Source organism: Tenrec ecaudatus, chromosome 9 (genome assembly GCF_050624435.1).
Source record: "Tenrec ecaudatus isolate mTenEca1 chromosome 9, mTenEca1.hap1, whole genome shotgun sequence".
Taxonomy (NCBI): Eukaryota; Metazoa; Chordata; class Mammalia; order Afrosoricida; family Tenrecidae; genus Tenrec; species Tenrec ecaudatus.
Window position 1 is genome coordinate 126250055 of NC_134538.1, and position 72089 is coordinate 126322143.

General features: G+C 45.5%; 1 protein-coding gene across 1 annotated transcript; it reads left to right on the forward strand.

Annotated features, from left to right (window-relative positions):
- The first annotated feature begins 22588 nt into the window (after window positions 1-22588).
- On the forward strand, window positions 22589-58841 carry PIK3CG (phosphatidylinositol-4,5-bisphosphate 3-kinase catalytic subunit gamma). The gene is made up of 10 exons (XM_075557663.1): window positions 22589-24583; window positions 27909-27974; window positions 28086-28311; window positions 30154-30257; window positions 32797-32943; window positions 34345-34435; window positions 37599-37729; window positions 40697-40808; window positions 41573-41730; window positions 58563-58841. Exons 1-10 carry the CDS (start codon window positions 22589-22591, stop codon window positions 58839-58841), a joined length of 3309 nt encoding a protein of 1102 aa, XP_075413778.1.
- Window positions 58842-72089: the final 13248 nt, after the last annotated feature.

Here is a 72089-nt window from a genome sequence, read left to right on the forward strand (position 1 = left end):
AAACCTGAAACCTGTCTTGTCCTTCATAAAAACCCACTTGATCACAGAAAGAAAGAGAGTGGGGGAGGGAAGAAAAAGTCGGTTAACTTCTGCAATAAATTCTAGTACAAAGCATTTGGTCAGTACTATAAAAAGAAAATTAAGTTTTAGGGGGAATTCCAAGGGAGTTGTCACCATAAAAAGGATCAAATGTAGAGTTCATGGTATTCAAAGATGTATTCATCTTTGCCTACAGATGGAAGGTAACGTATACGGCTATGGAGAGAATGGCTAAGGGCCCACCCAGAAGAGGTGTTCCCTTACAGCCACCGAGGCCGTTCTAGCTCATAGGAGCCCTCTGGGGCAGGTAGGACGCCTGTGGGCTTCCAAGACTCCGTCTTTATGCGAGTTGAAAGCCGCCTCTTTCTCCCATGGAGCGGCTGGTGCGCTTGGCCTGCGGATCCTGCAGTTCCCAGGTCAGCATGTCAACCACCAGGGCTCTGAGGAGAGGTGTTGGAGACGGAGAATTACAGGCAAAAGGAACCACACATGTAAAACAGGCCTAAGGAAACGAAGGAGGGCAACGAATTTTGGGAATATTTAGAGAGTTCGTGAGAGGTTAGATGAGAGGAAGAAATACAAAGGCTCATGCATGCAGCCTGAAAGCTAGTAATCAGGAGAGCAGCAGAACAGACAGGACTGAGGCAGAAGTACGAATACAGAAGAAACAGGGCTATTCACAGGGATCATTCCTCCGCTTCCATCGGATTTCTCCCCCATTGTCACTTCAGTATTGATGTCGGCCCTACAGTTTATCTAAAACGGCAACTCCTTCATTCCTCTTTGTCCTCTCAGTCTGCTTTTTCTTCTTTGAACGTACTACTACTGCCTGCCAGGTTCTACATTTATTTGTTCATTGCCAATCTTCTCTGCTGATAGACAACTCGGGAGCTTGATTGCATATACTGTGCCACTGTCATTCGACCCCCAGAATCTAGCAGAAGCCTGACACACGATAGACGTATTTGTTGAGTGAATGACTGAATGGAGACATGCCCACGAGCAGAGTGGACACAGAAAGCACCGAGTGAGGGCTGATGCGAGGTCTCTAGCGTAGTTGACTCCGTGGAAGCTGATCCCACTAACCGAGACAGATGTATGGATTTCAAGGTGCCTGCAAAATCTCTCAGAGGTGCTATTCAGCAGGCAGATGGAACTGTGTATGGAGCATGGAGGAGGAGGAGGAGGAGGTGGAGGAGGCAGGCATGTGCATTTGAGATTGCTCTGGTACAGGTGACAGGTGAAGTCACGAGAGGATGTGAGATTTTTCCAGGAAATGGCATAAAATAGAGAGCGAGCGGGTGGCGATGCCTGGGGAGCGAATGCACCCTTTAAGGCAGCGCTTGTCAACCTTCCTAATGCTGTGACACTGGAATAGCATTCCTCATGTGGTGGTGACCCCCCAACCATAACATTATTTTTGTTGCTACTTCATCACTGTCATTTTGCTACTGTTATGAATCAGACAACTCCTGTGAAAGAGTCGTTCGACCCCCAAAGGGGTTGCAACCCACAAGTTGAGAACTGCTGTTTTACAGGACTGGATTGCATGGACAGTAATTTAAAACCATCAGCCACTCCATGGGAGAAAGATGAGGCTTTCTACATCTGTAAAGAGTTAGAGACTCAGAAAGCCACAGGGGCAGTTCTACCCAGTGCTACAGGGCCAGGATGAGTTGGAATCAACTCTAGGGTAGTAAGGCCCAAAGTAGTCCCTAATATACCGTCTACTAACTCCCCTTCTTTGCCTCACCACCTCACTTCCTGGGATTGGTTACCAGATTAACAACTTGCACACAAATCCTGCCTCATGTTCTATTTTGGGAAGAATTCAAAGTAAAACACTGGTTCTTTTTATGCCAAATTTTGTGCATGCCTACACCTCAGTGTATAGAGTTGCAGATCTTCAAATCAACAAGGTATCTATCAAGTCAATACATACCACGATTTGGTAACAAAGAAAAATGTGTCTTTTGTTTGTAGCTGACCTCATCTTGTTCTTCAGTCTCTATCCTGACACACAGAGTGAAATCTCAATTTCAGCGTTCCGTTGCATACTTACTAGAATGTCGGAAATCCGAGACGCAAAGATGGCAAATGCTGGCAAAGATGTGGAGCAGCAGAAATCTCTCATTGCTGTTCAGTGTAACATGGCATGACCACTCTGAAAGATGGCGCGGCAGCTTCTTCCAAAGAACCTATCATGCGATTCAGTTATTGGACTAGTAAGTAGAATTTGAAAATTTAGGGCCACCCAAAAACATGTACATGGATGTTTATAATGCCTGCACTCATAATTGCCCGAATTTGGAAGCAACCAAGACTGATGAACAATAAAGTGTCTATACAATTTATACAATGGAATATTATTCAAGGAAATGAGCTATGCAAAGAAATGAAAAAGAGAGATGGAGAAAACTTATATGTGTATTGCTCAATGAAAGACACCAACTTGAAAGTGGTAGGGGCTATATGATTACAACCATACGACATTCTAGAAAAAGCAGAACTACAGAGACAGGACAAAAATCAGCAGTGGGTAAGGTTTGGGGGGGGGCAGGGGAAGGTGGCTGAATATGTGAAGCACAGAGCATTTTAAGGGCAGTAAAACTGTCCTGTATGAAACTGTGACGGTGGACACATGATTTTATCCAGTTTTTCAAAATCCATAGAATTAGGAAACAAACTGTGAACTATGAACGTCAGTTAATTAATAATACCTCAATCTTGATTCATCCCTTGAACCAAATGCACCGCATCCATGCAAGATGTTCACAATGGAGAAAGAGTGGTACGGTGGGGGCAGTGTCATGGAAATTCTGTACTTCCTGCAGAATTTTCCTGCACATTTATAATGGCTCTAAAAATGAAATGTGTTATTAAAAGAGCCTTAGTCTGGCAGTTTTAAAATGGCTTCTTTTTACACTGTTCAAAGCTTCTATCAGCGTTCTTTCTCTTCTTGGTCGTAGTCTGGCCGCCTCCTGCCTTCCAGAGAGGGTCTCGGCACAGGGACAAGTGGGGCAGGAGGGCAGGCACACTGCTCTGGTGCTGTCTTCTGGAGGGCTCTCCATGGCCTCTGCTGAGATCGATCGCCCAGCTGCCCACCAGAGTTGCCTGGACTGCTTGTTGAATACAGATCCCCAGGCCCTTCCTCTGGATGTTTTGAGGACACTGAAGTGAAGTCTAGGAATCGTTATTTTTAACCAGCCTCCCAGAGGCTTCTGTTGCAGCCAGACCAAACACTGGCATTTGAAAGCCCATCCTGTTTCCTACCAAGCTTTGAACTTCCTCTTGAGCTATAAAGGAGGAAAGATCTGTAGCCTTTCTTACATTAGGTGTTTGCACATGATTTTCTGTCTCCTATATTCACCATGACAGGAGCCCTCGTGGTGGAGTGGGTTACAAGTTGGGCTGCAGTTCAAATTCACCAGCAAGGTCAGCAGTTCAAATTCACCAGCCCCTCCATGGGAGAAAGATGAGACTTTCTACTCCCATAAAGAATTATAGTCTTAGAAACTCACAGGGCCATTCTACTCTGTCCTAAAGGGCCACTATGAGTTGGAATCAACTTAAGGGCTGTGAGATTGTATTTCATCAATAAATTGGTTTAGTTTTGGATTACTTAAAGTTAATTTCAGCAAAGTGTTTTGTCCCAAAAGCTTTATATTTCAAATCCCACAGTGAGCTAACTTTATAAAAATTATGATGGATCCAAAATATTATGATGGACTATTTTTTTTCACAAAAAAAGTTTGCCTCAAATGTCAAAAAGTACTCAATTATACTATGGTTACAAACAACCCTAAGAGTTCAGCAGGTTAATCCACTAAAACTATATTTGTCCATATAAATGTTCAAAATGGGTCATACGAGGAATTGTGGGGAATCTCAGTCACTTAAGGGCTAGGCCAACAGGTTCCATCTCAGCTTACCCAGTAAGGGAAGTAGGGCTTATTTGTGTTTACTTAATAATCTGAGTTGAACAAGCTCAAATATTTTTCACCACATTGCAAATTCTGCTTCTATGTATGACTAGTATGTGACTGTCTCCCAATCCAGCAGCATCTTCCTACAGAATCAAAGCTCCTTTTCCAACGTATAATCCCTGATAGGGACAGAGTACCCAGTAAGCAAGGTAAGAAGAGTTTCACATGTTCTTTCACCACACAAAACTATGGTAAAAACCCGTGTGAGATTGTTTACTACAGATTAGTAAATAAACATTGGTAAACTTGTGCTTACCTGCTTATTGGATAATCCACTCCTGCTCCCCGGCCTCCACAGCAGAGGGAAGAAAAGATCGTGAATCAGAACAAACTTCACTGATCAAATCAATCATATGATCTCTCCTAACTTCAGAGAAGATGGAGGATGCTGTCAAACCAATTGTCTGAAAGGAGAACTGAAGTATCTTTGACCAGCTCTACTGACAACCATACCTACCATCGTGGTAGTGACATAATCTGGTGTCAACTTGACATTATTGAGAGTGAAGAGGTGCATCAGACTCGACCAGAAAACACTCCTAAAGGTAAGCTAACAGGTCTTGAACTAGTTACAGGCTTTTCTTTTCTTTTGTCACTGATTTCGTTGTTGTTGTTTTGTTTTCTTTTGTTGCTTTGTTTTGCTCTGTCTTGTTTTTTGTGCATATTATTATCTCTGCTGGTCTATCTAGATAAGATAGGCTGGATAAACAATCTAGAGGAGAAAACAATGGGGCTGATGGTTCTGGAGGGGCATGGGATAGGGAGAGGTGGGGGAGGGCGAAAGGAAGTGGGTGTTAACAACCCCAGGAACAAGGGAACAACAAGTGATCCAAAATCAATTGCAAGGAGGGTGTAGGAGGCATGGTGGAGCTTCATCAAGGGCAATGTAACTGAGAGGGATTACTGAAATCCAAATGAAGATTGAACATGATAGTGGGACAAGAGGAAAGTAAAAGAAAGTAGAGGAAAGAACTAGGAGGCAAAGGACATTTCTAGAGGTCTAAATACTGGCATGCATATATTTAAATATACTTATATATGATGATAGGGAAATAGATTTATGCACATATTTTTAAATGTTAAGTATTAAGGTAGCAGACAGACATTAGGTCACTCCTCAAGTACTCCCTCGATGCAAGAGCACTTTGTTCTGATAACCTGGCATTCCATGATGCTCACCTTCCTGACATGATTGCTGAAGACAAAGTGGATGCATAAGCAAATGTGATGAAGGAAGATAATGGTGCCTGGCTATCAAACTATATAACATCTGGGGTCTTAAAAGCTTGAAGATAAACAAGCAGCCATCCAGCTGAGAAGCAAAAAAGCCCACATGAAAGAAGTACACCAGCCTATGTCAATCAGAGGTGTCAATAGGATCAGGTATCAGGCATCAAAGAATCAGACCAAAAAAATCATATCATTGTGAATGAGGAGTAGTGCAGAGTGGAGACTCAAAGCCCATCTGTAGACAACTGAACATCCCCTTACAGAAGAGTCTTAGGGGAGGAGACAAGCAGTATAGCACCAATGAAACATACAACTTTCCTCTAGTTCTTTAATGTTTCCTCCCTTCCACTATCGTGACACCAATTCTACCTTACAAATCTGGCTAGACCAGAGCATGTACACAGGTACAGATAAGAGGATAAGAGCTGGATACACAGGGAATCCAGGACAGATAAACCCCTCAGGACCAATAATGAGAGTAGCAATACCAGGAGGGGAATGGGAAAGTGGGGAAGAAAGGGGAAACCAATGACAATGATCTACATAAAACCCCCTCCCTGAGGGACAGAGAACAGAAAAGAGGGTGAAGGGGACATCGGACAGTGTAAGACATGAAAAATAATAATAATTTATAAATTATCAAGGGTTCATATGGGGAGGGAAGAGAAAATGAGGAAGTGAAACCAAGGGCTCAAGTTGAAAGAAAATGTTTTGAGAATAACAATGACAATAAATATACAAATGTGCTTGACACAATGGATGTATGTATGTATGGATTGTGATACAAGTTGTATAAGCCCACAATAAAATGATTTATCTTTTTAAAGAGGGAAGAGGTGGAGTTTAGCCTGTCAATCAGTTCACAGCTTGATGACCTCATTTGGAGACACAATGGAGATAAATAACTCACTGGAGGCCAGATACACTCACTCCCTGAGAGACATTCCTGTTAAGAAGCCACATGGAGCTATGCTGATACAGCCAGAGTCCTAGAGCTGGAGGAGCCATGTGGAGACCCATACCAGTGCTGAGATGCTTCCATTGCCACTGAATTCACAAGATTTTCCACCCACTGGCCTATGATCTTCCTGCATTCTGCGTCATTGCATGTGTTGCGTGAGTCTGAAGAGGAATTTAGATAGCCCACATAGGACATATGGACTAATATCAGAGTTGTGGACTTGATCTGGACTAGGTTGGGATGTTTTCTTAATATACAATTGCTCTTTGATATAAAGTTCTTTCTTATACACATATGAGTTTCTCTGGATTTGTTTCTCTAGTCAACCCAGACTAACACAACCATGCACTAAACAATGCCATCCCACTATGCCAAGCAGAATGGTCATATTATAGAGCAGTGTCATTGCTGCCACATGCAAGTAAAACTTTCCAGAAGATCGCACAACAATAGCTGCAGCTCTATATTGACAGGGAGCTGTGAGAGATTCAGGCAGGATTCAGAAGAGGGCATGGAACAAGGGAGATAATTGCTGAGGTCTGATGATCTTGGAAGAAAGCAAAGAATACCAGAAAGATGTTTATTTGCGTTTTATTGACTATGCCACGGCATTCAACTGTATGGACCATAACAACCTATGGATAGCTTTGAGAAGAATGGGAATTCCAGAACACTTCACTGTGCTCATATAGAACTTGGACATGATTAAAGAGGCAGTTGTACAACTAGAACAAGGAAATATTGAATGTTTTAAAATCAGGAAAGGTGTGTTCCAGGGTTAATCCCTCTTCAATCTGTATGCTGAGCAATAATCAGAGATGTTTGAATATATGAAGAAGAATGTGGCATCAGGATTGGAGGAAGGCTTATTAACAAGCTGAGATAAGCAGATGACACAACCTTGCTTGCTGAAGTGAAGAAGACTTGAAGCAGCCTTTACTTTGGATAACAACTCAATGTCAGGAAGATCAAAATCCTAACAACTGAACCATCAGGAAACATTATGATAAATGGAGAAAAGACTGAAGTTGCCAAAGATTTCATTTTGCTTGGATCCACAATCAACGCTCTTGGAAGCAGCAGTCAAGAGATCAACTGACACATTGCATTGGGTAACTGTTGTCAAGACTTCTTTAAAGTGTTGAAGAGTAACGATGTTACTTTGAGGACTAAGGTGAGTCTGACACAAACCAGGCTGTTTTCAATCAGCTCCTATGCATGTAAAAGTTAGCACTGAATTAAAAAGAGCGAGGAAAAATCGATGCATTTGAACTATGGTGTTGGCGAAGAATCCTGAAAGTACCATGGACTGCCAAAAGAATAAACAGATCTGTCTTGGAAGAAGTAGGGCCAGAATACTCTTAGGCGGCAAGATGGCAAGACTTTATCTCATGTACTTTGGAGATTTTTTCAGAAGAGGCTGGTCCCTGGAGAAAGACATCATGCTTAGCAAAGTAGAGGGACAGTAAAAGAAAGGAAGACCCATCAAGGAGATGGACTGACAGAGGGACAGTTATGAGAATGGCACAAGACTGGGCAATATTTTGTCTGTTGTACATAGGCTCGTTCTAGGTCGGAACCAACTTGGTGGCACCCAAGGAGAACAGCATCCCTTTATCTGCAACTCATAGGCATGATAATCCAACAAGCTCAGATTATCAGTGCAACAATAAAACACTTAATTCTTTGGGAACCATCATATTTAAGCAAAGCTCTCTTTCTGCTTGAAGTCAACATCCCTAGTACATCTAATTTCTTACACAGAGTGTAAGTTTAAAGGAAAGAGAAGTTGGTAGCCCTGCTGTGGCAGAGATGCCTAGCTGTTCACCAATGACTGATGACTCTCCACTACCCTAGGGTACAGGTGTTGGTTGCCAACAGAGGTTATATTTCTCAGTCCCTCCCCTTGCCATAGTTAGGGTCTCGTGACTAAGTTCCGGTCAATGAATTGTTGATTGAAGTTACATTTTCCACTTGCAGACCCAGCCCACATAGACCTGCGGCTGCACTGTCTTTCTCTTACATCATCTCTCACCGTGTAGCTGACTGTTGGTGCCTGAAGCAACTTTGAAACCAACCTGTTGAAGATGACACGGCCTTTGTAGCCTGGGTCTCCAGCTTGCTGCTGCATGACTCAGTTCTTCCACTCATCCCTCACCGTGCTCCCAGTAGGACTTGATGTGAAAAAGAAATATATATTATTGTGATAATGTTTTAATTGTGATGAATTAGAAAATGAAATTTACACACACACACACAAATATGTGAATTCACAAAGAAATTTTCCGTTGGTCTCAATGATGAAAAAGTCAACTGAGAGTCATCATCAGGCATCTACTGATTTCTCTCTGTTCTTTCAAGTGTTTTCTCATGTTTGTTCACTGCCTGATAAGAATATGATTTCCTGCCAAGTGAAGGGAAGGACTCCATTGTGGTGAGGGGGTTTGGAGAAGGCAGCGGGGAGAGCACTGCTCATTCTGGGTTTGTAAATGTGTTTACTTACCACCACTATTCACTACAAAGACAAGATATAATTACGTCTTCAATGGCTGCCGAAGGCTGGAGGGTTCTATTCTAAGTGTTTGATGAAAATAATCCATAGCCCTTGAACTGAGATGTGAGGAGGTACTTAAATGTCATCATGCTCATTAAGGCCCTATTCATTCTAATATTTATTCTGTGGCAAACATAATGCTATGGGTGTGCTCAGTTTTCTTTCCCTCCTGGGCACACAGATAGACTGTGTTTCCCAGCCTCCCCTGCTCTTAAGTGGGTCACTTACAGGATTTTGGGGCCAGTGGAACATAGGTACAAAGGATATGAGCCAGTCTTAAACCTAGCCTATTAGATCCTGGTGACGGTCTGGGCCACTACGAATCCCCATACCCACCTCTTCCAGTCAGGACTCCAGTGCCCTTTCTCTGAGGCTGGAGAGGTGGGACATTCTCCTGGAACCAGCTCCCAGGGGAGAGAGAGCAGGACCTCATGTTCTCAAAGGAGCAGGTCCTGAATGAATACTTGAAAACAGAGCCTCTTTCACCCATCTCCGTCCTAGTGGTGCTGGGGTTTAGGCACTGGACTGCTAATCTCAAGGTTCACAGTTATAACCCACTGGGTGCTGATCCTCAGGAGAAAGATCAAGCTTCCGGCTCCTGTGAAGACTCTGGGTCCAAATCGCTTTGATGGTAATGGGTTTGGGGGCTCTGCGTTCCACCCAACCTGCACTGGCCCACAAGGTGGGTGAAATTCTGAAATTCTGCCACCGCAAGTAGCACCGGGAATAGAACTTTTAGGTGAGCACAATCCTTGACCCTTTGTTGAAGTATAACAGAGAGAGAGATAGAGATAGATAGATAGATAGATAGATAGAGAGAGAGAGAGAGAGAGAGAGAGAGAGAGAGAGAGAGAGAGAGAGAGAGAGAAGTCTATGTGTATGGCTTGATGAATTTTCACAAACCGATCACACCCAGGTAGCCAGCACCCTACCATGCAACAGAACATGGTCAGCAACGCCAAAGTCGTTGGCATCACTAAACAGTACTGTAAGTGAAAGAGAAGGGACGGGCCTTGGGAAGGAGGGAGAAGAAACAAGACGCGAGGGAGGGGAAAATCTGCCCTTCATTGTGACACAGCCCCGCAGGGCATTTCCCTGGGGGAATTCCAGAGAGGGTGGGCAGAACTCTGGAGAGGAGGACTAGGAGCCCCCCTCCTAGGTACAGACAACACTGGTACAGAGATCAGCCACTCCCAACTCAGCCTCCAGCCTTGAGTCTGCCTCATCCTGCAGCCCAGGGCAGGGAGCTTGCACATGGAGCCTATGGGAACCCCAGGGTGGCCCTGTGATGGGGGGGTTGCCAGTGTGGCCCCAGAGGCTCTGCTCTCCATGCTTCATGGGAACAAGAGAAAGATGTGCAGAGCTGTAGCCTCTCAGAGGCTCCTTGAGCCAGGGAAGAGCTTGGGGTCATGTCAGGGCCAGTACGGCTCACTCCCTCTCCCTCATTCCCAACTCCTGTGCCCTTTTCCTGAAACCAGAGGGGTGGAGCCTCCTTATGGCTTCCTTCCAGGGGGATGTGACCTCTGCCAGCTGAGAACCTAGGGCTTTGGGAGGAACAATGTGCCATAGAAAACCAGAGAGATAGCTTCAATTATAATATCACCTCCCGGCCCCTGACCAGGACTTGAAGAAGAGGGGCCATTCAATCCTGGTCTAGCAAGTCTTTTCTCCAAAGCTCTCAGCTCTGCCCATGGACAGGAAAACTTATTGCTATTGCTAGAGTAGATTCCTGTTCATAGATATCTATTGCTAGAGTATATTCCTGTTCATAGATACCTATTGCTAGAGTGGATTCCTGTTCATAGATACCTATTGCTAGAGTGGATTCCTAGTCATAGATACCTATTGCTAGAGTGGATTCCTGTTCATAGATACCTATTGCTAGAGTGGATTCCTAGTCATAGATACCTATTGCTAGAGTGGATTCCTAGTCATAGATACCTATTGCTAGAGTGGATTCCTAGTCATAGATACCTATTGCTAGAGTAGATTCCTGTTCATAGATACCTATTGCTAGAGTAGATTCCTGTTCATGGTAAACCCATGTGCTGCGGACTAGGACTGCTCCAAAGGATTTCCTTGGGAATCTTCACCCCAAAGATGGTCAGCTCCTTCTTACACTGCACTGCTGGGTGGGTTCGAACTGCCAAGCTGTAGATTGCTGAGCACCAACCACTCGCCGCCACCTGGAGACCTAACTCATGAACAGAGGAGCCGCATTTGGTTTGGAAACGTCACTCCCTCAGACAAACCATGTTATCCCTCTCAGGATAACAGGATGTAGAAACAAGCAGGAAGGTGGGCGATTCAATTGATGGAAAGGGAGACAGAAATCCTTGCCCTTAGATAATTCTAAAAGCAGAAGCCCACACGAATGGATCTGAGTATCCATTCTATGGGAGAATTTCTGGCTCTCTAGGACATAGGAGAATGATGAGGCTTTCTACTCTGTAAAGAATGACAGTCTTGGAAACCCACAGGGGCAATTCTGCCCTGACCTATATGGTTATTATGAGGTGGAATCGATTTGATGGCAATGAGGGTTTTTTTGTTGTTTTCAGAGTTTTTTCTTTGTTTGTTTCTTCTTTCTTTCTTTTTGGTTGAGGAAATGGTATAGGCAGTCTCTTATATTTTGATCAATAGTAGTGAGGAAACAAAAAAGGAAACTAATAAATGAACCCCATATAAGTGTTATAAATAAGATGTTTATCAAGCAGTCTGTTTCATTAATGGCCTTGATTGAACTGGGTTCCCTCCTCAGTTCCACATTCTACAGATCATTTCCATCCAAATTGCTGTGTCCTTAAGTCTGAAAAGGAGGCAGATTGCAGACTTTGGGTTTGAGTTTTGGGTTAGGCTAGAAATTCCCTGGAGTATCCCCTAAAATTACAGTTGCTCATTATAACCTTCAAGAGAGTCCAATGGTTTGTACAACAGAGTTCCTCTATACAAAGTGTATCTTGCACACGCATGTGTTGAGGCCCTAGCTTTGTCTGTGCCCAGCCCTGAATTAGGTGCTGGGGATACAGTGAAGCGTGAAGCACACATTTGCCTCAAGGGGCTCAGGGTCTAGTAGGAGAGGCAGCCAACTAAACTACTATGATCCCCTGGGAGAAGCACTCTGATGACTGACACTTACCAACCTTGGGATCTGGTGCAAGCCATCGATTTCTCTGTGCCTAGATTTAATCATCTGCAAACAGGGAGCACAGAGCTGTTGAGAGGGGTAAATGAATTACTGAGTGAAAGCACACAGAACAATGTGGAGTACAATAGGAGAGGTCAGTGGGGACAGTGGTATTACTACGGAGATGGTTTAATATTAAAGAGGAAACCTCGCTCACCGTGTGATTTCCTAACCCAGCAGAGGTTACTCAAGCTGAGTACTGAAGAAGCAGGAGTTGATGAAAAGGGGTCACAGGGGCGGTGAAGGAACAGGCGAAGAATCGGGAAAAGTGAGGGACGGGTGGATCCCAGGGGCAGTATGAAGAGACGGGGGTAAAAAAGAATTCAGTGTGAACGGAAAGCAGTTTCATCTGACTGTGGAGGTTCCTTGGGAAATGAGCCTGAGAATGAGGAAAGGGATCAATTGAAAAGGGTCTCATCTCTCATGCTAAGGAACTTAGCTTGTAAATAGCAACTTAGGAGGAAGATTTTTCTGAAAGTACGCGAGGAAGCTGCTAAACTATATTAGCCAAATGTAACTGAAGGAAATTGAGAAAAGTGCCATCTGTGGTGAATTTCTGAACACAGGAACAGAGGATAAGATAGAATGCCCCTTCGTATCAGGAGCCGGCTGAATACCCGGGGCTCACGTTGATTGTGGCTGGTTTCCTGTCTGTTTGCTTCTGGAAACTTGGAATGCCTCCCCACGACTCACCTGGTGTGATAATCATCTGCCTCCCAAACAGCACTCCGGCTGCGACAGGCTCTCCTGTTGTCCCCTACAACACTCTCGTATTCCTACAGTCAGAGCTCTGGCTCTTTTTTATTTTTTCTTCCTTTTTTTTGTTGGGCTGAGGGGTGGGTGTCTATCCTTTTCAGGTGAACCTGGAACTCAGGGTAAAATCCTGACTAGTTTAAACCATTCCTACAGCTCTATCCTCTTTTCCATTGTTGGCTCAGGTATAGATGGCACTTGACACAATTCTGGCAAGAGGCATGAGGGAACCCAGGGGACATCTGAGCAAGGTCCCTTCTCTCTTAGGAAGAAGCGCACACCATGACCTGCCTCTCCTTCCTCTGCATGTGGCCATTTTGACATGTGTTGAGGGTGGTGGGTCCTCTGGTGTGTCTGTTTTCACAGTGCCTTGCTGGGTATCTGCTTGATACATTTATGTTCCATGGAAAATGGAAGATTGACAGCACCTTCTAGTACGAGAAGTATGGTGGTGGTGACCTCTTTTTACAGATTAAGAACAATATATTAGGTCCAGAGAATATGCAGGAATAAGCCCAGGGTTCAAGAGTGAAAGTGTGTATATAATACTCCAATGTGTCCCCTAAATCTTAACAAAGTTAGACCTGAATATTTTGGACATACCCATGCATCTATGGCCCACTGATTTTCACAAGGCTACTAGGTCCATCCAGCGAGTATAAGCAGAGTCTTATTAATCTATGGCGCTGGGGAAACTGGACTATAAGGACACACAAGAATGGATCAGAGACCTTCACATGAAAACTAAAACCATAAAACTCTTAAAAGAAAGCATGGGGTCACTGCTTTCAGATATAGTTTTCGACAATGGATTCTTTGACACCAAAAGCGCAAACGACAAGAAAAGAACTACATAATGAGACCTCGTAAGATTTAAAACAACAAAAGTTTTGTTCATCAAAGGACTTAATCATCAAAGCAGCACAGACAGCCTTTAGAGTAGGAGCAGAAAGAAAACATTCCGGCGACAACAACCATATTAAGGGGTGTTCACCTTCATTAGCAATAAGGAAAATACAAATTGAAACAACAATGCGATACCACCTCACATTCTATCAAAATTCAATAAACAAAAAATAATAAATGCTGGAGAGGATGTGGAGAGATAGGAACACTTTCACCCTGCTAGTAAGACTGTAGAATTGTGCAACTATGATGGGAAGCAGTATGGCACCTCTTTAAACAAGTGCAAATCCTACTGAATAGATAGACACTCGACAGAAATAAAGAATCAACATGTACAGACATATGCACACCTAGGCTTATTGCAGCAATTACAATAATAGCAAAAACATGGAAGCAACCAAAAGCCTCTATTACAGAGGAATGGATAAACACACTCTGATACATCTGTACAATGGAACACCATTCGTCAATAAAAAACAAGGCTAACTCTCTAAAATGACATGGACAAAGCTAGAGCAGGTTATGTTTAACAAAAGATAAATATTTCATAACACCTTTATTATACAGAACACCCAAGAAAAAGAAATATGGTTTATATATCAAAAGGCAAGACTCTGATGACTTTGAGGAGGCCGGGGATGGGGGTGACAACAGAGAGGGGGTGGCTAGGATATTGTGGAGGGAGGGAGGGAGGATGAGGGAGTACGGGAAGAAAAAGAATCGCATCTATGTAGGGCTTAACAGGAGATTACTGTTGATTTCATTTCTTAAGATGAAGGCATTTCACCAAAGAGAACATTCAAATGGCCAACAAGGCACATGAAAAGATGGTCAATGTTAATAATTTCTCCAAAACCCAAAGCATACTCCCTGCCACTGAGTCGACTCTGACTCATAGCAGCCCTCTAGGACAGGGCAGAACTTCCTCTAGGGTTCTCCAAGGCTGCACCTCTTTATTGGAGTAGAAAGGCTTGTCTTTCTCCTGCAGAGCAGCTGGTGACTGCAAACTCCTGACCTTGCGGTTGGCCACCCTGCACATAACCGCGCCACCAGCAGGCTCCGCATAAATCACTAGAGAGATGCAAATCAAAACCATGACGAGATATTACCTTATCCCCACTAAAATGGCTATGCTTTTAAAATTATTGTAAACAACAGGCATTGACAAGGCTATGGAGACCTTAGGACCTTCTTCCATTATTAGTGGAAATGCAAAATGGTACAGCCACTTTGGAACAGTGTGGTAGATTCTCAAAAAGTTAAACAAAGAACTATGCGGTGATCCAGCCATTCCAACATTCCAGTCCCAGGTATATATCCCAAAGAATTGCAAGTGGGAATGCTAACAGAAGTATATCAATGCACATTACACCACAGCTCACTATAGCCTGAAGTTGGAAACAACTTAATACCCATCCGCAGAGTGAATAAGCAAAATGGGGTGCATGCACACAAAAGATTATTCGGCCATCGAGAAGAACGAGGTTCTGATACATGCCACAACGTGAATGGTGCTCGAGTCGTCTGCTGAGTGAAGTAAGCCAGTCCCAAGAGGACAAATACTGTCTGATCCCACTTATATGAAATAGGCAAATGTACAGAGACGCTAGTTTGCAAGTGGTTAGCAGGGGTGAAAAAGAGGAAGCCAGGAGGAGTCTATTGCTGAGGGACTGAGTTTCTGCTAACGGTGACGGCATTGTTTAGAAGGGAAACAATGTAACAGCCAAATTACACACAAAACATAATGTCACTGAAGTGCACATGCGAAAGTTATTAAATTGGCAAATGCATATATATATATATATATATTCGACACACACACAAATTGTACACAACTTTATAAAGATTGGCATTTGTGTACAATTGTGTGTATGAAGAAGTAAACTCTCAAAGAAGACTCAGAAGCCTCCTTAAGTTCACAGAGGATAAACCACCTAAGACTGAGCTTAAAGACAGCAAAAGATGAAGTTCTGCGCTTTCTCAAACTGGGAAATATTCACATATTTTGATCACCAACCACTCCTTCCAGGAGTCTGAATCACTAGCAAAGCGCGCCCCCCCCATACCCACCCCTGCCCGCTGTGCTTCAGAGGGATTAGGATCCCTGGGGGCTATGATCACATGGGCTTCTGCCTTTGAGGAACTTCAGAGGTGATCATAGTTTGCTTTGCAAACGCCCGTCCCTATTTGCATGTGCCAAGAAACAAAATGCGGTTGGGATGTGCAGTCCAACAGAATGAACGCCACCCTGCTGCTTCCAGGATTCCAGTCCCTCCACAATCTCTCACACATTTGCACTGTCTCTCCTGCCTTCCTTCCCACACTCCCATTTCAGTCCGCCGGCTGTTCACTAGCTCCCAAAGACCTTGAGAGCTTAGGGCTTTCCGCTGGGCCTCCCCGTACATATATTTATTCATCCCACCCAAAGTCACATCCTCCCCCGTAAACTGCTATACTACTTCATGACAGAAGGAGAACACATTTAAACCACTTGGATTGCACATTCTCTCATGTTGTGTGTGTTATTTTGACACCATCGGGCCTTGTCTCTCCAACGATCACACAAATCATCACCCTAAAGGCCCATCGCTGACAGGGGTTTGCCTCAGAGCAACTCCTTCACTCTTGACCTATTGACGGACAGTGATAGTTCCTATTGCCTTCTTGTTCTCTATCTGTTCTGTCCTGTTGTTCCTCAGCTGCTTGGAAGTAACATCGTCAAAGGTCAGACCATAGGATTTAATTTAATTTTTTATATCCAAAACTTATCATTGCCTGCTCTAGGTAAAAGACTGTGCTAGATGCAAGGTAACTGACTCATTGAAGAGAGAGAAGAGAGAGGCCACTGTTAATGAAGAAAGGTGATAGTGAGGTTTTGGGGTCTTTTGCCTAAAACTGTGGGGGATAAAGAGAACCAAATGAGTCAAGCAGATCTGTGCATGGAGGAAGTATTTGCACACAGAGAGAAGTTTGTAATGACTACATCCTTGAAACACTTACTACACAGATTTTCAGGCTAGAATAGGCCTTGGGGGAAAACAGGGTATTTTTAATTTTGAACCACCAAGAAAGACAACGTATTTGCAAATGTGGTCATAGAATAGACGATCTTTGCATGGCTGCCCAAGTGTATCCCTTTATTCCCATTTGGCTACATAAAGCAGTCTTCACTGAGTAGTTCCTGCCGAGTCAAGGGTTTTAGTATTTCCGGAATAATCAGGGTGTGTTGTTGTTTTTGTTGTTGCCAAGTGGGGGCTGCTGTGCCTGAGCTAGGGCAGTAGAGAAACTACTGAATGGTGCTGATCAAGCTCATAGTCTCTCTCTGCACAGCACCCCGATCCCTGCGGTCCTCCCCCGACCACCATACACCTATCCCCACACTCTCTGGGCTCATAGTCTCCTACAAGTTCCTGCAGTGTAGCTTCTTGGTCTTCCTGCAAGGACAAACGGGTCAGCCTAAAGGCTTCTAGGGCTACCAGCCCCCTAGCCATTTAGGGACCACACCTGTATTAGGAGGTTCAGAGAGGCCCTATTTCAGTGTTTCTGTGACTACAGACCTTTACAGAAGCTGGTAGTCTCAGCTTTCACCCTTAGATCAGCTGGTGTGTTTGAAGCACCAGCCTGGCAGGGATTGGTCCAGTGCTTACCTGACAGTCTAATGTTTCAAAAGCCCCTGTTAAGTCTTTGGGAGGCAGGCACTGAATTAAATTCTTTGCTTGGTGATGTCAAGTGTTGTAGTACTATTTGTCAAAGGCTGAGACCCAAGGGGCCTTTGTGAAACAATTTGTTGTCTTGATGGTCTGGGTACCTGAATGGAACCCTCAGGGCTCCTACATTAAGACTGCCAAGGGACCGGGGACAACTCACCTTGTTGTCCCTGGAGCTCTCCTGGTGGTTGAGGGAGCCAAGATGCGAATGTGATCTCTCGTATAGGGATCCCTGGGAAAGAGGCAGGTACTGGTTCCAGGTCTAAGGGTACTTGGGGGTCCTACAAGGAATTGGGTTCACATGGAAGATTTAGGATCGCTTTTCTAGGGAATCCTACTCCCATGGGACTCGGGAACCATCTTCCAGTGACTAGCTGCCTGATTTATGTGATTGGGTTCAACTCTCTAATTTTCTGATACTAATCAATATCTCTCTGTCTTTACTGTAAACAGTGCTCACAATAAGCCTCTACCCCCCATAATCACACACACACAGAGAGAGAGAGAGAGAGAGAGAGAGACTTTTAGTTTGAGCCAGTTATATTTTATGTCCTGAATTCACTGGACAAACAAAACAAAAACAGAAATCGCTCACCAAACTAAGGAAGTGAGTTCCCAGACTTTGAAAATGTTCAGCTTAAAAGCTCAGTTCCCTAGGCCACCAGGGTTCTCTTCTCTTTCCCATCCCTTAGTTACTGTCTCTGAAGAAGGGTTCGTGGGAATAGGGTCACTATCAATCAGGATCAATATGGTGGCAGTGGGCTTGGTTTGGAGGCAAAATTAAGAAAAAGGGCATTGCAGGAGTGGTGGATTTGGTTTGACTCTTTAAAATCTTTCCAGCAGGGAGTCTGTCTGATTAGTGTAGCTGTTGGGTCTTTCTTCAGCTTCAAACTAGCTAAGCAATGGTTATGCATTGGGCTGCTAACTTCAAGGTCAACAGTTCAAACCACCAGCTGCTCTGCAGGAAAAAGATGAGACTTTCTAGCCCCGTTAAGAGTTACAGTCTCAAATATGTGCATAAGCAAATGGGGTGAAGAAAGCTGATGGTGCCTGGCTATCAAAAGATATAGCATCTGAGGTCTTAAAGGCTTGAAGGTAAACAAGCAGCCCTCTAGCTCAGAAGCATCAAAGCCCACGTGGAAGAAGCACACCAGCCTGTGTGACCATGAGGTGTCAAAGGGATCAGGTATCAGGCATCAAAGAACAAAATATCATATCATTGTAAATGAGGGTGAGTGCAGAGTGAAGACCCAAAGCCCATCTGTAGGCAACTGGACACCCCTTTACTGAAGGGTCATGGGAAGGAGACGAGCCAGTCAGGTTGCAGGGTAGCAACGATGAAATATACAACTTTCCTCTACTTCTTAAATGCTTCCTGCCCGTACTATCATGATCCCAAAATCTACCTTACAAATCCGGCTAGCCAGAGGATGTGCGCTGGTACAGATAGGAACTGGAAACACAGGGAATACAGGATGGATGATCCCTTCAGGACCAGTGGTGAGAGTGGTCATACCTGGAGGGTGGAGGGAAGGTGGGGTAGAAAGGGGGAACCGATTACAAGGACTTACATATAACCTCCTCCTTGGGGGATGGACAACAGAAAAGTGGGTGAAGGGAGACATCGGATAGTTAAGATAATTTATAAATTATCAAGGGTTCATGAGGGGGAGGAGGGGGAAGGAAGGGGAAAAATGAGGAGCTGATATTAAGGGCTCAAGTAGAAAGCAAATGTTTTGAGAATGATGCTGGCAACAAGTGTACATAAGTTCTTGACACAATGTATGTATGTATGGATTGTGATAAGAATTGTATGTGCCCCCAATAAGATGATTTAGAGAGAAAAAAAAAAGAGTTACAGTCTCAGAAATCCACAGGGGCAATTCTTCTCTGTCCTATAGGGCTATCATGGGTCAGAATTGACTTAAAGGCAGTGAGTTTTGAGTTTGGAAAGAAAAAAAAAAGTTTTTTTAATGAAGGTGTATTTTGCTTGGAGCTGTACACCATTTTAATTTGTCTCGGTGCCTTACAATCTCCTCCCCCCCAAAATAGTTCAAAGAGTGTTTTAGAATATGGTATTGCTCACGCTCCTGCTTTCTCTGTGCTATGACAGGAAATGCATTTCTGACACTTCTAAAATGAGTAATCACATGTATAATCAACTTGGTTAGAACTTCCTTCCTGGTAACTTCAACACTTCCTTTGCATCTGGATACGAGGGAGACCCAGAAAAGCGGAAGCGTTCACAGGCACACAGGGTAGGTTTGAATTTGTTTTGTTTTCAAAAATTAAACAAATGATCCTTCGGCATGAGCTCAGCCACGACTTTATCAGGTATTACCAGGTATTACTTCCTTTTATTTCTCGCCCGTAGTTGGGTCTGACGCGAAATAGTGCACTTCCTTCTCAGCTAGAATACTGTTATCTGGAACCGTTGCTGATGCTTGAGCCGATAATACCAGGGACGGCTTGGTTTCACTGTCTCTACAGCTGGACGTCCGCACGGCTCCGGAGGTTGTTTTGCAGGTGTGTTGCTCCTTTGTTTTTGTTTGGCAGGAAGGAGGAGGGGTGTGGGCGAGTGCCACCAGGCTTCATATTCTTTCAAGTATATGTTTAGAGATTCTTGTACTTACAGGATTTCTAATGTCTGACAAGGAGACAGCGTCGCAGCCTCAACCATGAAGGCAGACGGTGAGTAGTCAGCCTGTCCTCTTCTGTGTCTAAGATCTGGTAAGACTGGTTGGGGGGTCACTGAGGCAGAAGTTATTTCTGTGCAGTAAAGATGGTGCCTAAATTTGGAAATACGCTATTTTATTACAAATCGGTGTCGGTATGTCTCCTATTTTCTTCTTGGTTAGTCATTCTCTAATGCAGCGGTGAATGTTTTAAGTTGTACCAGACAGTTCCACAAAGCAGCTTGTTTTCCATTCACTCAGTCCACCTTCGTACTATTCTGAGAGGGAAAATAACATCAGTACTGCCTCTTACACCATCAGTGTATTGAAATTAAAAGGGAGCTAAATGAATTATAATGAACTTTTCAAAAGTAAGTGCAAGGCATGATGTGAACATAAGTTTGATGCTCAGGAAGCTTTATCTTTTCATCCAACTCTTCCTTTTGGTCTTCAAAGGTACTTTAAAACGTGCATTAAATTAAAAAACAAACCCAGAAGTCAAAGATAATGTAATTTTGCCACAAACTTTTTGGAAGCGCTCTTGAATATCAAATGCTCTCACTAATTAGCATGAAGCCATTTAACAGAGTAAATGCTGGCTTCTGAAATTTCATATAATTTTGTTTCCAGAGTTGCCTCTTACTTAGAATGAAATGCCTTACAATGTAGTGGTGACACTAACCACAGCTAAATATCACTTAACACCCATGACACTTTCTGTGAAATAGACCTCATTCTCTACAGCAAGAGGCGGATCAAATCAACGGGTATTATGTAAATTTGTATGGAAATTGGAATGACTATAATCATATCTACTGGCAGTTAGTCAAGTGTCTTGCACATAGCATGTAGCTTATCTTTTTACATGTTTTTTTTTAAAACTCACTGCCATAGAAGAGATTCCAACTCTTAACGACCCTATCGGACAGGGTAGAACTTCCCCGTGGGTTTCTGAGACTAAAACTCCTTATGGATATAGAAAGCCTTGTCTTTCTCCCACAGAACGACTGGTGGTTTTGAACTGCGGACCTTGCAGCTAGCTGCCCAGCGGGTTAGCAGCACCCACCCCCAACCAGGGATCCTCGTTATATGTTTCAAGAACACCAGACACGCTTCCAGGGACATTACTACAGCTCTCACATGAAAATACGGTAATGTTAATGATAATACTTAAATGGGTGTCGCAAAAGTAGAACCTGTTTGTTATTGGGAACCGCTGTGGGTACTTCAAATTTAATATCATAGGTTGTATGGGGATTGGGACAGAAAACGTGTATGTGCTTAGACATTATCCAGATGGATCTTATGTGGTGCATAACTGCATTAAAATAAAAATACATAATTCATATTTAAGTTTTAATGTGTTTAGCCTTTCAAAATGTGTTGAGGGTTTTTAACTATAGCCCATCACATTTATTTACTTAAATGGCTTGTGCATGCTAGATGCTTATTAAATATCTGCACAAAGAATATAAGTTAATAAGGATAAATTTGTTTATTCTTGTTAATAGAGATGAAAAAAGAAGTTAACTAATTGGGCAGGTTGCCGGAGTCAGAAAATCTACCTCCCGTCGTCAGCCTCCTCCTTCTCTACAGCAGAGGCAGATCAAATGAGCAGGTATAAAGCGGTACCTTGTGGTTCACATTAGGAGAGTTAAACCTTTGCCTAACTTCTCTGAGATCCTGCCCTGATATAGTAGTGACAGCCAGAATGTTCATATAAGTCTGCAAGTGGTCTTGATGGAAACTTTACCAATCTTGGTATGTCTGAGTTTTCTGAGTGAAAGATTGGGCTTTCCTAATTAGGAAACAAGAGGTGGGCAAAAGGGGAGGGGGGCAAAAGAGAAAGAAGTAGTTGATTCGGGGGTTGCTCCGGGATCCAGACTGTTCGAAAACAAACAACTTGACGCAAGGTGGCTAAGGAGTCTGTATCTCAGGGAGCCCTGTGAAGCCTAAGGGAGGTCTGTGTGGATCTCAGCATCGCACATCGCACGTTGGCCCCTCTCTGTGTGTTTCCGTATGCTTCCGAATCGCAATGACTAGTGGGCTATTATGGCGGGCACTGTGCTAGACACGTGCTTTTACCTCCATCATCTTACCTCATGTGCTTTTCCTGTTCCTAAAGTTTGCAAACCTATACAAACGAAGAGAGAGTTATCAATGGTCCTCATAGCCATCAGCCACGCCCTGGAGAAATTGCTAAACCCATTTGATAGATGAGAAAAAGCCCAGAGATTACTTAACTTGCCCAAGTCACCCGAAAGTAGCGATCAGAAAGAGCAGAGCTGGGAAGTAATGATCTGCACAGCCCTGGCAATCATCCAAGCTCCGGCATGAGGGTTCGGACTGGGCCCGCTCTGCTGCTCGCTTCCTTAGTCCCCTGGCAGGGAGCCTGCCGTTCTCGTTCCACTTCAGCTCTGAGTGTGCATCCTTGGCCAGGGCTGGAAGGCTCCGAAGCTCTGGTCTGGTTCCTTGGGATCCATGTACACAGGGGGGACCTTCTATGAGGTTGACTTCTTGCCATTTCGTAGCAAGGTGCCTTTCTGGTGACACGCCTTCGGTTTCTCCTTGCTCTCAGGTCACACGGGGCATGGATCTGGCGAGCTATGAACCACCAGTGGTTCTGAGAGCAGACAACTGCCGCAGGCGCCGGAGGATGAAGCCCCGCAGTAGCGCGGCCAGCTTGTCCCCCATGGAACTGATCCCCATCGAGTTCGTGCTGCCCACGAGCCAGCGCAACAGCAAGAGCCCGGAGACGGTGCTGCTGCACGTGGCCGGCCACGGCAACGTGGAGCAGATGAAGGCGCAAGTGTGGCTGCGCGCGCTGGAGATGAGCGTGGCCGCAGACTTCTACCACCGGCTCAGGCCCGACCACTTCCTCCTGCTCTACCAGAAAAAGGGACAGTGGTACGAGATCTACGACAGGTACCAGGTGGTGCAGACCCTGGACTGCCTGCGCTACTGGAAGATGCTGCACAAGAGCCCCGGCCAGATCCACGTGGTGCAGCGGCAGGCCCCCTCCCAGGAGACCTTGGCCTTCCAGCAGCAGCTCACGGCGCTGATTGGCTACGATGTCACTGACGTCAGCAACGTGCATGACGACGAGCTGGAGTTCACGCGCCGCCGCCTGGTCACCCCACGCCTGGCCGAGGTGGCCTGCCGCGATCCCAAGCTCTATGCCATGCACCCCTGGGTGACAACCAAGCCCCTCCCGGAGTACCTGTTGAGGAAGATTGCCAACAACTGCATCTTCATCGTCATCCACCGCGGCACGACCAGCCAGACCATCAAGGTGTCCGCCGACGACACCCCTGGCACCATCCTCCAGAGCTTCTTCACCAAGATGGCCAAGAAGAAGTCCCTGATGGGCATCCCCGAAGGCCAAAGCGAGCAGGACTTCGTGCTGCGTGTGTGTGGCCGGGACGAATACCTGGTGGGTGAGACGCCCATCAAAAACTTCCAGTGGGTGAGGCATTGCCTCAAGAACAACGAAGAGATTCACTTGGTGCTCGATACCCCCCCAGACCCAGCTCTGGACGAGGTGAGGAAGGAAGAGTGGCCCTTGGTGGATGACTGCACCGGAGTCACCGGCTACCACGAGCAGCTGACCATCCACGGGAAGGACCACGAGAGCGTGTTCACCGTGTCCCTGTGGGACTGTGACCGCAAGTTCCGGGTGAAGATCCGGGGCATCGACATCCCTGTCGTGCCGCGGAACATGGACCTCACTGTGTTTGTGGAGGCCAACATTCAGCATGGGCAGCAAGTCCTTTGCCAAAGGAGAACCAGCGCCAAGCCCTTCACAGAGGAGGTGCTGTGGAACGCGTGGCTGGAGTTCGCTATCAAAATCAAAGACTTGCCCAAAGGGGCGCTGCTGAACCTCCAGATCTACTGCGGCAAAGCCCCGGCCTCATCTGGCAAGGCCTCTGCGGAGACTCCCGGTGCCGAGTCCAAGGGCAAAACTCAGCTTCTCTACTATGTGAACCTGCTGCTGATAGACCACCGGTTCCTCCTGCGGCGCGGGGAGTACGTGCTGCACATGTGGCAGCTATCCGGGAAGGGCGAAGACCAAGGGAGTTTCAATGCTGACAAGCTCACCTCCGCCACCAACCCAGACAAGGAGAACTCAATGTCCATCTCCATCCTTCTGGACAATTACTGTCACCCGATAGCCTTGCCTAAGCATCGCCCCACCCCTGATCCCGAAGGGGACCGGGTTCGAGCTGAAATGCCCAACCAGCTTCGCAAGCAACTAGAGGCCATCATCGCCACAGACCCCCTGAACCCGCTCACTGCAGAGGACAAGGAGCTGCTCTGGCATTTTAGATATGAAAGCCTTAAGCACCCCAAAGCGTACCCTAAGCTATTTAGCTCTGTCAAGTGGGGACAACAAGAAATCGTGGCCAAGACATACCAGTTGTTAGCCCGAAGGGAAGTCTGGGATCAAAGTGCTTTGGATGTGGGGTTAACAATGCAACTCCTGGACTGCAACTTTTCAGATGAAAATGTCCGGGCCATTGCGGTTCAGAAACTGGAGAGCCTGGACGATGACGACGTGCTGCATTACCTTTTGCAGCTGGTGCAGGTAGGGGGTGCCTGTGTTATCAGGCGGTCCCGTGCCCCATGGGAATGCCCTCAGACATGCCAAGTGCACGTGCTATCAAATGGCCTTTGTCCAGAGCTTCTTGGCCAGTCACAGTAGAGCTGGTGAAGCTACTTCAACAAGCAATGACCTCTTCCATTTACTTGGGAGTAGTTCATTCTTGGTTTTTGTTCCCACCGTCAGGGAGCATTTTCCTGACAAGCCTGACGAAGACGTTATTTCTTCACTTTTTAGGAGAACTGGCCCATCGGGAATACTTTGTTCTTGTGTATTGTATTAATAGTGTTGTTCTTAGAGGCTGTCCTAAGTCCATTTGACGCACAGCAAGCCCGGATGGCAGAGCAGAACTTCGCCAGGTTGTGATCACTAGGCCGTGCTCTTTACAGGAGCAGACCCCCCAGTCTTTGCTCCTCCAGAGAGACTGGGTGGGTTCCAGTCGCCAGTCTTGTGGTTAGTAGCCAAGCGCTGGACCGCGACTTCACCAGGGCTTCTTCTATTAGAAATCGATGTCACCGATTGAGCACTTCCTTGTGCTAGGGTTCCAAATGATTAGCATCCTTTTAACTCTCCCAAGAACAATGGCGGCAGTCAAATGAGCATTTGCATTTTGTTATAAAGAAACGGAGGCACCCGTAGGCTAGCGTCACGAATTCACAGGAAGATGATGAGGATCTAAACCCAGGAGGGCTTGTTTCACTGCTGTCCCATGTCCTGTCTGGATCCAGTATGAGGATCTTCTGGGCTAGAGGGAAAAGGTTTCCTCTGTATTGATCACCAGACTCATCTCTCATATCTGGCTGGAACCTTGAAAGCCCCTGTCTGACCTGGTAGGGCTCTATGATTCTCCCGCTGTCTTACTGTTCCCTGAGGTCTAGAATGACTAAGTGGTATGCTTAAGGTTTCACGGGGAAGTTAAAAAAAAAAAAAAAAGGAACCATTTACTTGCGCACTATGGCAGTTCTCAAATTGTGCTGCTTCGCATGGAAGAGGAAGTAAAGGGATTGGAATAGAAATGTTATTTTTGAGCACAGACGGGCTCATTCATGAATACAACAGTATGTGTTGCATGCTTCCCATTTCAGTGGCTGGATATGGTGTGGTGATCAAAACACAGCCAGTCACTGCCTTCGTGTAGATTGTGGCTCTGTGGGGAAGGCTGACATTAACGGATATTTCGTGACAAATTGTGGCCAAGGATTTGGGGAGAAACCAAAGAGATTTTGAGAAAATAATCAGGGGTCTGGGGAACACCCAATTTAGATAGAAGGAACCCAGGCTAGTTGTGAGTAGGTGATGTTTGACCTGAGATCTTCTGAATTAAGCTCGACTTTGTTAGACATTCAACTGTCTGATCAGTATCTATACTGATAGGTAGTCTCTAGAGCAGTGGTCCTCAACTTGTGGGTCTCGACCCCTTTGGGGGTCGAACGACCTTTTCACAGGGGTCGCCTGATTCATAACAATAGCAAAATTACAGTGATGAAGTAGCAACAAAAACAATTTTATGGTTCGGGGGCAGGGGGGAGGGGCGGTCACCACAACATGAGGAACTGTATTAAAGGGTCATGGCATTAGGAAAGTTGAGAACCACTGCTCTAGAGCTTTCTGGTAAGCTTTTAAGATCTTTATTTTAACTCTAAAATTTCATATTCCTGCTAGCCAGATTCTTGAAACATTACACTTCATCTATTAAATATATCCCTGGTCTCTCCCTATGCTGTTAGTTCAGGCACTGGCAGAACTGTCAGAATTTCTTCCATTTTCTACCTCTCCATCACACACAAAAAATGAATATAAAACTAATTTGGTTGAGATCAGGCTACCATGAATGATACTTTGTTGTCACAAATAAATGTTGCAGAGTTAGAATAAATAAGGAGTGTTCTTCTCCATAGTGTTCTTCAAATGAATAACATTACATTTGAATTTGTGGTCATAACTTTGAAGAAGAGTAGTCATTCATCACACTGTTTTCAGTTATGGGTAAATGACTCAATCCAGACTGAAAAGGTCTTCTAGCTGAACTCTGCCCATTGACTTTGTAGAAGTGAAATACCAAGAAGGTCGGAGGAACACCCGTTTGGGTTAGAAACTTAAAGCGTTTCTGAAGTGAATCACCCCAGTAGCTAACTGGCCACATTCTCAGAACCAAAACTTTAGATGAGCTCCAGTGGCCACACCCTGGAAAACCTTTTCCTATTGAAGCGTTGCTTTGGGTGTGTGCTGTAGACCCCAATCTGACTCTCAGCAGCCAGAAGCAGCAGGGTTGAGCTGTCCCAACCTGTGGCTTCTCACCCTGCGAAGGCTTCACCATTGCATTACCAGGGCTCTTTACAATTCATTGTTGATGATTTCCAAACTGGAAAGCCAGAGGAAGCGTGGGAAATCACACCCCGGCAGCCCACAGACTCACAACGTGAAAGGTGTAGTCACTATCACTGAACACCACCTCTAGAAATGGTGGGATTGGTGGGGTTTATGTTGTATATGTTCACCACAATTTGTAAAGAACTAGCAAGGCAACGAGCTGACGCAAAAGTTCTTCCTGCACATGAACTTCAGGCCTACGTTGATCCACACGGGGAGACACACTACCCCCCACGGTGCTATGTTACATACAGAGATTTTGTGTGAAATCAAATCAAATCCTTGACTTTACATAATTATGCCAGTACATTGGTATTTATTTTTAGTATTTAGTAGCTTCCTACCACTTGCTTAAAATAAAGAATGTTGACTGAGGTCCCTGAAGAAACATAACCAACAAAATTTAAGAAAAAGAAACTATCTCTTGATAGTACTGAGGTACTTGTCCGATGTTCTGTGTTTTCTCTAAGTCTGAAATTGTTCTGTATTTTAAATGCAGCAGGTCCAACACATATTTACATTGCTATCATGCAATTGCAAAGTTACAGGAGATTACAAAGGGAGGTACAGAGACTTAACAGTTAAAGATCGCAGGGAACTTTCTTCAGCAGTAGAAAGTGGTTTCTCCTTTTTCTCCATGGAACAGGAGACATTCATATTCTGCTTGGCATTTTTGAATCTGGGCTTTTTGGAAAATCAGTTCTTTGAAGTTATTGAGAGCACATACATGACACCGAGTCAGGAGTTCTGGTCGCTCCTGACCAGCTGCTCCGTTAGCAAGTGGTTCACGCTCACCCTAAATATCCTCAAAAAGAAAAGTTGGGATTTAAATAATTGGTAAGATTATGGTAAGGCTGAGCACCAGTTTTCTCCATTTCCTATTTCCTGACTTACCAGCTTAGAATGCAGTCCTACCAATGCCCGTGTGTTCTTCCTTTAGGCTGTGAAGTTTGAACCATACCATGACAGCGCCCTTGCCAGATTTCTGCTGAAGCATGGTTTAAGAGTAAGTATTTGTGTTTTTGATAATAGCACGACATTTCAAAGAAGAGCAGGAATACACTGCTAGACTGAAAGCATCCGTCATCATAACTCAACCTCCTTGTTCCCACTTCAGAACAAAAGAATCGGCCACTTCTTGTTTTGGTTCTTGAGAAGTGAGATAGCTCAATCCAGGCACTACCAGCAGAGATTCGCTGTGATCCTGGAAGCGTATCTGAGGGGCTGTGGCACTGCCATGCTACAGGACTTTACCCAACAAGTGCAAGTCATCGAGATGTTACAAAAAGTCACCATTGACATTAAGTCACTCTCTGCTGAAAAGTATGATGTCAGTTCCCAAGGTACAGTTCCTGCGTCTCATTGGTTCTCTTTCCACGTGCGTGGGTCTCCAAATGTTGTCCTTGTGATAGGGGACAAGTTGCCACCTGTCCTGTACAAGTTGCAAGACAGATGACAACTTCTTTTTTAAAAAATATTTTATTGGGGGCTCATACAACACTTATCACAATCCATACATCCATCCATTGTGTCAAGCACATTTGTTGCCATCATCATTCTCAAAACATTTGCTTTCTACTTCTAATTGCAACTTCTTAAAGGCTGCCAAAAATACATTAAAAAAAATCTTCTGTCTGCATGGTGTAAGCAAATTTAATGCTCTCCTTTACAAGTTAATAATTTATAATGTACTTATAATAATATAGAATTATATGGGAAATGCAATATTTTGCAAATATAAAGTGCATTTTTTATCTTAAGAAAAAGAACCGACTCACTCTCTCACTCACTCACTCACTCTCTCACTCACTCACTCTCACTCTCACTCACTCACTCACTCTCACTCACTCTCTCACTCACTCACTCTCACTCACTCACTCTCTCACTCACTCACTCTCTGACTCACTCTCTCACTCCCTCCCTCACTCACTCTAACTCACTCACTCTACTCACTCACTCTAACTCACCTCACTCACTCACTGTAACTCAGAGACTCACTCACTCATTCTAACTCAGAGACTCACTCTAACTCAGAGACTCACTCTAACTCACTCACTCACAAAAAAAAGAAAGAAAAAGAACCATTATTCCCAAGAAACAAAAAAATGAACAGATTAGGTAGTTCCAAATCTGTACATTTTCTTCCTTATCTCTGAATATATGCATATAGTTTTCAGATGTTCAGTCTTTAAAAGTCATGAATTATGGAGAAGAGATTCTAAATATTCTACACATCTGCAGGTGTGTGAGAGAAAGAGTACCACCTCTTCTCTGAAGTCGTTTCCAATGTCCTCATCCTGTCCCTACCCTAGGAAAATTTTGGATGACGCAACATTTGTACATTACTACAGTAAATTGTGTCGCATATACAATACATCCTAGGGAGTCATCGGCACATATTTCTCACTTGCTAAAATGCATGAGCCTCAAAGTGAGGAGTTGTTTGATTCACTTGCACATCTTTAGATCTGGCACTAGAGCTCAGAGTGGGCACCGAAAAACTCAGCTCAAATTTTTAATATCTAACTATTGGAGCCTTTCACATTGGCCCTTTTTTCTTTTCTAGTCTATCCATAATGCTCACTCCTAAAAACAATAATGGTCATAATAATCTTACTGACTTTTATTTTTATTGTAAATTTTTTAAAAAGGTGTGGGGGTGGAATGCACTATTCTCTTAGTTCGTAATCCATGGAGCAATTTTTTAAAATTAAAGACATCACCTTTCAAATTTTGATACTATCCGATCTTCATGCAACTTAACTTCCTCTTTTGAAAAGAAATGACGGAACTATTGTCCTGTTCCATCCCAGACTGTTTGCAAGCATCTGTTCCCCAAGTCAGATAGCAATTCGAAGTTTCCCATGTTGGAATGAAAACTACGGCCTTAATTCTTTAGCCTGACCCTCAAAACACCCCTCTCTACCTGCCTGTGTCTGTGTGCAATTTCCCATAACTCCACGGGTGCGCCTCCTGTTGCAGGATGTGTCCATGGTTGTATTGCCCACGGGAAGCCAACTTATCGTGCGCGCCAAGTGATCAGTGAGTTCCCCAAAGAGGAAGGGACCCGCCCTTGTTTCTCCTCCAAGTGTAAAGAAAACTCTTACTAAGTTAGGCCTCAGAAGATGCTAGAATGGTTACGTCTTTAACTCCTATTTCTTTTCTGTGCTTTTTGACAATGACAGTTATTTCACAACTGAAGCAAAAGCTTGAAAACCTGCAGAATTCTCATCTCCCGAAAAGCTTTAGAGTCCCCTATGACCCTGGACTGAAAGCAGGCGCGCTGGTGGTAGGTGTCCGCTTGTTGTTCTTTCTGTTGTGGGGATGGCTGTGCGGGGTGGGGTGGCCCCGTGGTTTAGAAACTCATGTTCATCTGGAAATGTTGACAGGAAGAATCCTAGACGGGCTTCCGTTTATTACTGAAAACCTCGGCCCGAGGTAACATCCTTTCCAATTTGTCTGAAATAAGTTTTATTGTGGTGTCATCTGTACACTTGACCATGTTTCCATTTTAGGTGTCTCTCTTCGTGTGTTTCAAATGTATGCTGTTGTTGTTGTTGCTGCTAGGTTCCATCAAACAGGTTCTGACTCATAGCGACCGATGTACAACAGAAGGAAACTCCAGCCGGTCCCACACCACCCTCACAGTTGTTCCTATGTTTGAGCCCCTTGGTACAGCCACGGTGTCAGTCCACACCATTGAGAACGTCCCTCTGTTTTGTTGACGAAGCATGAAGTCCTGCTCCGGGCCTGGTCTTCTCCTGACAACATGTCCAAAATGTGAGATGGAGTCTCACCACCCTTGCCTCTAAGGAGCGTTCTGGCTGTCCTTTCTAGACAGATGTGTTTGCTTTTTGGCAGTCTGTGGTGTACGTGCTGTATTCTTTGCCAGCACCACAATTAAAATGTACCAATTCTGCCACCGTCTTCCTTATTCAATTTCCAACTTTCAGATGCATAAGGAGTGACTGAAAATACCATGGCTTGGGGGCACATTTAAGATACAAACAATCCTATAATCACTACTACACTCAATATATAGAACATTTTTAATATTAAAAGTTCCTCTGTGTCTCTTTGCAGTATGTTTTTGTCTCCAAGTTTCAATCCTAGCCTCAAGCAATTGATCTGCTTTCTCTCTTATGATTTTGCCTTTTCTAGAATTCCACTAAGTGGAATTATGCTCTATGTAGTTTTGTATTAGGCATCTTCCACTTCGTATAAAAATCACTTTCAAAATTCGTCTAGATTACATGCGTCAGTAGTCTGTTTCTTTCCATGACTGCCTAGCACCTATGCTCTCATCCTAACTTAAACCCACTGACTGCCACCGAGTTGATTCTGACTCATAATAACCCTATAGACCAGGGTTGAACTGTCCCTAAGGGTTTCCAAGATTGTAAATGTTTATGGGAATCGAGAGTCTTGTTTTTCTCCCAAGGAGTACTGGTGGTTTCAAACTGATGACCTGTGGTTAGCAGCCTAACCCATAATTCACTACACCACCAGATGTTCCACTGACTCTGATGATGGAGAGCTCTGCAAAGACTACACACTCCAGAACCCGTCACTGTGCCTCTGAGAGACCTCTCCCTAGATCAAGAGGCAGCCATTTGGACAGAAGAGGGGGATGATACTTCATGGGTCAAAACTGGAAGAAGTGAGTGGCAGGGTTGTGCTCTTTCACCTTCATTATTCAATATGTATGCCCAATAAAGAATTCAAGAGGCTGGGCTAGATGAAGAAGAGTGTAGCATCAGTATTGGAGGAAGATTCATTCATAATTTCAGATATACCAATGACACAACCTTGCCTGTAAAAAGCGGGGACTCTTCTGACGTGTGGCACTTACTAACGAAGGCAAAAGAGTGGAGCTTTCCATGTGGATTACATGTGAACATTAACAAAATGGAAATCTACAATTGTAACAATGTCATGATAAATGGAGAGAAATGGACATTGTCAAGAATTTCATTCTCTTTGTATGAACAGTCGATGTTCATGGCAGCAGAAGTCAAGAAGTCAAATGATACAACGCATTGGGTAAATATGCTGCAAAAGATCTCTTGAAAATATGAAAAAGCAAAGATAACATTTGATGGCAAAGATGCACCTGACCCAAGTCATGGTTTTTCAATCACCTCATATTCATCTGAAAGCTCCCCAGTGGGAAATAAAGACCAAAGGAGATTTGATGTGTTTGAACTGCCGTGCTAGATAAAAATATTGAATATACCATGGACTGCCAACAAATCTGTCTTTAAGAAGGTCAGCCCCAATGCGAGGGTGTGAGACTTTGTCTACCTTACTTTGTCTACCTTACTTTGGATATGCCATTAGGTGGGACTTGTCCCTGGAGAAACACATCATGCTTGGTAAAGTCAACGGTCAGCAAAGAAGAGGGAGATCCTCGATGTCACCGATTGACAGCGTAGCTGCAACAATGGACAGGACCATCAGGACCAGGCAACATCCTTGATGTTGTGTTGAGGTCACTATTAGCCGGAGCAAACTCAACAGCACTTAGCAGCAGCAAGTGCCCCATGTACAGATGTACCACGATTGTCATCTACGTTTCGAGATGTCATAGTATGTCATAGTAGAAGAACTGGGCCAGATGTCAAGTTTTTGAGTGGCTGTGCACACCAGCAAGTGTGCGAGTTCCAAACCATTGAAAATAGTTTTGTAATTAGGGTTTTGTCCTGGTGGTACAAGTATAGAATTGTGGTACACACAAAGTTTTGTGTCTCTATGATGGGTATTCGTTGTGTGCGTCTCTATGATGGATATCCGTTGTATGTCGAGAACTTGTGTCCACTGCCTTGCAGATTGAAAAATGTAAAGTGATGGCCTCCAAGAAAAAGCCCCTCTGGCTTGAGTTTAAATGTGCTGACCCCACAGCCCTATCTAAAGAGACCATTGGAATCATCTTTAAGCATGGGGACGATCTGCGTCAGGACATGCTAATTTTACAGGTATGCCTTTGCTAAGGACCTTTCCCATCAGTTCTCTGGGGTTGGGGGAGCATTCTGTATTACATCTAAAACACTGTCTTCTGATTCTAGCCCCAGTTCCCTTTGCTGTCTGATGAGCAAGTGTCAGAGATTACATAGCAGGGTTTCACTGAGCATGGTCACTCTGTCTATTCCTGAGAAGATAGAGGTCGGTCCAACGTGCCCAAATAGCCAGAGACACTGACCTCACCTACCTCTCTTTTACATCTACCCTTTCAAATTCGGCAATAAAATAGAGACAGGTTACCCTCCCTAGCATCTACTTCACTTATATTGACAGGCATAGCTCCAGTTGCAGGTAAGTCTTGCTTCAGATATAATTATAAACACACAAACTCGGGAATTATTTTGGAGGAAAGAGAAAGAAGATGAGCAGGTAAATGGATTGGAGCAATCATACTATTAAAATAATACGAGTTATGGAAGGTGAGTTGTTAATTACAGAAGGTGAATCATTAATCATTATCATGGCTAGTGATTTTCATACTTCCTAACATTTCTCAGTCAACTTGAGCTAGGCACATCTGTAATTAATAGTCTCCATTTTCTAACTGCTCAACATTGTGAAAACAAAATTTCTGCTGATCATGTTTAATATATTTTAAGTGAACATATGATTAATTTAAAAATAAAGTCCTTATAGATTCAAATGTAGCCTATTTAAAAACTAGGAATTTTTTTCAATTCTCTGTTTCTGTTTCTACCACTTTCTGCTATGGAAACACTAATACCTTTGTTTCTCCACCCGTGCCCCAAACATGGTGCATGCATGGTCTAGATGTATTTAAAACACCTTTCAAGCTTTCTGCAAGTTTAGAGAAATTTAAAAAACACATCTGTAGAACTCTTTGAGTTCTTTAGAGGTGGGCAGCTCAGTCCCACCGCAGAACATAACCTGGCTTCTCTCTGTTAAGCAAAAGTTTTCACCAGCTTTCAAGGTTGTAGAGGCTGCCAGCAGGGCAGCGAAGGGCATGCTCGGCTCACGAAGCCTTTGTTTCCTCCGCTGCAGAAAGAGGAACCAACGTGATAGGGTTCACACATTTAGCAGACCGTAGCTTTCATTAGCAGGGCCGTTGTTGTTGCTTTGGTTGGCACTTACGAGGACAGCATTCAGTAAGGTTTTTTTATAAAGGGATGTTCGAGTACATGGGTGATGACCCAGGGCTAAAGCCTCACCCCAAAAGACATCTACTTAACCCCTTCCCCAAGGTTAAGATCGGGACCAAAAAGAATAGGGTGCCCTAAAGGGGAAGTATCAGAGGGGTGGAATGAGTCGTAGCCAGAACTTATGTAACTTATGTTTACTGATGTAAAATAAACATACAGTTATAGTGGAAATGTTCTTTGTGTTGTGATGCCCAGATTCTACGGATCATGGAGTCCATTTGGGAGACCGAATCTTTGGATCTGTGCCTCCTCCCTTACGGATGCATTTCGACTGGTGACAAAATAGGTGTGTGGCCCTCTGGGGAGATGAAAGATGCAAATGACTGCAGCCAGTCAAACAGGAAGAACGTGTCCCAAGGCTGAGGGGCAGGGCCTCTCCCTGTCCCGGGGAGACAGGAGGCAACGAACGGGCCGAATCCTTGTGAGGATACAAGGAAAAGATTCAGTCCAAACCTGCTGCCTCCTCTTTCCCTGTCCACCTCTGAACTCTAGCTCAGGTTTCTCAGGCACCTTCAATCGCTCTCTCACTGAATCACGTTTTTAAATAGATGGGGAGTTCTGCCAGCTATTTAAATATTTCCAGAATGCTCATTTATCAAAGGTATTGTACCCACAACTCATAGCTGCTTTTTTTAAACATTTTATTAGGGGCTCATACAACTCTTGTCACAATATACATATATCAATTGTACAAAGCACATCTGTACATTCTTTGCCCTAATCATTTTCAAAGCATTTGCTCTCCACTTAAGCCCTTTGCATCAGGTCCTCATTTTGTTCCCTCCCTCCCCGCTCCCCCCTCCCTCATGAGACCTTGATAATTTATAGATTGTTATTTTGTCGTATCTTTCCCTATCCAGAGTCTCCCTTCCCACCCTTCTCTGTCGTCCGTCTCCCAGGGAGCAGGTCACATGTGGATCCTTGCAATTGGTTCCCCCTTTCCAAGCCACTCACCCTCTATTCTCCCAGTATCGTTCCTCACACCCCTGGTCCTGAAGGTATCATCCAGCCTGGATTCCCTGTGCCTCCAGCTCCCATATGCACCAGTGTACAACCTCTGCCCTATCCAGCCCTGCAAGGTAGAATTTGGATCATGGTAGTTGGGGGGAGGAAGCATCCAGGATCTGGGCAAAAGCTGTGTTCTTCATTGGTACTACATCGCAGCCTTTAAGACCCCAGACACTATCTCTCTCTTTTTTTTTTTTAACATTTTATTAGGGGCTCCTACAACTCTTATCACAATCCATACATATACATACATCAATTGTATAAAGCACATCTATACATTCTTTGCCCTAATCATTTTCTTTTCTTTTACATTTTATTAGGGACTCATACAACTCTTACCACAATCCATGCATATACATACATCAATTGTATAAAGCACATCCATACATTCCCTGCCCCAATCATTCTCAAAGCATTTGCTCTCCACTTAAGCCCTTTGCATCAGGTCCTCTTTTGTTTTCTCCTCCCTCCCTGCTCCCCCCTCCCTCATGTGCCCTTGGTAATTTATACATCGTTATTTTGTCATATCTTGTCCTATCCGGAGTCTCCCTTCCCCCCCTTCCCTGCCGTCCCTCTCCCAGGAAGGAGGTCACATGTGGGTCCTTGTAATCAGTTCCCCCTTTCCAACCCACTCACCCTCCACTCTCCCGGCATCGCCCCTCACACCCTTGGTCCTGAAGGTATCATCCACCCTAGCTTCCCTGTGCCTCCAGTACTCATATGTACCAGTGTACAACCTCTGCCCTATCCAGCCCTGCAAGGTAGAATTCGGATCATGGTAGTTGGGGGGAGGAAGCATCCAGGATCTGGGGGAAAGCTGTGTTCTTCATCGGTACTACCTCGCACCCTAATTGACCCATCTCCTCTCCTGAACCCCTCTGGACACTATCTCTTTTGATAGCCGGGCACCATCAGCTTTCTTCGCCACATTTGCTTATGCACCCGTTGTCTTCGGCGACCGTATCATGGAGGTGTGCAGACAATGATATGATTTTTTGTTCTTTGATGCCTGATAACTGATCCCTTCAGGACCATGTGATCACACAGGCTGGTGTGTTCTTCCATGTGGGCTTTGTTGCTTCTGAGCTAGATGGCCGCTTGTTTATCTTCAAGCCTTTAAGACCCCAGACACTATCTCTTTTGATAGCCGGGCACCATCAGCTTTCTTCACCACATTTACTTGTTCGCCTGCTTTGGCTTCAGCAGTTGTGTCAGGAGGGTGAGCATCGTAGAGTGTCAATTTAATTAAAGAAAGTATTCATGCATTGAGGGAATGCTTGAGTAGAGGCCCAAGGTCCTTCCGCCACCTTAATACTAAACCTATAAATATAGACACATGGATCTATTTCCCCATCCATATATATATATATATATATATATATATATATATATATATATATATTTGCATGTACATGTCTTTGTGTATACCTCTATAAATGCCCTTTGACTCCTAGCTCTTTCCTCCATCTCCCATGACTTCCTCCTGCCCCGCTACCATGCTCCGTCCCCACCTGGGTTACAGCTATACCTCTTCTCTATGCAACCTTACCCTTGATCATTCCCTTCCAGGCCTGCCACTCCCCCCCTCACTACCAATTTGGGTCCCATGTTGTTCCCTTGTCCCTGGGTTTGTTAACACCACTTCCTTAGCCCCCCTTCTCCCCCTATCCCAAGTCCCCCCAGAACTGTCGGGCCCGTTGTTTTTCCTCCAGATAGTTCATCCAGCCTGTCTTATTTAGACAGACCTGTGGAGACAATAACATGCACGAAAACAAGACTGAGGGAAAAAAAGCAACAGTATGCAACCAGACAACAAAACAACAACAACAAACCACTGAAAAAGAACAAAACAAAACACACCAAGAAAGAAAAGCTTGTAGTTAGTTCAAGGATCATTTGCTGGCCCTTAGGAGCGTTTTCCAGTCCAGTCTGTTGAGTCACCACGCCCTGGCCCCAAAGTCCACTTTCAGCATTCCCTGGGGACCTTGCCACTCCATTCCCCTGCTGTTTTGCTGCACTCCACCAGTGTCATAGCTGCGTTTATAGACATTTAATGTTTTCATTTCAATCAAGCATATTATATTTATTACATTCAATCATGCATAATATATTTTATTCAAGTGTCTGATTTGAGAAACTGTGCATCCCCCTTTACATTTGACCCCGTCGTGCATGAAAAAGAAAGGGCCCAGATTGCCGAGCGAGGAAGGCTCTATTTGTTATCGTTCAAAGCCAACAGTTTCCTCCTCGTCGAGGTAAGCATCAGGTCCCACACAGCTGCCACATCCCTCTCATTTCCTCCTCCTTCCTCCTAAGAGGACCAGAAGCACTAACCTGGCAAATAGGAAGGTGGTCTGCTCCCCGGGTCGGGCTCCAGGTCGCAGTGCTCCCCCTCCCACCCCCTCACCCCGCACCCCATCTAACTCTGCATCCTCCCGCAGGCATGATCGAAATCGTGAAGGACGCCACGACCATTGCCAAAATCCAGCAGAGCACGGTGGGCAACACGGGCGCCTTCAAAGACGAGGTCCTGAGCCACTGGCTCAGGGAGAGGTGCCCGCTGGAAGAGAAGGTGAGCCGGGCTGGCCCCTCCCAAGGCTCCGTCCACCGGTGGCAGGTGCAGCAATAGAGGCTTCCCGGTTTCCAGGGACCTGCCAGCGTCACCGAGGAGATCTCTAGTGACGAAGGGGTTCCCGGGTGGACTGCTAACGGCAAGGTTGGCAGTTCCAAACTACGCAGTTCCTGGGGGAAAGATGGGGCTTTCTACTCCCGTCACACAGTTCCGAGTTTGGGTGTCAGAAACTCAAGGGGGTAGTTCTTGACTGTGGAGGGTCCTAGCTCTGGTCTCAACCTTCCTAATCTGCGACCCCTTCAGACAGTTCCTCATGTGATGGCGACCCCCAACCATAAAATTATGTTCATTGCTATTTCATCACTGTCATTTTGCTACCGTGATGAATTGGGTGACCCCTGTGAAAGGGTTGTTCAAACCCCAAAGGGGTCGCGACCCACCAGATGAGAACCTCTTGGAGGGTCGCGGGTAGTTGTGAAAGGCAGTAGCTGTACCTTCTGCCGAGATGGCAGGGGCCTCACTCCTGAGCCTGTGGGGCAGGGCTGGTGGTTCGGCCCACATCATTTCTGTGGCAGCTCCGGGCCCTGAGCTTTAGCCTGCCCTCTGATTATCAGGCGTGCTTTGCATAACATTTGGTTGTGTGAAACAGCTCGCCCTCTGAGGGCTCTCTGTCATACAGCAGACACTGTCCTTAGCATGTATGTTAGGAACGCTGGGGGCGCCCTGGGTAAGCAGTTAACCTGAAGGGCAGTAGTCTGAACCCACCAGCGGTCTGCAGGGGAGAAGCTGAGAAGCTGCTCCCATAAAGATCTCCTTTACAAATCCCTGGGGGTCCTGGTGCCGGAGTGATTTTTTGTAAAATAAATCATTTTACTGGGGGTTCTTACAGCTCTTATAACAATCCACACATCAATTGTGGCAAGCACATTTGTACATATGTTGCCATCAACATTTTCAAAACATTTTCATTCTGCTTGAGCCCTTGGTATCTGCTCCTTTTTTTCCCTTGCTCCCCCCCACTCCCACCCTTGTGACCCCTTGATAAGTTATTATTATTTTCAAATTTTACACTGTCCACTATCTCCCTTAGTCTACATTTCTGTTGTTTGCCCCCCCTCGGGGGGGTGGAGTACTATATCAATCATTGTGATTGGTTCCCCTTACTCCCCCTTCTGCTCCCACCTTCCCCCTATCCTCATGGTATCACTATTCCCATTTCTGTTCCTGAGGGGTATATATGTCTTGGATCCCGTGTGCCAAGAGCTCCTATCTGTAACAGTGTACGTGCTCCCTCCAGTCTAGCTGGCTTTGTAATGTAGAACTGGACTCATGTTAGTCGGGGTGGGGTGGGACCAACATGAAAGAACTAGAGGAATGTTGTGTGTTTCACCGGTGCTATACTGCACTCTCGCTGACTCCTCCCTTCCTTGTGGCCCTTCTGTGAGGGGATGGCCAAATGTCTACAGATGGGCTTTGGGTCTCTACTCCGACCTCCTCGTTTGCATCAACACGATTGTTTGTTTTGGGTCTTCTGATGTCTGATACCGGATCCCTTCGACACCTCGACACCTCGTGATCACACAGGCTGGTGTGCTTCTTCCATGCGGGCTTTGTTGCTTCCGTGCTAGATGGCTACTGGTTTAACTTCAAGCCTTTCACACCCCAGATGAGATAGCTTGTCATGGACAGGCACCATCACCTTTCTTCACCATATTTGCACCCATTTTGTCCTCAGTTAACATGTTGGGAACCCAGGGACGAGGGAACAACAAGAGATCTAAAATCAATGGTGAGGAGGGCATAGCATGCCTGGTGGGGTTTGATCAAGCGCAGTGGAGCCGAGAATTACTGAGAGCCAAATGAACATCAAACACAATAGTGGAACAGGAGGAAAGTAAAAGGAAATAGAGGAAAGAACTAGGAGGCAAATAACATTTATAGAGGTCGAAATAGAGGCATGTACATATGTAAATATATTAATATCTAATGATAGGGGTATAGGTCTATGTACATATATGTTAAATATTAGGGTAGCCGATGGACACTGGGTCTCTACTCAAGTTCTCCCTCAGTGCAAGAATACTTTGTTCTAATACCTGGCATTCTGTGATGCCAGAGTGTGTAAGCATTTGGCTGCAGTCAGCAAAGTCAGCAGTTCGAAACCACCAACTGCTCCTTGGGAGAAAGACAGAGCCTCCCACTCCTATAAACTCACAGGGGCAATTCCAGCCTGTCCTCTATGGTCACATGAGTCAGCATTGACCGGATGGCAGTGAGTTTGGTTGGTTTATGGTGCCGTTCTTCTCTGGTCTATCAGGTTACTATAGTTGTATTTGACTCAAGGGCACACACAACAAATGTGTAAATACTCTCCTACCTGGGGAAATGCCACACCCCCTGTAAAGTTATTCATGGTCTGCCACTGCAATATAATCTAACTGGTAAATTATGGATGCAGAAAATGTATGTCAGAGCAGCAGAAGTGTGTCTACTGAATCTCTCCCAAGCTGTGTGCTTAGGCTATTTGGCTGTCACTGAAAATTCTGCTGCACAGGCTTAGCACTTCTAGGTTGTGTGATCAGCACCCTTTGATGGAGGAGATATATTTAGTAGCCTTTATTGGGCTGCTGTCGACCTGGATTTAGGAGCCTTGGTGGCTCAGTGCTTGAGCTGTTACCTGGAAAGTCAGCTGTCCAAAGCCACCAGCCACGTGGAGGGAGAAGGGTGGGACAGTCTGCTTCTCTAAAGATGGACAGCTTTCAAAACGCCATGGGACAAGAAGTTCTCCCCAGCCCCGTAGGAATCACCTCCGCAGTCAGGGGTGTGTACGTGTGTTTGTGAAGCCGGTCATATTTTAAATAGTCACAAGCAAGATATCCCTTCACCGGTCAAGAAGTTAGCTTGTAATGGGTGCTTGCTTCTCTTCGGAGCTAAACCCTCACTAACATTCAGATGCATTGTAATTAGTTCCAGGCCGCTGTGGAGAGATTTGTGTATTCCTGCGCTGGCTACTGTGTGGCAACCTTTGTCCTTGGCATAGGAGACAGGCACAACGACAACATCATGATCACGGAGACAGGTGAGCAGCGGAGTCACCTTGTTTACATTTTAATGGAGTTGCAGGCTGGCGTAGGTATTTAGACTGTAGTGCTGGGAAGGGGTCCAGATAATGTGATTCCCCCCTGGAGAGGCCACTCATCTTGGGAGCCAGGCAAGGGAGATCAGAAAGAACCCTTTAAAGGGAGTGTCAGGAGCGCCAGGACAGGCGTAGGGTTCTCCTGGGGAAGCTAAGTGAGGTGGGAATGGTCAACAGCCAGTGTTGTGGGGAAGCAACAAAAGGGATGGGCAGATATCCTCCTATCCCACCCACCCTCACGGAGTCCCGGTCCACTCTGACAGTGGTCAGTACTGGCACCCCAGAGGGAGATATTTCTCTCGGAGATGTGGGCTAACTTAAGAGTAGAAATCTGGGGGAAGCACCCGATCAAGACAAATCATTGACTCTGTGAGGATCAGAAGAGAGAATGCCTGAGAGACTGAGGCTTCAAGATGACATAGTCGCCGGAGAGTGTGACTATGCGTCTAAGAACGACTCTGAGAATCCCTTACCGTCATTGGCCACCGTCTAAAGGACACCGGAAGGCCATCGAAACACAGTGGGTTCAGAGTGCTTTGTGGGCACTACTTTCACACACCTGCTGTGACGAGAAATACAGAAGCTGGCGAACGGAGCTAAAAATAGCTTCCTCACCCGAGAGAGCTCGCTTTCGGGCAACTTACAAACTATCTGGCCAAGCAAGCACTTACCCCCGAGTACTATGTCAAACCTTTTCTTCTTTTAAGGAAACCTATTTCATATCGACTTTGGGCACATTCTTGGGAATTACAAGAGCTTTCTGGGCATAAATAAAGAGAGAGTGCCGTTTGTGCTAACCCCGGACTTCCTGTTTGTGATGGGAACTGCGGGTAAGAAGACAAGCCCACACTTCCAGAAATTTCAGGTAAGTTGCCTCCCAGTTCCCGGCCACCTTGGAGGCGGGAGAGACTGCAGGCCACACAGTGCGCACCTCTCCCTCCGCCTCACCCTATCCCCTCCCCGTGGCCTACATTCCTTCCCCAGGGGCAAATGCCTCAGCCCAAACAGCGAGGAAAATGAATTCCTAAAACGTGGGACGCGGTGCCTGTTAGTTGTCAGGCTCCAGCCAGCTGCAGAGCAGCCCTGTGTGAGCTCTGCCGTCCAAATGGGCTTCACGGCTGTGGATCTTGGTGTTGAGCTGCCTGCGGAAGTGCCACTGCACGGGTAATGACCATGGACCTTTCAGAGGGGCATCGAGCGATTAACTGTTTGTTCCACGCAGGGACTCCCAGAGAGTGGGTCTGTGATTGAGATCGCAGTCTGTGACACTGGTGCGGAAGGAGAGGGCTTTAAGGAAGAGCTCCTGCGAATGTGTGTGCCTTCAGGGTGCTGGCTAGAAGACCCTGTGTCCCCTACACATTTCTAGGACGTTCATACAGGTGTGAGCTTCTCTTGGCTACAGGCTATAGGCATCAAAGCACATCCACAGGAAATTCTTGCTGCATGCTTTTCTCCTTTTCCTGAAGGATGATCCCGCCCCTCATTGGAGTCTTGTTGGCTTACAGGTTCCCAAGCACTGGGGCCACCCTGCCTACCTGTAAATAAGCCTGGGCACGCACCCACCCACCTCCCTATGGGAGGGTTCCGTTCCTGCTTGCTTTTTCATCCCTTCAAGGTCTCCATCCAATTTTGACTATCAAATACTTCCTAGACCCAAGGAGAAACTTTTTCACACATGCAAATGTAATAGCTATTAATGAGCACAGTCCAGTTTTCATTCATTACTGCCGCAAAGGCACCTGACCCCAACAGCACCGCTCTGGAGTCCATTCCAACTCATAGCAGCGCTCCCCAGAGGACAGGCCAGATGCCCCACAGCCTTTCCAAGGCGCTTTCCATTTGCTTTCCAGAAGTCGCCTGCCCTGGCTATTGCCCACGGGGCAACTGAGGGACTCGAACCACTGAACCCTCCATTGAAAGCCAAGCATTTAACCACTGCACAGGGAGGTTCATTCTGCAAACGCACCTTTACAAACATATGTACATAGGAGCCAAGAGTGATTGCTGCTTGTGCCCTGGGTTCCCTATAAATCACCAGCTCCCTTAGTGCATCTTAAACATGATTTATTTGCAATCTGGATATTTCAGGAACAACCCCCACGCCACCCCTTACCCTCGTTAAACCCCAGAGGCCTTGAGAGATAACCAGGGTCTTGAAGTTCTGTGGAACCAGGAACCAGGGCAGGCTCCTCCTGGCTGAGTCTCAATGTGGTTCTCACAAGACCAACCCCCACCCCCGCCGCCACCCCTGCCCCCAAGTCCCAGGGGTGTCAAAGAGACTGAGATCTCTCTGTGGCCAGATGGTCTTTGGATTTCAGGCTATTTCCAGGGACTTGACACATTTCAGTTCTGTTTCTCTTTAAAATTAAAAATCACATATTTTGACAGCTTCCTGGAAGAGGGGGGAAAAAAGGTTCCATTAAAAGAAAACCCCGGAAGAATTTCATCATTCATAGGGGGAAAACACAAAGTTCTCCCCTGTTACGGGGGTTGGGGGGGGGGTGAGCCACCTGACTGGCTTAGGACAAACAGCATTAATGCTGCGATTTAACGACTCCAATCGAAGCAAGGATGAGCAGGCTCCTCTCTTTCAATATGCACTCGGCCCTTCACTTCCTTTTCACCAGTGATTTTGCCGGGCATGGCTGCCTGTCTTTCCCCTTACTGTCAATATTCCTGTACACTCCTGATGCCAATGCCACACCAGAAAATCCCAACAGGACTTCCGATTTAAATCCCTCTCCCACTTTTTTTTTCTAAGTTCTAGATGGTTCTCTATGAAAACACTTGGTGCACAGAGATGTCTAAGAGAGGCTGTCTCCACTTACACCCCAACCACCCCAAGCAATGAATCTTTAGTAGTGAGCCCAACCCGACCTCTGGTGAGAGAGCATGTGGCCAGACTTGGTTACCTCAGCTTGTGCCTCAGGCCAAATTCTACCTTACAATTCCGGCTAGAGCAGAGCGTGTACCCTGGTACAGATAAAAGGTCCAAACATAAGGCATCCAGGACAGATAAACCTCTCAGGACTAATAATGAGAGTAGAGATACTAGGAGAGGAAGGGGAAGGTAGGGGGGGAGAAAGGAGGAACCGATCACTATGATTGCTGTATAACCACTCACCCCCCAGGGGGACAGACAACAGAAAAGTGGGTGAAAGGAGACAGCAGTCAGTGTAAGATATGGGGGGGGGGAGGAATATATAAATTATCAAGGATTCATGAGGGAGGGAGGATGGGGGGGGGAGTGAGCTACTACTAAAGGCTCAAGCAGAAAGATAATGTTTTGAAAATGATGATGGCAATATATGTACAAATGTTCTTGACATAATGGATGGATGGATTGTGATTAGAGCTGTAAGAGCCCCCAATAAAATGATTACAAAAAAGGCTCCCAGGAAAGCAACAGCCAGCGGTGTGCCCCACCTCCAGCACACCTTCTCAAGTGCTATTGCCTTATGATTTGTAAGGGCTTGTGAACATGAACTACACCGCACGGTGCAGGTTCAGAGGGCTTCTAGAGCAGACAGCGGGGGTTGAATCTGGCTCTGCCACTGAGGAGCTGTGCATTTGGCTCAATTCCCTTAACCTTTTAGAACCTCGGTTTTTCTCATCTGTAAGGTGGGAATTGTACCTCCCTCCTAGGGACTGTTTCAGTGATATCAGTAAACGGCTTGGTCTACTGGCCGGCCCACAGCTCCCACCAAAAAACAACCTCACTGCCCTGGAGGGAATTCCAATTCCTGGTGATTTTATAGGCCAGGAGAGAACTTCCCCTGGGAGTTTCTTCAGAGACTGTTACTCACTGTGGGAGGAGAAAGCCTTGTCTTTCTCTCACTGGTGATTTCAGACTGCTGAGACCACAGCCCAGTGCGTAACCACTGTGCCACCAGCAGACACTCAATAAACAACCAGCCATCACCATGGGGTTCCCAACTCTGAGACCCTTTTTTAGCAGTAACGTCTCATGCAGAACCGCAATATGTGAAACTTGAAAAGGTAACATTATTCTGGCTAAAGAGCTAGTGGGCTTCAAAACTCTACTGGCCCTGCCTCCATTGTCTGCCCCACTCCCCACCCCCCTATGTTCTTTCTCTCCCCACCCACCCCTACCATCACTCACAACAGGAACCAAACGAACACCACGGTGTTGAATTATCTACATGCGAAGTTCATAAAGTTTCCATCTTGACAAAGACAAGCAGCAGGTGTCTGTATCATTTGACTCAGACCTAATGCTAAACCTTCTAGGCAGGAGCTCTGCGAGGGAGGGCAATGTCTAAGTGTTCACTGTTCACGGAGAGGTCAGGGGCTCAAACTCGCCCGCGGTTGTGCAGGAGCTAGATAGAGCAGCCTGCTTCCATCGAGACTGTCAGCCTTGAAAACTGTGTGGCCTGGTGGGCCACGAGGCAGAGGGCTGCATTCACCAGCAACAACCGGTTTTGGGAGCCTTCCAGAAAGATTCTCTGTTCCTTAGTCTTATGTTTCCTTTTTGAGTTGAAGTTCTCCAGGATCGAGACCACGTCTTCCTTCAAACTTTCTAAATACTGTCTCAGAGTCTTGATTAAAGCTGCCATTTTTAGAGAAGCTAGGGAATGGTGTATATATTTACATTTTGAATAAAAGTCGTCCTCATTTCCAGCGAGTTGCTGATTCTGAATTCATAAGGTCAATGAATACATGCAGCGTATTTGAAGAACCTGCTAGAAGAGGTGGAGAAATATTAGCCCCCCTTTTGTTAGAGGGGAGGTGCGCCTTCTCCACAAAGAATGGAAGATTGTCCTGGCCTCGTGGTTGGAAAATGGAGGGAAAGGGAGCTGGAGAAAGAAGATCCCACCTCTCCCCAAGTCCAAGTTGGCTAATGCATCACCTGTTTATACAACAGGGGAGAGAATTCATGCACCAACTGTAATTCAACAAAGACACGGGAAAAGCAAAGCCCACCGTTAGAACTCAAGAGTGCCTGGTAGCCTAGCAGACCAAGAGTGCGGACCTTATCTATTTGGAGGACAATGATATTGATAAGTGAATTCTCATTAGAAAAATCTCTCTATGGAATAGATGAAAAAGAAAACACGTTTCAGCCACTGGTTACTCCCTTGAAACCACTTTATTTTCAATTTCAGTAACTGGTCATAGAGTACGCTGTCAGGTAAGCGTTGAACTGACAACCACAAGATCAGTGGTTCAAACTCACCAGTGGCTCTACAGGAGAAAGAATAAGGCTGTTCCCACAAAGATTTACAGCCTTGGGAAACCCACATAGGATCGCTGTGAGGTAGAATTTAACTCAATGGCAATGGGTTTATCTAAACAAATAGATTTATGCCCCTGACCAATTAATTCAGCATCCTCTTTTATTTTCATATAAGAATGTAATTTCTGGCTTCAGTATAGGTTCTGCATGAGCACAATTAAGTGTTCTGGACTCTCATTCTTCACAATGTGACCCATAATTTTTTATGATCTACATAGCCAAATGTCTTTACATACTCAGTAAAATTAAGTAAACATTTTCTTTTAAAATTTTTATTAATAATTTTGGGGGGGCTCTTACATATATTATAACAATCCATCCATCGTGTCAAACACATTTGTACATATGTTGCCATCATCCTTTTCAAAACATTTTCTTTCTACTGGGACCCATGGTAATCGGATGCTCAGTTTTTCTCCTTCCTCCACCACTTTCCCTCCCTCATGAACCCTCCATAATTTATAAATGATTACTATTTTCATATCTTACACCATCCACAGTCCCCTTGGGGGGTATACATTGATTCTTGCTGTCGGTTCCCCCTTTATTCCCTCCACATTCCCCTACCCTCACGGTATCACTGCTCCCACTACTGTTCCTGAGGGGTTCATCAGTCCTGGATTCCGTGTGTTGAGAGCTCTTATCTGTACCAGTGCACATGCTCCAGTCTCGCCTGATTTGTAAGCTAAAACTGGGATCATGACAGGGGAGGGGGAGCATTACAGAACTAGAGGAATATTGTATGTTTCATCGTTACTATACTGCACCCTGGCTGGCTTGTCCCTTTCTTGTGAACCTTCTGTTATGGGATGTTTAATTGTCTACAGATGGGCTTTGGGTCTCCGCTCTGAGCCCCCTCATTCAAAATCATGTCAGGAAGGCGAACATCACAGAATGCCAGATCATTAAAGCCGTGTTCTTACGTTGAGGACTTGAGTGGAGGCCCAATGTCCATCTGCCACCTTAATACTTAACATATAAATATATGTACATGGACCTATATGTCTATCGTTGTATAAAATATATTTACGTATGAATATATTTATGTATGAATGTACATATATTTATACCCCTATGAATGTCCTTTGCCTTCTAGTTCTTTCCGCTGTTTCCTTAAGTAAACATTTTTCTAGCCCTCTCAGCTTTTAGCCTTGCTCCATCTGACACCAGCAGTGTCATTCTATGTCCTTTCCTGAATCTGGCTTGAGAGTCTGGCAGTTCCCTGTCGACATGGAGCTGCAATCATTTTTGAAGTTGTATTCAGTAAATTTTTGCTTCGCTCTTTGGTTCTCTTTGCAGCATTTATTGTGGCATAGAATTATTTGTGCTCGCCTGCAGTTTGTGGCTCGGAGCATGAGGCCATGTCTGACCCGTGCTGTATTGGACAGGGTTCTCTATAGAGACAAACCAGATTGCTAGTAATTATATAAAAATATATTTATAAAGATAGATTTGTAATTCAAGAAATAAACCGTTAAATAATATATAGATAGATAATACAAGAAATTAACAGTTAAATTATAAAGCAGTGAGACACTAGCAGTCCTTCAAGTTTTGAGAGCTGCCAGTTGCCAGTCCGCTTCTGTAGAGAGAGCTGGGCTACATATACCCAGGCAGCAAACAGCAAGGCAGGTTCCCAACTGTCATCAACTGTCAGTCCCCAGCTCCAGAGATGAACATTCCAATCGTGTGGGCTTAAAGGGACCTCAACTTACAGTGACAAAGTCCACAGGCTAGGCATCCCACAGGTAGTGTACCCCTTTAAACTGAGGCACAGAACAAGCAAGGCGAGGCTCACTGAGCCATTTATCCCTCTGCCCTTCAGTTAATCCTACTTGTGTTTATCGGCCAGGCTGGCACAATAAACTATAGCACGTGCCCTCACCAAAACCCGAGACACCGTCAAGTCTCAGTGGGCATTAGCGGAGGGAAGGGGCGGATACGAACAGGCAACTCTTGCTGCAGAGCTGGAGCCGACGAGATTTGAACTACCATCACCAGGCAGTTAATATGCCTTTCAGGCCAACTGGCCATCCTTCAGAAAAGAAACTAACCCTAAATATGAAACCAAATGGTATTTTCCAATGAGAGAAATCTTTAAATGTCATGGAGTCTCTATGCGCCTTTTTATGGAGAGTTCCTTGCCAAAATAAATATTACATAGTTTTTCCTAATCAGACTAGGAGCTGGTACCAAGTTCAATGGGCATGCACTGTTACCAGCTGTATGTATACGTTCAAGATAAGACCGCCCTCAGGGGAACGAACAGTGTGGGCTCACATGAGCAAGCATTTTACTTTTGTTCTCTGCATCCAATAGGCGTGAAAGTAAAGGGGTGTCCAATCAAACTTAAGAAACAGGGAGCTCAGAGTACCCCCTCCACACACACACACACACACACACACACACTCACACACACACGGCCCCCAACACAGTTAGGCAGAGCAGACCGTGTGGTGAGTGTACTTAAAAGGCACTTGCCCCTAGATGTCACTCTTAAGAAGGATTTCATAGGCGAGCCACTGGCAGCCGAATTCCTTGTATTCTTTTAATTTAGGATGACTCAGGAAGTTTTCCTGCCAGTTCTATCAGGGCCTGCTCCTTGCCAATGCTGGCAGCCCCACCCCCACCCCCACCCCAATGCTGAGCCATACCCGTGCCAGTCTCTAGGCCTTGGGGAGGGAAGGACCTTTACTCTCCTTATACCCCTTATACCCTTGGACCCGGCTTTCCTGAACTGTCCTTCTGCCTCACTTCTTTGACAAGATCCTTGCTCCCTCCTGCCATTGGCACCAGGGGCAGCTTGTTATCTGATCCTCCCCTCAGGCCAGCCAGCCCCCTGGGGCTCTCCCCACTGCTCCTCTTGGCCTCTCTTCCCTCTAGGTTGTCAACATCTGTCTAGAACTTTGCCACGTTGGGCCTGACTTTCCAGCCTCCTGCTCTGTGTCCTGTGTGGTCACCAGGCCCTATCCTACTGGATTCGAAATAGGACACTATTCCACACACACACACATATTAAAGATCTACTCACTGCAGGCACAAAGAAGGCTCAAAGACTACCTGTGGCAAAGCAAGCTGTCTTTGCAGTTAATCCTCTTCCTTAATGTAGCTCGAATCTTACTGGAGACTTGGCTTATGGGGAACCAGCATCTTTTCACCCCGGTTACAGATTATCTACAGAGGGTGCAGCCCTGTGCCAGGTGTCGTGATGCGAATAGGAAGTCCCGTCCTGGCCCCCAGCAGGATAGGTGCACATGCCAGCTATGTGCTAAGGAATTTTTTTTTTCGTGATCCAAGTGAATTTAATGAAAGTTCAAAGAAGCATCAGGTTTTACGCGGCACCCATAGGATTCCTTTGACCATGCGGCCTGGCAGACTGCTCCGGGACATGCAAGGATCTCTCTCCTCCCACGAAGACCACCAGACCACCCAAGCAAGACAAGACTAAGAGCCCAAGAGCCCAAGAGCCCCTCTCCCTTCAGGTCCCTGCCTTTTAAGGGTTCCCGGGGGAGGTGTGGTGAACGACCCCAGGTTGATCCCATTGGCTGAATTGCAGGCACCCGGCCCAGGTGGGCTGCTCCAGGTGTAACGCCCATCCAAGCCCACCTGCGGGAAAATCCAGCTTTTGTCTTTTGCTGGCTCTCCTGGGCATGCGTAATGGACTTCCCAATACCCTAGGCTAAGCTACCTAACATTCCCCACTGAAGAGATATGGACCCAAATCTTTGGGGTACTGGACGACGACATCTCTAGCTGCTTCCTGCTGACAAAAGGGGCGTAGTGGGGGTTTTGGGTCCATATCCTTCCTACTCTGTTAGAAGGGGTTGTCCATTAAGAGCCCATTAAGAGCCGAGGTGGGTTTTTTGGAGGCGGTGGTCCTGGAGCTGGCACACTGGGTTTAGAGGCCTTTGTAACCTGAGAACTGGATAACAAACAAACAACAGGTGAACAGATTGAGACATGGGTAAGATTGTAAGGTGGCAGTGCCCTTGAAGTTAGGTTAGTGTCACAGACTTTGGTCATTGTGAACCCAGGAACAGAGGAAGGGTCTTCACTGGTCTAAGGGCTGTGAGGGGTTTGAGGTAGACTCATCTGTGCAGGCCTCATCTGTCCTGGGGTGGCGATGAAATACCATCCTAAGACCGTCCAGTGGCTCACAGGAGTATCCGTCTGCTAAGGAATATTTTGTGCTAAGAATTCCGCCAAGAGTTTCCAGAGGGAGCAACGAGTCTTGTTTGAGGGGATGATGTGTGTGTGTGGGGTGGTGGGGAGGCGCGAGGGGAGGAAGCGGGATATTATGAGAAGGAAGTTTTTTAATTTTATTTTTAAATCATTTTATTAGGGGCTCATACAACTCAATCCATCTATATATCAATTGTGTAAAGCACATTTGTACACTCATTGCCCTCATCATTCTCAAAACATTTGCTCTCCACTTAAGCCCCTGGCATCAGCTCCTCATTTTCCCACACCCTCCCCCCTCCCTCATGAACCCTTGATAATTTATAAATTATTATTTTGTCATATCTTACACCATCCGATGTGTCTCCCTTCACCCCCCTTTCTGTTGTCCATCCCCCAGGGAGGAGGTAATATGTAGATCCTTGTCATCAGTTCCCCCTTTCCACCCCAGCCTCCCTCCACACTGCCAGTATCTCTACTCACACCACTGGTCCTGAAGGGATCATCTGCCCTTGGTTCCCTATGTTTCCAGTTGCTATCTGTACCAGTGTACATCCTCTGGTCTAGCCAGATTTGTAAGGTAGAATTGGGATCATGATAGTGGATGGGGAGGAAGCATTTAAGATCTAGAGGAAAGTTATTATTTGTTTCATCATTGTTAACCTGCACCCTGACTGGCTCATCTCCTCCCCACAGCCCTTCAGTAAGGGGGTGTCCAGTTGCCTACCGATGGGCTTAAAGTCTCCACTCTGCACTCACCCTCATTTATAATGATGTGGTTTTTTTGTTCTTTGATGCTTGATACCTGATCCCTTCGACAGCTTGTGATCACACAGGCTGGTGTGCTTCTTCCATGTGGGCTTTGTTGCTTCTCAGCTAGATGCTGCTTGTTTACCTTCAAGCCTTTAAGACCCCAGACACTATATCTTTTGATAGCCGGGCACCATCAGCTTTCTGAGAAAGAAGTGTTTTATTTGGGCCTGTGGGCTGAGTTCAATTTCATTTTGCCAGGTAGACGCAGGAAGGGGTAGAAATGTAAGAGCAGAGAGAAGCGCCTGGGCAAAGGACTGAGTGGCATTTAGGAGCAAAAAGCACAGTTGTCCAGTGGATGGAACATAGATAGCTACAGGAGTGTACAGTGGAATGTGGGTCCGAAAAGGAAGTCTGGATCAAAATGGAAACAATTCGTTGGTTGGATTGTGAGGATAGAGAGCAAGGCCAAGAAGTTACCTGTAGCTCAGTTAACCATAAATTACTGTAACTGAGACCTATTGTAAGGACAGTGGAACCTGCAAGAGTGGGAACACAGATCTCTTTGCTTTTCTGGGTCTTGGGGATTTTTGTTGTTGAGGGTTTTTGTTTGTTTGTTTTTGCCTTTAACAGGACATAGTCTTATCATTTTGCAGTCACTTGTTTCTGTGAAAAATATTTGCATTTTCCTTCTCTGAAAGAATTCCTCCTCATACAAGTTCTGACCTGTACAGGTTTGACTGTAGGAGAGGATTCTTTATCAATCACAAGAGTCATGGCATACTAAGCAGATTCAGGGTTTCTTCTTGGGATCTGGACCCCACCGAGCCCACCACTAACTAGCTTGGGCTCAGTCCCCCCAATCTCTAGTCTGAAAATACTTCAGTCTTTCTCCACCTTAACCCTTGGGAGATGCCCTCACGGAAGGTTTCAGCATCCACCCTTTGTTGGAGTCTGAATTTATTACTGTGCTCTCTCCCCCAGATGCAGACTGGGGAGACTACACAGGTGCCTGTCAGGACAAGATGAGGGGAGGCCTTGGGCTGGATGATGAGGGAGTCCACTAGGATACGGGGCGACGCGGTGCCAAGCTGTTAGATCACTGTGACTTTTTAAACACTGCCTGCAAAAACCTTTCAACTGGCTCCATTCTCTCCGTGTTTAGTTTCTCCTAGAGAAGTATTTTGTCTGCTCTAAGGATCTGATCAGACATGGGTCCCCACAGCACATAGTGTACTCCATCAAAGATCCTCTTGCGGGATTTCTCTCTGGCTCAGTTTCTAGAAAGATTGTGCTTCTCCTCAGCATATCTTTGTTTGTTGCTCAGCTCTGAGCACCCGGCTAGAGCAAGTGAATTGATTTTCGCTCTGTCTAGAGAGATATTTGAAGATGGCCTACAATGAGTATAAAGGCTGGATAATGTACTCTTTAAATTAGTCTCTTTCCCAAACCCATCGTGAGTTCTTGCCTTTGTTCTTCCCTTTTGTTTTTCCACCCAACTCTAATTACAGTTATCTTGATTTTTGTATGTGATAAAAAATCCACCTTAAATCCTCCTTGGAACAAAGCTGAAAGGTAAATACACACACACACACACACACACACACACATACCCCTGAATGGAGGCTATTTAGGATGTTTGACTTGAGTGGGACAATTTAATTGTGGCCTATAAGTGCCTAATGAGCTGCTTGCTAAATATTTGAAAAGAGGGCAGGACAGTCTTTTCTCTGGAATATGGGCCTAGCCTAAACCTTATTTTTAAGAAGTCCTTAAGTTAACGGCCGTAATTCAAACTCAGCAAATGCATGGCCAAGTATCAGATACACTGTTCTTCCAAATTTCACCAAAACATGCCCTTCTCTGCATTATTAGTTCTGTTCATCGGTGATCTCCTTTTTGCCAAAGTAACTCTTAAAGAGCAAGCCAAGAAATTGATGGTGTTTTTCTTTTAAGGGCTCTGTCTTGGATTGAAATATTCTTTCCTCTACTATCTCATTACTGTTTAGGAACAGTAAGTGGACAGGAAGATTTCTCTGCAGCAATGAATACACATACATTTTTCTCCTCTTTCTCCCCGCTTAACCCTAGAACCCTTTCCCGGAGTTTGAGTTTTATGATCTTGTGATTGCTTCCTTTTTTGTGTGGAATGTGTTCAATAACACTCTAGAAGTGAATGGTTTTAAGGAAAAGTAAGCCTCCTGCATCTGACATTGATCAGCAAAGCAGCCACAGTGCATCGGTGTGTAAAAATTAGTAGATTATGCACACAAATTTGTTTCCGTTGAGTGAACTGATAGCAGGGCCAGTTAAGAAATCAAGTCAAAGTCTCCACCCTGGAAGGCTAATGTTTCATTTCTTTCATTTCCATGACTTACTAAAAACAAGGCTTTCTTTTGGCCTTAAAGGTTATAATTAACCATTTGAATCAACTGTTGAATTAAGAGCAGATGTGCACTGTAGGCTCAATCAGGGTCACAGCTACAACTGTGAAGGGAACCTGGGGGTGCTGTGGGGTGAGCTTGGGCTTCTACCAACACGGTGAGCCCTGAAACCTGCCCGCTGCTTTAGGAGAGAAAGATGAGACTTTTGGGTTCCCGAAGGAATTGATCATCCTCATACCCAGTTCTGCTCAGTCTCACAGGGTTGCTAAGAGTTAGAATCGATTTGATGGTAGTGGGTTTCTTTGTTTGTTTTCTTTTTCATGTTGTTCCAGCTAATGACACTAACAAGAACACCAAGTTCCTTATCCTCATGCTCATTAGTAAATAGACGAAACCAAGTTCCTGGAAACCTCTCCCCACCCCACCCCCCGTCCTGACCACTTCTCCACACAATAATATAAATCCTGCCGTGGGCAGTTAGGAGGGGAAGGATGAGGACGTTTGGGCAGTGTGCCCACGCCTCTGACATCAGAGAGCACTGTTGCACCAGCAGGTAACTTCTGTGCTTCTGTGTTCTGTTTCCCTGACCTCCAGAAGCCACAACCTCATAGCCCCTCAATCCACGGGCCTTGGGCCAACGTGGCATAGTCTTCTCTCCCAAACCCTACAGGAGAGGGCAGAAGTGGACCTTGTATGAAGTGGGTGGGCAGAGAGCTGCTCAGCTGAGCCAGTGTGTCAGGTCCTTCCATTGGCTCACCCACCTCTATGAGCCAGCATGAAGGTAACCGCCCCTCAGCACTGTTGGAAACAGGTGTATCCTTCCCCCCCCCTCAAAGTCAACCCCCTCCCCAGGTCTTTCCTACCTAGGTAGATTTTGGCTGAATGACCTGGGTAGGAAGCCAGCTTCCTCAACATTGGAGGAGGTTCAGTAATTCCTTTTTAATTTATTATCTTATTTATGTTTAATCGTTTCACCAACATAGAATTCACATAGTGTACATTTCACTAGTTCAATCACATTCCTAAGAGTGGTGCCGCCACCGCCACGGTCAATTCCAGGACATTTCTTCTTCCTGCACGTGGTGTTGTTAGCACTCCATCTCCCACCCGCCTCCCCTGCCATGCCCCCTTGAAACCAGTCATCCAGTGGTCATCGCTATGGGCTTACCTATCCTGGGTTTCATGTGCAGAAAAGCACACAAACCCTAACAAGCAACCCAACAAGGACAGCATGAAACAGAGAGAAGCCCCGTCTTTCTTTCCTTAAGAAAAGTCAACAACTTAGCACGGCACCATGCCTCACAAAGACTCATTTAAAGCTCATCACCTTCATGAGAAACGGGTATTTACTTTCTTTCAGGGATGAGGAAACTGAGGAACAGAGAGGTTGAGTAACTTCTCTGGTGGCACGCAGCTGGTCAAAAATAAAGCCGAGGGCGGAAGCCAAACGGCAAGGCATGGATGGCTCTGCGCGGTCCCCGACCGCTCCATCCTGCCTGCCACGTGAAGAACCGTCCAGTCTGCACTCGGCCTGAGTCTGGGCTGCTGGTCAGAATGTGGACATTGTGTCCGGTGTTGTGTGACTGGCAATTCATTTTGAGGAGGGGATTTCCTTCTCATAGAAAAAAATACTCTTGACCATGAAAACCAGAACTAATGAAATAAGAGGAGAGCCAGCAGAAATGCCTCAACTGGGTGAGCTGGCCTTCAGGAGAGGCAGGGACGCTCCTCCCCTTGCGCTGCAGGGATAGGAGATGAGTATGCTACTGCTCAACAGGTATTCACTGGACGCCCCGGAGGGTGTTACAACCCAGCCGGACAAGCATGGCTGAGCACCCGCGGATGGGGTTATAAGTCACAAATACCTAAGCAGCCCTGGTGCTGTATGTGGTTAGCAATTTGAAGCCGCCAGTCGCACTGAGGGAGAAAGCTGAGGCTTTCTACACCTGTAGAGTGATACTCTTGGAAACCCACTGGGGCCATGTGTACCGTTCCCTAAAGGGCTCTTATGAGTGGGATTAACCTGAAGGCAGTGCGAGTACTAAGCACCTATGGATTAGTGTTATAATAGGAAGTACTTATCGAGCTCCTCTGGATTGGTGTATCATAGCATGATGAATATTTCCTGAGTGCTTATGGACTGGTGTTATTATAAGTATGTCCGGAGCATCTATGGATTGACATCACAGTAACTTAGCTTCACGTTCACTCTCTGTCTTGATTTTGTTTTCCTGTTAAAATGAGTTTGACCACATTATGCACTCACACAGGAAAGGGTTTCTTCGCCTGGAACTGCCAGTGTTTAGAAGGATGGAACATAATTGAAATTCAGAATGTGCCTGTTTCCATGACCTCGTGCTGCCGGAGCAGAAGGAGCTGAAACGAATGGCTTGGGGAAAGAGAAACTGAGTCTTCCGCGGTGCAGGAGGCTCAAGGCTTCCTCTGCGTGTCAGTTCTGAGGGAAGGTCCTTTTCTCTTCACCTTGTGGCTGGTCCCTTAGGATCTCCTTGTGGCCTGGGATCCACCTCTCCCTCCTCTCTGCTTGCCGGATCGGCTCTTTTTATTACCTGTAAGAGATTGACTGAAAACATACCTGACACAAATCCTGCCTTATCATCCTTGCAGAACACTCATTCCCAGATGAGTTTTTAACCACAGACAGAGAGGTAGCATATATTTTGGGGGACACAACTCAATCCCCGACAGTGCCTTAATTAAAAATCAAAAGGCACCCCTGCCTATGCCCTTGTGAAAATTGCGTGTTGGCCAATTAAGGAGGCTGTTGCCTGGGGTGAAGTCTGCACTTAGCCTGTGTCATTACCAAGAAACCAGAGGGACATCAGTGGGTCCTGGGGATGAGCAAAAGAAAATGATTTCCGGGTCTAAGTGGAGTCATTAGGAATGCAAGAGTGCTCATGCACTGGGGCGGCTTCCAGGGCACCAGTCGTGCCTGAGCCTCCGCAGGAAAAGCCTGGGCACACCTTGGAGGCGTCCCCTGCATCAGGGAGTAGACGCAGGGCCAGACTACCCTCTGCTAGCCCAAGGAGAGGGCCACCGAGGAAGGAGCCCACCCTGTGTGCCCATCTCTGTGGTTAGCATTTCATAGTGCCTTACTTCAAAGGTGGCAAAATAGTTCAGGGCCAAGGCTGGAAGAGAAAGCATGAGAACTTAAAACCAATTCATGGCGCTGCTTCTCCCGAAGTCCAGTCCACCTTGGTGGCCAATGCTCTGTGGTGCCCTCACACTGCACAGGCCAGCCCTGACCCAAGCAGGACCCAGATGCAGGCTCCCAGTGAAGGGACTGCCCGGTTCCCACTCCTCCCTGCTCAAGTGTCAGTCCCCGGGCAGTGGCCTAGCTCTTAGCCTCCTGCCCCATTCTTCCAGCTACCTTACCTGGTAGCCCTCTCTCAGCTGAGTGTGTGCCTCACCCGCAGACGTGTACTTAGTCTAGCACACCAAGTGTGAGAACGTCAGCAGGAGCTACTGTGAATCAAGCACTTGCTGCCTGAGGCCCTGGGACAAACCTCTGTGTAAAGACCTCACAGTTACCTAGTAAGGTAGGCACCTTCGCGACCGTGCGCTCTCCTCTCCAGCTACAACCCCCAATTCCTGGTGACCCCTGTGCATCAGAGTAAAACTCGGGATTTCTCAGAGATACCTCTCCAGGATTTTTTTCTCACATACCCCTGGGGATGGGAGAAGGGGGGCCGACACTCAAGCCCCCAGCCTGTTGGTCAGGAGCTGAGAACACCAGCCCTTTGTGCCACCTCAAGATTCACTATGGTGAACATCCCTTTGCACAGATGAGGAAATGGATGATAGGTGATATGCCTGATATCACAAAAGGCCCCTGCATGGCTGACCTGGGCCAACCCCAACCTACTAGCCTCTGAGCTGCCTCATGGACAGTCACCTCTGGCTTTGACTGACTTAAGAACACTCAACCTTGGTGCCAATCACAGTCACCCAAACCTGCAGACAGGAGCCAGAACTGTGGGTCAACCTTGACATTCCCCCCACTCTTTCTCAACAGGGAAGTGGCCATGGGACCAATAGTTATGTATTTACCCCCTAATTTATCGAGTGAGCTACCGATGTCAGCTCACACCTGGTGGAAAAGGAGACATGGTAGTGGGACTGTTTTTAATTCAAGCACAAACATTGGACTTGAATTCTGTTAAAACGGTCACCACTTGCCACCTGCTAGGCGTTCTGCTACACCCTGGAGAGGAATCGAAAAGATCCTGGCCTAGCTCGGCCGGACTGCTCATCAAATGCTTAGGAAGCAGACAGACCACCCTGTATAAGGACCTTGCTCCAAGTCTTGGGGGGGAGGGCATCAGACGTAGTTTTGTGGTTGTTATTTTGAAGCCCTCTCCCTCAAGATTCAAAATTCCAAAGTTGACTCAACAATTTTGAGAATCAGAGAGTGGAAAGTAAATTTGTTTTTTTCTTATAATTGAACAAAGTGTAAAATAGAAATGCACATGAACTAAGTATCAAGTTTCCACCACTTCTTTGGACTTCATTAGCTCTTTGAAAATATTATTTGCTCTTACATAAAACTTATTGATTATAACACAGTATTCAAAAGCTGACTCATTCCTCTTTAGAGACTGCAGAAATTTCCATCCTGTTTCCTGGGGCAGGAAATTGAATGTAAAAGGTAGAATAATAAATGGAACTTGATTAGTATCAATTAGCATTCCTTGAGAGCATATGCGGGGTGTGTACAACTACACTAGAGAGCTCAGAGATTATGAAAACAGTGTGCATTCTCACCACATTTTGGTTTTTGATCTTCAGTTTGAGACAAGGCAGCTACCTCAACTGTCATGGTTTCCTTTCATGGACATGGTATGTAAATTCCAACATAGCCTAGCGATTGATGGCCAGTTTAGTTACTGTAACAACTACCGCCACAGAGTTAATTCCAACTCTAAGATGCAGTAGAACAGCCCGAAGGGCTCCGAGACAGTGGGTCTTTAGGAAGGTAGACTATCACATCCTTCTCCTGCAGAGCGGCCGGTGGGCTTGAACCTCTCCCCTTCCGGTTCTCAGCCAAGCACACCACCGCTGTGCCACCCGGGCTACACTAATGGCATTTCCTTCTCCTCCATGCAGGATGTCTGTGTTCGGGCGTACCTCGCCCTTCGTCATCACACAAACCTACTGATCATCCTCTTCTCCATGATGCTGATGACCGGCATGCCCCAGTTAACAAGCAAAGAAGATATTGAATATATTCGAGATGCTCTGACAGTGGGGAAAAGCGAGGAGGATGCGAAAAAGTATTTTCTGGATCAAATTGAAGTTTGCCGAGACAAAGGCTGGACCGTGCAGTTTAACTGGTTCCTGCATCTTGTTCTTGGCATCAAGCAGGGAGAGAAGCATTCTGCCTGATACCCTGGGCTAGTATTCAAAACACACAAACCCCCTAAAGCGTCGAATTGAGAGACCAGCCATTGAACGTGATTTTTTTTTTTAAACATCATAGGATGTTGTGAGGTCATTTCCTAACAGAACTCCTCACGGAGGGAAGGGGGACAATCATCATTGCAGATTGTCTTCTCAGGGAAAACTCAGCACAAGGCCTATGGAGAGTTTTTTTTTTCCTCTAGATTTGGCTCAGCAATGCTGGAGACTATTGGTTAAGTTAAAGAGACTAATGACTTACTTATTGATCTCGATGTTGTGCTATCTCACCCTGGTTGTGCTTCTGGAAATTCTTTGAAATGGTCAGTGAAATCTATTGTCACAGCGTTTCATTTACTCTCGGTCTTGTATTATCCTTTCTGAAATGCAAGCTCCTCACAAGGGGTGGAGGTGCAGAATGCCAGCGCTGTAACCTGTGTCTCACTCCTTAAATGCTGCCTCCAGCCATCCTGTCAGTGTCGACAGACGCTAAAACAAGGAAGGTCACTTAGTCTCTTCACCGTCTTTTGCCATCAGCCTGTTTCCCAGCATACACCTGAGACAGGCAAACCCAAAATGGAAAATCTGAACCTTTGTGCCCTTCTCTGCCCTGCTGGGCTGCCTCCAGAATTATGAATGTGAAAAACCAGCAGCGGAACCATTCATTTCAGCTCTGCCCTCAGGATTGATTTTCCAGTACGATTCGCATGGCCTTCTCCAGCATGAGAAATAACTAAAAGGACTCGTGTTTTATCGTTTTTACATCCCCTTCCTCTCTTTCTCCCTCCTCCCTTCTTCCACCCTCCCAACCTCCCCCAGGCGGTTACACCGAGTTATGAAATCTTCGTGGACAACTTTACCCTACAACTCAAAAATTTCCTTGAGAAAGAATTCCCCCTTCAGCATTTCTGGAATTTTAGGTGATTGTTGGTAAAGGCATTTAGTAGAGTTTTTTTTTGAAAAGGGATATTATTAACAGAGGCATTCTACAAACTCCAAATTAGCTTCTTCTTCTTGTCCCCCCTCCAAATTAGCTTCGAAAAGCCTTGATTTGCTGACACTCTGGCCTGAGAAGTGTTTTCCTTTTTAGTTTTGCCTTCTTTCATTTTTAATGAAAGACCATTTCGGATATCTGTAAAGTCCTCCAAGTAAGGAAGACCATGGCCTGTCCGATCCATCTCTGGCTTTCAAGGACTTGTAAATCTCAACACATTCTTTGGATTCCCTAAAAATCACCACCATGTCTTCTTTAAAAATTGTTTTGATCTCTTAAATATTTTCCTATTTATGATCAGTGTTGCTTAACCTTAGTGAAAGATCATTAAATTACTTATAAAACATTTGAAAATTACCTATATTTCATACTTTATATAAAAACAACTCCCCATGAAGGATATTGCTAGCTTAAATACATGTTTAATTTTTATAGACGCAAGTTGTTACTGTTTAAGATACCTGTTTGACTTTGGTTAACCCAACCTTTGTTTTTAGTGACTGCAAAAGTCCAGCGTTTCTCAATACTGACTGCAAATTATAAAGACCAGTGGCACCTTTTTAAAATTTACCCTTCTGGAGCCCCATTCTCAGATTTTAATTTTATTTGTTGGGGACATTATTGTCTGGACAATATTTTTTTTCTGATTCCCCCAGCTTATTCTCATAGGCGATCAGGACTCAGCTTAGGCCTAATCCACTATGAAAATATATTTTTATTTGACAACTCATCCTTTTAAAATCATGTGATGCACTCCGCATACAGAAGACAAGATGTCTAAGAATATTCTGAGAGGAGGGTGAATGTTTTCTGGCAATTTAGACTCACGATTCCCTTTTGTAGGAAGCAGGAACAATCATGCTTTCTAGTGCTCATTTTTCTTAGGAAGAATAGGCAAGCTCAGGCCTTGCACTGATTTAACTTCTTATTTGAATTGCCGAAATAATTATGTTAATGAAAATACCATTACCAAGGAATCTGTTTATATTTAGCTTATTGGCCCATGTGTGTATCTATTTGCTCTTCAAATGAACAGGCACTTTCCTTTCCCTGACTGTACCTAGCATATTGGGTTTGATTCTTCCCTATTCAGTTGAAGGCACAGTTTCTAATCTGTAGATTTGCAGAGAAACACAAATCCCCTTTGCATGCTCTCATCCTTCCTCCCCAGTGACTGACATGACAGGTGACTTCTGAGCCTTTGAAAATGTTGTGAACGACGGTTATCCTGGGGATGGTGGGGATGGACGCTAAGAAAGCACCTTTAGCTCTGTACTTCATTGTCACAAAAAAAAAAAAAAACCCCAACAGATCACAAGTCAGATGTTGCAGGACAAAGTGAGTTTTATATATGTTCAGGACCAGCTATATAATTTACCAGACCCAGTCAATGAAAATGCAGGATCCCTCCATCAAAATTATTTTAAAAATTTAGATGGCAACCACCCACCCACTGCCATCAAGTCCATCCCGACTCACAGCAACCTCATAGTACAGGCCAGAACTGCCTCCTTTGGATTTCCAGGGCTTTCAATTTTCACAGAAGCAGACAGCCTCGTCTTCCTCCCACACAGCAGCTGGTGGGTTGGAACAGATGACCTTGGGGTTAGCAGTTCACCGTGTGACAAGATGACAATGGCAGAGGATGAAATCAAACCTCTGTCCTAAGTCCCTGAATGGCTGTGCCCATGAAGACAGCTTGGTGTAGATTTAAACAGTGGCTTTAAGGCTCCATTTTGCAAATGTAGACCACATCTGGATGGTGCAGCTAAAGTGCCCAGATCAAAAGACAGTTTCTGTCCAAATGAAAAGACCTCAGCTAATAGATGGCTTTATATTAGGACTGAAATATTTGCCTCATTGCTTTTGGGCTAGAACCAAAAAAATAAGCCACACTCACTGCCACTGAGTCCATGCCAATTCATAGCAACATTATGGGACAGGGTAGAACTGCCCCTGAGAGTGGAACTCTTTACCGGAGTAGAAAGCCTCCTCTTTCTACTAGAACAGTGGCCATGGGGGGTGGGGGAGAATCAAATAGACCTACTTCTATATGTTCGCAGCTGACTGGCTTCAGTGGGGCTGTAGTGGGAGCATGAGGAGAAGAGGCAGTGTAGATAGAATATACCAACTCCTGGAGAAAACTTGCTTTTAATAAATTAACTTTAGTTAAAATATACTTTTCAAGGAAAGAACTACCAAAACACATCTCAATACGGGAATTCTGCAGCATATTTTTGAGATGCTATCCTGTATTCAATAATCTTTGAAATAAAGCAAACATAATTTTGAAATCAAGTTCACAAAGTAAACTCTGCTCTTTGTTTCACAAACTTGGCTCTGCTTTCCATGGCTGTGTGATGAATTGCCTGTGACATTGTAAAGTGGGAAGACAAGGAAAAGGAGACCATTTGGAACTAAGGGGAAGAGATCCTATTTTCTGTGCAGTCTGAACTAATGATGCGAATCAATAAAGTTGGTTCTAGACTGAGGACTTGTTTTCATATTTTCAAAGGTTCATTTTCAGGGCAGGTCTGTGATCCAGGTGTGCCGAACATCAGTCTTTCGTTCCCTCCACTCATGTACAGAGCAGCTGCTCTACAAACCCCCAGCCCTGGGACTGTGCACAGAGGGTGTCCTCTGGAGAAGTCTCACACCTCGCTGCTCAATCCCGGGCCTCTCTCTGCCTCTGCCCTTCCCAGCCCATGGCTCTGGAAACCAGAGAAGATCATTCCTCAGAGCGATGCAATCCCTTGCTTCGGATCTAATTGCTCAAAGTGGCAGAACACACACTGCAGGCTTTTAAGGCTTAGATGGGGTGCACTCCTTTGGCCTGTGGAGATTTCAGGTGTTTCAGGCTTGAGCTAGTGACAATACTGAGGACGGTGCAGGACAAGGTGGGACTTTTTTGTGTTGTGCATAGGGTCGCTATGAGTCAGAACCAACTCCACATCGGAAACAAAACAATAGGCCCTTAGAGGGATCACGGGGAAAATGCAGAGTAACGTGAGTGGCTGTGGATGAAGGGTGGGATGACCAGCTGTGAGTTTGAGCAAGGACGCTGCAGGAACTGTTTAGAAGAAGGGAGGCAGTAGAGAGAGTGGCTTTGGGATTGGATCATCCCAAAAGCAAATCTTGAATACCATTAAAACAAGTTGCCTAACCTCTCTGAGCCTCCGCTCTCTCTTCTGTTGACTGGGGAAGACAGTGAAACCTAATTTACGGTGTTGCAATGCAGATTAAATGAAGTCGCCAACAGGAAGGGCTTGTTGTTCAGTAAATGACAGCTATCGTTTCCCTGTTCCTTTTCAAGGAAGATGCCTTTTGAAGAATTTCATAAAAATGGAAGCATACAATACGCGGCCTTTTGTACCCGGCTTCCTTCACACAGCATCTTGCTTTGGAGATTTGTCTGTGTGACATTAATAAAATACAAGTGAGGAAGGCTCACTTTCTGTCTGTATTGGCTGCAAGTCCCTCTAGAGCCCCTGGCCAGCGTCTTTCACTTCTGTCTGTGATTGTACACGCACGTGGTTTCTGCTCTAGCTCTGCTCAGAGAGAGAGAGACTCATGATTAATCTCTCTTGGTGCTGTTTATACTAGATACTAGGGGATAAACAGCCGTCCTCTCCAAGGCTTCGTTTCCTGTGGTGTAGGGCTGGTTGTATATAAATAGTCTCCACTCTTGCAGAAGGCCAGGCAGCTAGCAGAATCAGTAGGCTGCACAGCACGGGAGCACCCGAAGGCAGCAGAGAAGCCGAGAAACAGACCTCACGGAATAGCGTGTATTATGGGAGTCAACTGGGGATGCAGATACCAATTTCATAAGTCTAGGATGCTGTTCGTTGATCTAACTGCCCTCGAATTAATTCGGTCTCAGAGCAACCCTACAGGACAGCGCAGAACTGCCCTGTGGGTTTCCGGGACTCTAATCCTTTATGAGAGTAGACAGTCTCATCTTTCTCTCTCAGAGTGGCTGGCAGTTTCAAACTGCTGACCTGGCAGTTAGCAGCCCACCTCGTAACCCACTTCACCACCAGGCTGCTGCTATGATGAGATGCTATAGACTTGAATCCGGCTCATAGTCACCCAATGTGACAGATGCCTCACTGGGTTTTTCCATGGTTGACATCTTTACTAGAGCAGATCATCTGGTCTTTGTTGATACCCACAGAGCCTCTGAGTGGGTAGGAATGGCTGGCCTTTGGGTTCGTAGCTGAGCACCTAATCATTGTGCCACCAGGGCGCCTTAAGGCCAAGCGTGAAGCCTAGCACTTGGCATTCGTATGGCCTCCCAAGGAAGACTGATGCTGCTAGCCTCTGGACCACACTTGGAGCAGCGGGGCTCTAAAAAGACACAGACACACAAAAACAGACAGCCACTGAGGAAAGCCAAACCCCACGAGCGCCAAGATATAGCAGCCTATGCTTGAAAAGCCCACTCAGACACACAGGTTCCCTCATGTCGACAAAGCTATCCATCGTGTCTACTCTCTTCAAATGGGGCCTCAATTTTCCCATCTGGAAGTGGAAATGATCATATGTATTTCCATGGTAGGAGACTTCTAAAACCGTCCCCAAATGATCCCTGCTCCCTGGTACCCGCTTCTTATGTGATCCCTCCCCTTGCGTGCCAACCGGGCCCAGCGATTTGCTTCTAACAACAACAACAAAGTCAGAAGTGATGTGATATCACTTCTAAAATTAGGCAATAAAAGACTTTGATAGCTTTCTTTTGCCTGCTTGCTTTCTCCCACTAGTGTAGTGGGATGAAGCCATCTGCTATGTGATGAGATGCCCTGTGGTGAGGTCTATGTGACAAGGGACTCCGGTAGGTCTCTAACTACCACCCTGTGAGGAAAACTCTTTTCTAACCAAGACATAAGTGCATCCTTTGCAGCTGAGCTTTGAGACAATCAAGGCTATGTGCGCAACCCAGAGCCAGAGCACCCAACCAAAGCTATGCCTGGATTGTCCAGAGAAAAGGCTAATTGTTGTTTCCAAAAAAAGGTAAATGGGTGGAAAGAGGGCAACAATATACCCCCCACAAAACTGAACAGCAATTCAAGGGACAGTTTATGGGAGAAAATGGAAGAAAGAACCTATTTCCAGAGGCGACGTAACTTTCTCAGTAGTCTAGACGAGAGAGCTAGGAGCCCTGGTAGCAGGGTGCTTATCTGCTGGGCTCCAACTCAGAATACCAGCGCCACCGCCTTAGAGTGAATTGTGGGTCAGAGTGAGGGACTCCACGGGGCAGGGGAGAAATGCCCTGGCAGGCTTCTGAGCCTGGTACTCTATGGGAATCAAAAGCCACAGACTGCCAGAGGGCTGAAACTGCTGACCTTGTAATTCTCAACCCAGCCTGTAGTTCGAAACCACAAACTACTCCAGGAAGAAAGACAAGGCTTCCCATAAAGTGAGTCTCAGAAGCCCACAGGGGAAGTTCTTCCCTGTGCTACAGGGTCACTGTGAGTGGGAACTGACCCAATGGCAGTGACTATGTTGGCATGTAGACAAGGGAGAAATTGTATAAACCAGAACACCGTGGACAAACAACACACAATCTCTATGGACAGAGTATTGAGAGGTCAAGTGAGAAGTTTTAAGAAGTAGATTTGGGAATCATCTGTGAAATGAATATGATTTAGGACATTTATAACATGTGGTACACAGTAAATACTTTATAGATTTTATCGTATATATCCATCTTCCAGCCACGTTAATTAAGTTCAGGTGACATTGGTATGTTATCACGGTTCACTTGATATTGGAACAAGCACAGTCTAGGATAAGTTAGGTGAATGCTATAAGTGTGTGTGTGTGTGTGTGTGTGTGTATTTGGGGGGGGGAGAAATAATTTGTTTCCGTTTCCTGTGGGTCCATATTTTTCTTCAATTTGCTGTAAGATAAAACCTTTCATTTCATCACAAGGCTAGCAAACTCCTTAGTCATGCATAGATGGTATAAGCACTTTATTTCACACGTTCTGAACATTACAGAGAAGGAAGTAACCTAGGAAACTAACCCCTCTTCAACAAGAAGGTTCCAGAGGGAGCACGGGGCTGGTGCGAGAACATTATCCCGGAGGTCAGAGGCCCTTGAATCTACTCCAAGGTGAACCAAGTCCGCCTCGCTGGGTGTCATGATTCTCACATGGACAAAGAAGAGAGGGAGCTGCTATTGTGTACGGTTTCTTCCGTAACTCTCATTTTATAATTCCAAATCCAAAGTCCACTTAAACCTGGGGGGGGGGTCTCCCCAAGAAAACCTTCTCTATTTCCCGGTCTCGTCAGCCTCCCTCAGTGTCAGTTCTATAAACAACCCCACGGACTCTCTGCCCGAGCCCACCACACGACCAGCATCCGAGCAGGATGGTCATCTAGTCACTCGGCCACCGGTTCGAAGACCGTAGGAGAGCAAGGTCCGGTCTGTCTCATGGAGTACAATATCGCGCACAGCACCAGCCCCATCAGCAGTGAGTGGGAAGGGCATCAGCCTGCAACCCTGGAACCTTTGGAAAGACACGCGGGAAGAAAGAAGAGGTGCTTCTAGCTAAGTTGGGTGGCCACAGAGGTCTCTTTTGTTGGAGGTAACTGAAAACCACTCTGTCCATTGGCTGTTCAGAGCGGGGATATCGTCCTCCAGGCCTGATGGGCCAGGATGTGCTCCACTCTCTCTTCCTCCCCCTTCATTAGCTCCCATTTGCTCTGATCAGACATGGCCCTCTCCCCTAGTTGCAGCCTCAGTGCTGTCCTCTCAAGTAAATTCTTCTGGGGGGTGGGAAAACCACTCTTAAGAGGAAAGTGGGATTTATTTTTTAAAAACCTCCCATCAGAAAATCCATCTAGGCCTTCCATGAGAAGAAACAAGAACTAGAAGGCCACGAGAATTTTCTGTCTTGATCTAGATATCTTTCTCTGCCCCCCCCCACTCACACCCCCACCACTTCCTTCATTATCTTGCTCTTGCTTAAGGCTCTCTCTCCCTCCCTGCCTCCCAGCTCTCCTCCCTGTCTCTCAGCTCCCTAGGCTTTGATTGTTCACGGTAAAGCACCAGCAGTTCCAAACTGCACTGAAGAGCTGATGCGCTTGGGCCAGCTGTGGCAAGGGCTCCCCACAGGATGGATCCGTTAGGACCGGGGAGACAGAGCCCCAGGGTGGAACCATGCCTGCTCAACCCATCTCGACTGCGCTGCGAACAAGCGCACAGTTAACAGGCCACGTTTCTGCAAGCCCGTGACTAGGGACTAGAGATAGTTCAGCCATGTGTTCTGTCATTTTCTTGCTCAATTCATACCCTTTTCATATAAACGTACATAAAGTCATTCCATTGCCTTCACATTGCTCTGTAGTGTACACTGAATCTAGCTGACAGGAAACAGTAACAACCAAGCATCTCCGTCAGGCATCAGCAGCCATCCCCAAAACAGGAAAGAAGAGCAACCCATCCAAGAGGCCATCAGAATGCATATACTCTCTCCAGTGCATGCAGCCCCAGCGTGAATGCGCCCAGTCATTCCGCCTGGACGAACCCGGTCACGCGGGCTCCTGCATGGACATGGAGGGAAGGAAAACGCTGCGTCTGGCTCTGTGGGTGCGTTCCTTGAACACTTTGTTCCTGCAGCTCCCAACTTCCAACGAGAACCGCGCTCACTCTCACTCCCAGGCACGTTTAGTGCTTAATATATGTATGAAAAAAAGAACAGAAGTTCTAAGGTTTCCCTGGAAACATTTTCTGAAGAGGTTTGCACATGCACCTTCGTAAGAAGCAGGTGCAGCAGCCCGAGGATTCTTCCCTGCCTGCGGACATCCATCGACAAGACAGGTCAAGTCCTCCGCTCCTCGGTTGTAGCTCCAGAGGCAGGGGCTGTAATTATTTTGCCAATGATTATTTGGTATCATGCTTCTCGCTACCATCTGGTTGTGTGAGAAAAACATGCATCCGAGTACTTCTGAGATCTTTGGCGCATTTGCAAGTTGTGGCTGATCAAAGAGGAGTGGAGGGAGTTCTACAGTCTATTTCCAAGTGGGTGGTGAAGATGCCACGGAGCGGGGGTGGGGGAGATCCCTGGCTGGTTACTATACATTATTTGAATCTGAATTCTTTTCTTCTTCTTCCAGAGCTGACTTTATCCAGTCAAGTGAGTATGACCAACAAAGCCCGCTGCACGCATTTTTGTGATGTCTTTGATCGGAGGCAATTTCTCTCCATGAAGCGTTTAAAGAATCAAATGTTCCTAATATGACCTGCCTTGGTTGTGGTCTCAGCAGCCACCAACATCATCTCCACCTTCACTTTTCCTTTCCCTTCAGTTTTGCCGAAAATTACAGCTGCCCACCCTTTATTTGACTTCTTTGTAATAGTTTTATTTGGCATGTAACTCACATGTCATACAACTCAATCGTGCAGTCACATTGAGAGGACTTGGGCAATCATCACCACAGTCCAGTTGAAAGCATTTTCTTCTTCCCTGACTCATCGTTGTTGGCCCCCATCCCCACCTTCCCTGCTGTGCTCCTGGGAAATGCAACCATGTTCACAGTGGAACAAAAACTGGCTGGGAAAAGCGCATGATTATTGGTCTCTGTTTGAGTATTTTTTTCAATAGCTGTGACTTCACAAAGTCCTTGGACTACCCTTGATCTGTCAGATTTACAGCATTTGGGGAGACTAAGACATCATGGATACCTTGATTCCTAAAGTGTTACAGGAAGCATGTGTAGCTTGCTCCCTCCTTGGCTGACAGGGTTACATTGTAGAACTACATCATAACCTACCAGGCTTCTATAAACAAACCTTTCTTCCTCTTCAACATTTCACAATTCTCAATTTCTGCCTCCGCCTATCTCCATAACAACCAAGATTGTTAATCAGAAAGAAATCGCCTTGAATCTGCAGCTCTTGGAGAGGGACATATCTGATTGGAGCACATGAAGGGGGAGGAGGAGAGAGTGGAGCACACGCTGGGTGACCAGGCCTTGAGGACAATGATCCCAATTAGAGCAGCCAGTCCACAGAGAGGACCACATGATCGGGCCCGCTATGAGACATGACGACCCTCACTCACCCATAGGACTACAGGGGACAACACCAGAGACACAGTGTGGGAATTACACCAGATATGATCCCGCCACACCGAGGCAAAACAATAAGGGGGTGCAACAGAACAGCAAGGGAATGGAGTGGCAAGGTTCCCAGGGAGCGCTGAAGGTGAACTTTGGGGCCAGGACATGGTGTCCCAACAGAATGGCCTGGAAAACACTCCTAAAGGCCAACAAACAATCCTTGAACTAACTACAAGCTTTTCTTTCTTGTTGTGTTTTTTTTTTGTCATTGGTTTGTTGTTGTTGTTTTGTTTTTTTTCTCTGTCTTGTTTTTGTGCATGTTATTATCTCTGCAGGTCTGTCTAAATAAGATAGGCTAGATGAACAATCTGGAGGAGAAAACAATGGGACCGACAGTTCCGGGGCCACATGGGAGAGGGGTAGGGTGGGGAGAGAGGTAGTGGTGTTAACAAACCCAGCGACAAGAGAACAACAAGTGATCTAAATCGGTGGTGAGGAGGGTGTAGGAGGCCTGGTAGGGCATCATCCAAAGTAATGTAACCACAAGGAATTGCTGAAACCCTGGTGGGGACTGAGCATGATAGTGGGACAGGAGGAAAGTCAAGGGAAATAGAGGAAAGAGCTGGGAGGCAAATGGCATTTATAGAGGTCTAGATAAAGACATGTACATATGCAAATATATTTATATATGAGGATGGGGAAATAGCTCTATGTGCATATATTTAAAGATTTAGTATTAAGGTAGCAGAAGGATATTGGGCCTCCACTCAAGTACTCCCTCAATGCAAGAATACTTTCTTCTATTAAATTGGCATTCTATTATGCTCACCTTCCCAACACAAACGCTGAAGACATAGCAAGTGAATAAGCAAATGTGGTGAAGAAAGCTGAAGGTGACCAGCTATCAAAAGATATAGCGTCTGGGGTTTTAAAAGCTTGAAGGTAAACAAGTGGCCATCTAGCTCAGAAGTAACAAAGCCCACATGGTGGAAGCACACCAGCCTGCATGATCACGAGGTGCCAAAGGGATCAGTTATCAGGCATCAAAGAACAAAAACTCATATCATTGTGTGCTCACCTCCCTGATATGATCGCTGAAGCCAAATGGGTGCATAAGCAAATGCGGCGAAGAAAGCTGATGGTGCCCGGCTATCAAAAGATATAGAGTCTGGGGTCTTAAAGGCTTGAAGATAAAAAAGCAGCCATCTAGCTGAGTATCGTTCTAAGAAATGAAAGAGACTGTCGTTGGCATGTCTGACTATTTAATATGTATAGATAGTACAACTATAATACTGATTACTCTGGGATAAGCAACTGAAAGAATACCAGTCAGAAGACTTGTCCAAAAAAGTTACTTACCTCAGATGCCTTCACTAACCAGTACTCCAAAGCACTGTTGTCCTCTGCTGTCCACTGGGTCACTGTGATTCGGAGCTGACTGGACAGAACCCAAGATGAACAAAAACAACAAAACACGTCCTCATTTCTACTTGAAGCTATCTCAGTACTCAGGATGCCATATGGCCAAGGTGAAAGTACCCAATCCATTTTCAGAATAATGCCCACTTTCAACATAACTTACACATGCCTATGTATTAGGCAATAGGTGAAATCTTTGGAATACAAAATTAATAATACACAATTCCTTCAGAGATGAGGACAACTGGGTCTCCTGGTTCTCTCTTTTCCTGCTTCACTTTCTGGGAAAATTTAATCTTCCCTAATTAATCTGTATTTAATATTATATAGGAAAATCTCAAATAAACTTGTCTTTCTCAATGTTTCTAATACAGATGAGTTCAAGTTCCTCAAATGTTTATGACTAATGAATAATTCTTATCTACCTTAGTCATCTAGTTCTACTATAACAGAGTAAATGGGGCTATCCCCTTCCACAAAGAGTTACAGTATCAGAGACTCACAGGGACAGTTTCTACCTTGGCTGATAGTCACAATGAATTGGCATCAACCTGATGGCAGTGAGTTTAGGTTTGTTTAGAGTGTTTTTTGTTTGTTTGTTTTCAGTGGGTGGCTTTCACAAATGTAATTTTTTTCCTTTCCTCGCAGCTAAGTAGGATAGATGTAAACACCACCTCTAGGGGAAGGAAGGAAGGCTCTCTGTTGACTTTGCGGAAAGGTCCTTGCTCCTTCAGCTTCTGTTTTCTGGTTCCTTGGAAAGCTCCACGTGTCTTAAAAATGCTCTTCCCCCTCTGCTTCTTTCATGGGTTTGTTAAATCTCTTATTTCTCCAAAGACATGGACTCAAATGACACCATACAATTGCTAAAGTGTGGTGAAGAAACCAGCTGGTGCCTGGATATTAGAAAGAATAGTCTGGGGGTTTAAAGACTTGTTTTCAAACAAGCAGCCATCCAAGTAAGGCATCAATTATGTCCACATAGAAGAAGCACACCAGGCTGTGTGATCCAAGGATTATCCATAATAACATCCAAATCTAAAGGAGGGAATGGAATCAGAGCTTAAATTGCAAATGCCTGGACTGCAGAAGGGTGTGGATGTCAGTGAGAACCCGAAATTCATTTTCAGGGCCCCCACATCGATTAAGCCTCCAGTGAGCACCTTCCAATCATAGCCGAAAGATATGAATAGGCCTGTTATCAGACAGAGAACATTGTAATTCAAATATGGCAGACTAAGTGGGGTAAAACTGCAGTATCTTATCATTTGATCTCCCTTGAGACTCATTTCAAAGCTGTTTCAGATTTGGATGAAGGAGAAATACACAGATTCCTGGTGAATTCCCTCTGAATGAATGACACCACCGTACAAAAAGCACACTGCATTCTAGTGCCAATGGCGTTTTTCACGGGTGTGTTTCTCCCCATGGACCAGGGACGTGAATGGCCTTTCTAACATGCAGAATGCATTGGAAAGTGGATTGTTAGATTAAAATTCAGCAGATGCAGTTAGATTAAAATTTATCATCCTATTATCTGATCTCTATTAAGATCTATTTAAATGTGTTCTAGTTTTTAATTGTTTTGCTTTCCTTTCTCTTGAGGTTTTTAATCTGTTTTTATTTTGTTGTGCTTGTTAGTTTTTTATTTGTTTGTTAATGTTTTGGGGTTTTGGTATATGAAACCAGGATAGGTAAATCTGTAGAGGCAGTAACTGGATTAATGGTTCCTTGGGCATCTGGCAATGGAGGTTGAGGGGA

Bases quoted from the DNA above. Each gene is read 5' to 3' on its own strand.
- PIK3CG (XM_075557663.1), top strand. From the start codon at position 22,589: ATGGATCTGGCGAGCTATGAACCACCAGTGGTTCTGAGAGCAGACAAC. The intron at 32,944-34,344 runs GTATGCCTTTGC...TGTGATGCCCAG, and splicing joins AGGACATGCTAATTTTACAG to ATTCTACGGATCATGGAGTC. The intron at 40,809-41,572 runs GTGAGCAGCGGA...TCTTCTTTTAAG, and splicing joins CATCATGATCACGGAGACAG to GAAACCTATTTCATATCGAC.